Below are 72,089 nucleotides of genomic sequence, written 5' to 3'. Positions count from 1 at the left end.
AACCGCTTCAAAACGACAATAATCGAAAAAATAGTTTAATGCCAAATATTGCTGAATATCAGAGAAAGCAGCAAAATTCTAAGGATGACCTTAATCCATTAATTTTGGAGTAACTCTTATAATTTAACCGCTTTTGACGTATTGTTCAAGTTAACTTTAGCTTTTTTTGTTGGGCGCCTGCAACTTATTTCATTTTCCTACGAACGGCGACGCAGCGTGGCCCATGACACCGTGATACCAGAATCATTTAGTTCTTTTGGAATGACTCGATAGTGTATTTCGATTATCCACAGCTTTCTGTAAGATTTTACGGTCGGTTCTCGGTGTTGTGTTATGAGCTCTTTTGCGGTTCCTTCTATTACTTTGGCAAAGTAGTGGCAATATCAAAGAGGAGTGGAATGAAAGCTGGTAAAATTGCTTGCAGCATTTATTCTAGACATCGCGGGTTTTGCGCTTAGCCAACTCCTTTTTATAGCAAAAAAGGAAAATGAGAAGAAAACGACCAACATTTTTTTCATTCTTAAATCCAACTAACTTCTCATTAATTAAAAAATTTTTAAATTGGCAATTTATTACCGAACTTTTTACATCACCCAATATTTTCAAATTCCTCTTAAGCTAATATCTACATTTCGCGGTTTTCTATATTATTAAAAATGTTAGCTCAACTTATCGTATAACTTTTTCCTTCCTGTGTCAATAGTTGCTCAAGGGGGGCCTCTTATCAGTCGGCTTCAAAAACTCGATTTTTTTTACTGCAATGGATAGATATTTTATAGGAGAATATGCCCTCAAAATTTTATAGCGGAATTCAAAGTGTTTTCGGAGTTACAGGCCTGTGTACCGTCCCTCGTGTGAGTATAGGTACTGTCTACCTTTTGAAAACTTTGAAACACGTTTTCTCAAAACCATGTTTTTGAAAATGGCGTGTAAGATTAAAAAAAAAACGACGAAAGTTATCGTTTGAAATCGATAATATATAAAGATAATTAAAATACTCAACTAATTAACTAACAAAACACAAAAAAAATCATTTTTCAATGTTATTTAACACCTTTTTTGAAAAAAAATAGCGAAAAGAAGCACTTTTTTCAATAATTAATTGTGTTTTAATTTTTTCATATTTTTATACAAGAGTACAAGAGTAATCTATTATATGCGGGAAAGCCTTCTGAATAAGACAATATTTTTCTTTTTTGTTTCAGATGAAAACTACGACCGCAATCTTACACGACGTTTTTCTAGCGCGCAACAAGAAGCTGTGCGAGATCCCTCATATGTACGCCATTTTGTTTTTTATTTATGTTAAAAAATTGCTTATTACTCGTCAACCATGCCTTCAAATAAATGCAAAAGATTATTCGCTTTTTTGCCTTGAAAGAAAAAATTGAGAAAAAACACCTTTTTTTGAAAAAGAGGCCCATCTCAATGCAGCGCTTTTAGCGCTGGCAAATAACTATTGCTTGGTGTCGCTTCGTTCGAGTAAATTAAATTGTTAACTGAAGATGCAGCCAATTGCCCATTTGTGTGAGCAAAGATGTTATCTCCGAATTGTGGAGCATTATTAGTGTAGCCACCGAATAATTTCGATTCGATCGAATAGCCGCCTGTAGTGTAGCCATCATTGCTTCCAATCGTAGGAGCATTGTTGGTAGGCACTCCATAAATCTCATGCCGCTGAAGTTGTGAGTGCGGCTGTGCTTGTACGCTGACCTGCGATTGTGAGTCAAAATTCAACACTGGTGCAATACCACTAAAAGTGCTCTGCGTAGTGCCTTGAATGCTGTCAAACTGAGCCTGTATTGCTCGTTGAGCGTTCCATGCATCCTCAGGTGTCCGATATTTTACAAAGTGTACTTCTGGTTTGTGAGAACGGTGATATTGCACAGCATTCAGTTTATTTGCAAGCTCACTCAAATCGTGCTGTTTCTGTAGCACAAAGATAGCAGTTTGCTGGTCTTGCGCCTGCTTGGCAAGTGAAATTGCCGCATGCTCAATACCATGATTTTCTGGCGATTTGATAAAAATTACTCGTATATTCTTCCTAAGTGTTTCGGCGACCTTTTGAGCTTCTTGAAATTCCTGAAAATCTTCCTCAGGTGCGGAAAAAGAGAAGAATTCTTTGTTATAGACTGCTTCTTGTGCTGGTACGTAATGTTTTTCGGATGATTGTTGCTGTATTATATTCGCACTAGCAGGCACCTGTGAGGTAGCCTCGAAGACTTGTGGCAAATAGACTTGACTCGGTGTTTGCAGCGCCGCTAGTGGTTGGTAGTTATAACCGTTGGGAGCGGCCGCGCAACCTGCTAGAAAACATGCAACCTGCAAAGGCAGAACTGATGAGTTTATTTCAAAATATATGTATATATTCAATAGCTTACCACAAATAATTTCATTGCTTCGGAAATGTGGGGACGTTGGCCTTTTGATTCGTATTGATTGTTAGAAGAAAACTGCAATAGTTTTATACCAGCGAACAGGCGAGCTTAATGAAGCTCCCAGTTGGTTAAAAGGCTAGCTCTTTCCTTTTAAGTAATGATGTATTTGGAAGCCACATTACCCAAATATGGTGCTCATAGTTTTGTAGGTCAAGTTTGCCTTACATCTTTCTATTCACGAATTTTGTAACATAATATGGAGCTGGCATCTGGCTGGCTCGATTTGGCTTTGCGCAAACCTTAACACAATATGGGCAGCATCTAAAAACAAATCATTCAAAATTTTAAGTTCACTTGAGGCATGTCTGCAAATGAGTTGTTGGCCTTGACTAAATTAAATTTTTGCTTGGGTTAATTTAGTTATAAAATATATCTTCCTTTGAATGATTTTTGGAATGTTTGTGTAATTACAAACAATTCACCTTTAGTAGATTAATAATTGCTATAATAATTTCTTTACTATTAGAAGCAAATACACAATTTTTATGACTAAAAGGCATTCGTAAGTGCGAGTATTGGTCACAAATTAAAAAAATTAAAAAATGTGTGCACTTTTTAAGTAATCACGGTTTATAAGCAAAAGTTATACTTTTAAGAAGTAGAAGTGGCTAATTGAATTAAACAAAGTATAACCCATTTAGTTTTTGTCGCTCCAGATGTCGCACTACGAGCAAACGCGAGTTTCGCAAACCACTTGTCTGCGGTAAAACAATAGCTTGCGAAGTGGATCATACAAATGAATGAAAAAAAATGCAATCAAGTTACTTTTACGCCAAACAAACACAGTGGTCCACCATTCAATTAAACTACGTAAAAATCCCACAAAGTGAATGTGTCACTTACTTTAGAGTCCATCTAGACAGGCGACTGACTTGGCGAAAGCACATCGAAACTAAAAAACACAACTGAAGCTAACAGACAGTAGTCTCCAAAGATTCTCGACAATAATATTTACATAGTTCCCACTTATCTATATACATAATTCATTCAGTGACAATTTAAAAGTTTGCTTAGTGACGAAATGAGCCAATGAAATGAGAATGACGCAAAAGCCAAAGAATTTGTAGTTTCAATAAATTCTTTCAATGTTGTATGTATTGGACTATAAGAGCCCGAAACCATTTTTACTCGGTCCAGAAAGAATAAATCATTATTCCGCTTTAAAAGAATAGATCAATCGATTACACCACTGATGATATTAAAAATAAATCATCCTTCTATTTTGTAATGATTTCAAGTTTAGTTAGGCACATTTTACATCATACGAAGGAATGGGATAAGCCAAATTAAGTGATCTGAGAGCGAAACGAACTAAATTATTTTAAATTCGTTCAAGTCTATTAGGACGGTAAGTCTGACAGTATATTCCAACTTGATCCTACAAGCGAGTTAAATGGAAACTTTAGCGTATATTGATTAGTAAAATCCGAACCAAAGCGTTGGATCAAGGCAAATGTTGGATATGACTAAGAAATTATATAATTTAAAGGGCTCGGAAATAAAAATTTCAAATTTCAATATGTACACTCAGGTTCAAATATTCATGTGTAATGTTGAGACGTCATTCCTTAATCAAATTTGAGGTGAAATGGTTAAAATACCACTCTAGCACTAAAACGCCAAGTAGCACTAAAACGCGATTTTGATACCATTTTGAGACCTCCAACAGACAGGTGTCTACAGCCAACCTGAGCTGTTGATATAATGGAGAAGATTGATGGGATTTAGTTGGCGCACTGCCCCAGGCTGCCAAAGAAAGGACCGCCTTGTAACCATAGTCGTCTAACAGCCAAACCAGGACATTTACAGAGAAAGTGCTCAACAGTCGCCTTCTCTGAAGGGTCCCTACAGCTTCTGCAATGGGGGTTAAATGATAACCCTAGTTTTTTCGCATGTGTGCCGATCGTCCAGTGACCGGCAAACACAGCTACGAGTTTGGAAATAGAATGTCGAGGAGTATAAAGGACTTTCTGAGTCCTTCGTATATTATACTGGGACCAAAGGGTTTTCGAAATAGCACATGAAGAAATCGAGCTCCATCTTTTTTGCGCTTTCCTGAGAAATAATTTGTAAAATTCCCCTTTGGCAACTGTCAGGGGGATGTCGATGACCGGGTAAGAGGTCTCTGGCAAGCTCATCAGCAATTTTATTTCCCTCTATTTTCCTATGTCCTGGAAACCAGATCAGAGAAATGTTACCCCCACTTTCAAGAGATTTGATCTCCTCCTTACAGGAGTTTACTAATTTGGTTCTGCACCATAGCGCCGACAGAGCCTCAAGCCACCATGACTACCGGAAAAAATTTTAATATCGCCTTCGCTCACACTTTCTCTAAGGATTCTGCATGTTTGAAGGATCGCAAAGACTTCTGCCTGAAAAACTACCAAAAATAAAATGACCTCAACATTTGTATCCCTGAAATGGTGGCGATGGTAAATCGCCTATCCCGCGTGACATAAAAAATAAACTAATTTTAATTAAATATTTTTTTACTTCCTAAATAATCACATAACAGAAAAGTCAACAATAAAATATTTAGAAAAATTCTAAAACCGAAAAGCTCTCAGGATAGCGGCAGGTAAGTATGTAGCTCTTGGTGCAGCTGGGCCCTTGCCACCCGAAACTCTACCACCCGATCCAAGTCCACTCGGAACACCTCCAACTCGTCCGGCATCACCTGAAATTCCACCAGCAGGGCCAGAGATACCGTCGCTATCACCAGAAGGAGCATTGCGAGCTGCTGGAGATGCAAAGTTGTGAACTGGAGCAGCTCCACCATCGTGCGATTGTGAAGGTCCATCCAACTGATCATATTGCGATTGGATGGCCTTTTGAGCGTTAGCCGCATCTTCGGGAGTGCGATATTTCACAAAGTGAACATCGGGTTTGTGGCTCTGCAAATCATGTGAAGCTTGCAATTTGTTAGCTAAGTCACCCAAATCCGCTTGTTTCTGCAACACATAGATAGCGGTCTTCTGTTCGGAAGCATGTTTAGCCAAGTTGATAGCGGCCTTTTCCAAACCGTTGTTTTCGGGTCCCTTGATGAAAATAACACGTAAATTCTTCTTTAATGAATTGGCGACCTGGTCGTTGGATTCTGGCTCATTGAAATCACTTTCATCAGCGGTGTATGTATAGAATTCCTTTTCGTATTCCGATTCTGCTGGGGCGCCAACTGAGCTACTGCTACCAGGTGCGCTGCCACCGCTGTAATCACTGGGACCAGAAGGACCTGAGCTCGAACCACCGTCAATGCCATTAGATGGACCACCTCCAAAACCTCCCAATCCACCGCCTAATCCGCCAAGACCATTGCCCAAGTTGCCGAAACTTCCAGATGAACCGCCGCTTGGACCTACGACACCTCCAAGACCTCCAAATCCACTCGATGGTCCACTACCCAAGCCGCCAAGACCACCACCAATACCGCCTAGACCTCCTGAAGAACCAGGTAAACCTCCGTTGCTACTACTCCCAGGACTGAAGGAAAGACCACTATCCGAGTGCCCCACTGGTTGATAGTTGTAGCCTAATTTATCGGCGGTGGCCAAAGCCACAAAACACATAACCTACAATGAAGAAACACTTAGTTCTGCTCATATGACTGATATCCTTTATTTGTAAAGAACTCACCATAAATGCACGCATGTTTAGAAGGAAACTATGCTTTTTAATTGAAGACTTCTGATTGAGTATAACAATCGGATGGAAGCGAGCCAATTTATAGTTGAATTCGGTCAAATCTAATGAATAAGTGAACTATGTAGAAAATTTAAACGCTGTTCTGCAAACATTATTCTTCAATAAAATGCTTCCTATTTATGTGAGGGGAAATAACTGTATATACATATGTGCAAATATTCATATACCTAGAATTTAATTCTTCTCATTAAATACAAATTACCATTTGACGAAGTTGAACGAAATCAAACGAGTACTGTTGTTTTTTATAGTTCCGTTATATTAATTTTTCTATTAGCTTTTGACTTGAACTGTGGGAAAAGCATAAAGTTCGATGAAACTATGCTGATAAGCATTGAAAACTTCATACCATATGACTGTTTTTGGCTGCTTGACTAGGTTTCATTCGATTTTGCAAGCCATAGTCGTTGAACATCCTTCAACATCGAATCGAATTATTTGCATAATTACTTATAAATTTAAATGTCATTTAAGCCATATGATTCTTATGTGCATATGTACATATATATATGTATATATAAATATTTAAAAGTATAGCATATAAGATTATATGCGCGTGGCTGGTATTGTTTATAGAAAATACTTGGTTTAATAACGGAGCGGATACTCTCGAACTGCAAATGGTAAAGTCTGCTGCAATTTTGAGCAAATATACGAGGTGTGTTTAAAAATTAAGGCGTTTAAAATTTCTCGGGTAGCATACATTCAATTTTCGACGGTCGAAATATTAACGTTTGTTAAAAATTTGCCTAAGCACCTATAGGCAATTTCCTAATTTCTTAAAATGCAAAAATCACAAAAAACTCGCCCAACCTGGACACTCTTTTTTCAACTAAATGACCTATTTAGTTTGTTTTTGACCGATCCAAGAGTTAGACATATTTTGGTGCTCGACGATTTTCTGCTACCGAAAAAAACCTCAAAAAAATGTTATTTGTTGGGCAAAAACAACACCATTGGGCCTCAGCCACCATATAGTTTCTTAAAAACCACACTCTAAGTTTTACCTTTTCTAAACTGAAGAAGTAAGCAAAGCAATTGGGCCAGGCGGTCAGCGAGGCCAAGGCGATGTACCTCCTGGCATCAAACAAATATATGCGAGTGCGCTTATCGGCCTCCATGTCACTGTTGACATTTACAATTTTGAAGGAATAAATATTATGAATAAAGTGAAGGACTAAGTCTACATACAGCACATACAACGAATTTAGTAGTTATGAGACAGGGAGAAGTTTTTACTATTTTTGTGTTTCTTATTTCTTTTTATGAAAATAAAGCTCATTTTCTCGCAAGAACTTAGAACGAACATGTAAATTTTTGAAGTGAAACTTCTTTAGCGGCGGTCTGATATTTGAGCGAGAATGGAGAGTGAATTGGAAAAAATGTAACGTTTAGAGATTTCGTTACGCAAGATAGAAAGAAAGATACAACGTAGAGAGAAGGAGAAAGAGAGCTATACATTTTCTATACCTAAGACATAGGCTTCCTTGTAAGACAGAGTTTACAGATATATAACATAGAGAGAAAGAGAAGGAGAGCTATACATCATAATGTTACACGACAGAGAAATTGCTGGTCATGTTGCAGTGCAAAATATCAGTAAAACAGCGGTACCAATCGGACGACGCACATCAAGAATACCGCTTAACAACAACAAAACGATTAACGCTAAACGATCACATTTACCATTAGTTTGTGCTTGTGCGACGACCATTCACAAGTCTCAGGGAAGCACATATTCTGAAGTTGTTTACGAATATGATAAAAAACATTCGCAATCATTAGTTTACGTTGCTTTACCACGAGTCACTTGTACTGAAGGCTTGTGGATTATAACGAACGGAAAAGATTTTAGATTCTACCATGGTTGGCGAGCATCAGTCAGTATGTCTCATTTACAAGATGAATTCCGGAGACTATCGTTAAATAGAATGGAAACTGTGGATAAATAAATAATCGATTTCATGACTCAGAGAAGAGGGCTATCTGTATATACTCTTAATTGTCAGAGCCTACGAGCACATTCCGCAGATTTAACAGACTCTGTCATCCGCAAATCGAGTATAGTTCTTCTGTCCGAAACTTGGTTAAACGATAACGAGGATATTAGTATACCAAATTTCAATTGCGCCATCAAATATAAGCGACTAAATGTTAGAGCTGGCGGTGTGGCAATCAAGATGATAGCGTAAATATCGTCACACCAAACATTGAAATGACTGCAAGCAGTCTCAGTCATATTCATCAACATTCACACCAGTTGGCGATGTTTGCATTGCAGAATGTCAAACGCTGAATGGAAAAACTATTGTCATAGCCGCCATCTATATCTCACCGAACCAAAATCTTGATGACATAATATATTTTATTCACCGCTCACTACTGGTTTACAGCCACGCAGGTGCATATGCACTTTGAAGAGGTGAAGACAAAATTCCATTGATTCTCGAGGGAGATTTCAACGCAAATTTCGGATCCAATGATTCTTTGCCGTTGATTCAATTTCTTCGAGAAACATTCGGTTTGTAGATAAACAATAACCCTAAAGAATCAACAACAAAATCCGGAACTACACTAGATGCAATTTTCACACGTTATCTAGAAAATATTGAATCACATATGTACATTTCATGTTTCAGCTATCACAAACCAATTATATCAGTATTACCAATTGAACCATCAACAGATGATAGCATAATGCATATATAGTTAATAAAATCGAATTTTGGTTACACAAATTTTATAGTGTTTTATTTCTTTTGAAATTATCCCTGTCTCCTTCTCTTCCTCTCTCGCTCTCTCTCTCTCTCTCTCTCTCTCTCTCTTATTCACACTCATTCACACACAGAAGTTTCACTTCTACCACGTGTACGATGCTGCACATGATTTTTTTTTTTTCAAAATTGCAAACTTCCTAATCAGAGTTTTTAGAAAAATTCCGAGTGTGCAATTTTATAGCCTACTGTGTATTGGTATGTGCAAAATCGAAGTATAAGTTTGAAGTAGCTCTAAAATAGCATTGATTTCTGAGCATTGTTTTCTGGCGATGGTGGGCATTTTTTCCATATCTTAAAGTTAAAAGTTGCTAAGTCCAGTTTTTCAAATTTACAGAAAAGAATAAAAATAAAAAATTCATTTTTTGTTATTTTAAAACACCTCTAATTCATATTCCTCGCATATCGATGCTAAAACAACTACAAACGAATCGGCTTCCACCACGCTGTTGAAAAGCTTTTGTATTCTTCGGGTCTGATCACATTTTCGATGAATATTTTTAACTTATTAAAGTTGCTTATTATTGAAAAGAAACAGTCGAAAGTACTATATAACTCAAGAATGATAGAAAGAAGATTGCGCCCATCAGAGAGTACGTGACGTCACGTTTGCAGAGTTGTGCAGTATTGCCAACCATTTGCTCTTCGCAATAAATTTAGTGCTTTTTTATACCGAAAATGCGACAATTTTTAAGTTTGGTGTTTGTTTCTTTTTGTTTTTAATTTAAGGCTACCGAGACTTTAGGTTGAAAAAAAACTGTATTATTATACAAAAGAAGTTTTAAAAAGGCCACTCTGAGAAGATTTTAGTGCTAATGAAAATTTTTTTACTCTTATAAAATTTGATAATTTGAAAGTGCAAATTTAATTTTTGGCTCCATTTAAGGCTATGCAAAAATATTAAATGCCCCTCTCTCAACTCTTCTTAAGATGGAAAACCTTTTTACACATTTTAAAAAGCCTTTGAATTTATTGAATGCGAATTGAAACCATAGAGGTGTAATCGTTTTTTCCGGTCATCAATCCTTAGAGCATCAAGAGGTGTATTCATAGTAAAAATAAGCAACAAAATACCAGAAAATACTAAAGAAACCATACTGACATTTTTACAAAAAGGGTACCTTATCTAGTTACATAGCTTCAAATATAGCAAAAAAGTCGTTCCCTTAACAAAAGAATTTCGCTTAACAAAAAAAACTCATAAATTAAATTGTACATAATCATAACACATTTATTTAAAAAAAACGCACATTCTACAGACAATTTGTCACGCATACAAAGTTCTTACTTAACACAATAAAAATTTCGTGTTTTATTTTCTTTAAATGGGCATTTAGTGCGTTTTTATATCCAAAGCTAGGCAACTCTGCAGTAACGAGAGAGAGATTTGACTGCCGAAAGCAGAAGAACACCAACAACACCGGCAATCGCGGGCAATGCCACCAGATGTTAAAAAAAAGTAAAGCTAAATAAAACTGAGTGATTTATTTAAATAATTATTAAAAAATGTATATTTTACAAAATTATAAACATGACATTTTAATTAGAACAGCTAGAAAAATGTCATGAAGAAAGAACTAAAACTCCGAGACAAAAAATAATAAAAATAACAACAAAAAAAATGCTAAATCAAGTTACGAAAATGGTAATCTGGCCATACTAGAGCTAAAATCACGTAACTAGTTGTCAAATTCGCTGAGCGCAAAGTAACGGGACCACGATGGGCGCCATCTCATTATTCTTTGCATCATGGTACAAGGCCATATATTAAGTATATTTGCAAGCTCTTTTTGTTGCCTCGATGTTGTTTGGATGGTTGGACATTACCATTGTTTTTTTTTTCTTTCTTTCTTTAAATGACGGTCTTTCAACTATGGGCAGACTATGGACGTTACTGATTTGTTGTTGCCTTCATACTGGGGATTCCTTGGCGTAAATTATTTTTAAAGAGAATTTCTCGATTGATAGCCTTCAGGTTGTCTACATATGTACATACGTTATTGGTAAGTAGACGTTACCCCTTTTTTCTGTTGCTTTTATGTATGGTGTTGAATACACAGATTTTATAGCATTTTAGGGAGAGTGAAAGAGTAATTAAACCTTTGAGTTGATACAATTTCTGCGTTTGAGGTGCATTTAATTTTGTGGACAATTAAAAGCAGTAGATTTTATGTCTGAATTCACTTACTTTATAGTATTCATGATATTTAAGTAAACTCCTAGATTATATTTTAAATATAAATACATATATATATGAAACTAAAAACAATAAACCCAATTTCGCCTGACCGAATGCTGTCATCGTCCAAGCTTCTTCGCATTACAATAGGATGGGCATGGCAAGGGACTTATAGAGTGTTGGTTTGTTCGTCGCCAGCAGATTTTGCTACTCAATTGTCTACTTAGTACAGAGTAGCACTTGTCGGCAAGAGATATTCTCTGCTGCATTTCATTATTATCGGTGTTAATGAGGGTTCCTAATGACCGAAGTATTATCCCACTTCAAAATTATAACTGTCAATAGTGACGTGCTTGCCGATACGCGGGTGCGCCAACTGTTCGTTTGATGACAGGTGTGTTACTTTGTCTTGTCCTCGTACAGAATCAGATCAATTCGCTTTGCTTCTTTATCAGCATAGAAAGGGCGGAACTAACAACGCGGTTGTTAGGGCCGATGATGTTATTATCACCAGTGATTGTACGCTCTAATAAATCAATAGAGTTCAGCTACTGTCCATAAATATATTTAGTTACATATTTTGCATGCAATATCTTTTAGCTGCACCTCAATGGTACAGTTGTGTAGTAAATCTGGCGGAAATCCCAAAATAGTTATCCTTTCCCGTTGGCCATTAGCATTTCATGCAAAATATTTTACAAGCCTTGAGTCATAATTGTATTGTTTCGTTATTTATTTCAACTGCTGAGTGCAGGTACCTCACAGCAGTGACATAATAGCCAACAGGTCTCCAGTGGTATAAATGGAAATAACCTATCAACATACACACGCACACATACACATGCATGCGCTTGTTAAGCAGCACCAAAATATTCCACAATAACTCTTTGAATTATCAAGGTCACAAAAACTATTGTCCACTTTTGTTTAGTAATAGGATTTTCTGCTACTGTTTATCCCTACGCTCCAGAAAAGGCCACAGCCTAATAGACGCAAAATGCATTTAAGCGAGGATGCGCACATTCGCGAATTGGCGAGTGGCGTAAACAGCGTAGAAAAACCCGGAGGTGGACAATAATGACAATAGACAGGTAAAAGTTCACAATAGCAAAACAGGAGAAAAGGTGTCTGTTGAGAAAGTAGAAAAGGGCGACTCCATGAGCGGTAAACCGCAGTACAAGAAGGCTTGTTAACGGGATCACATCATTCGAGCAGGGGCATTTCGCACAAATATTTGCAATTACCGATTATAAGTGTTTTGAGTTTGATTGGGAATTGGTCACCTAATAATTTCGAACTTGAAGCATACACAACCTATCCAACAGCGAAACGAGAAAAATGGGTTCGACGAAGTGCAACAACAACAATGTGAATAAGACCGAAAGTAACAAGACGCCAACAGTGCACTATCAGATATTCAAGTGCAAGGAGCTGTTACGCCGCCGCAAGCCAGATATTATGTCCGTAGGCTATTCCAAACTCTCACTCTTGGAAACGTTAATTTTGATTCATCCCAAAGAAAACAAGTTGAGAGAGGCTGAATCAGCACAGGATTTGAATACAGTATTGTATGTTATCGACGAATAGCGTTTAAGATTGCGATTCGAAACATCCGAACGAAACGAATTTGATGAATGAAGAATCAGAACAGCAAATGGATACAGATTTTAATTCTGGCGATAAATAGTGTTTAAGATTATTGATTGGAAAATATTTATTATAAACTGTATTTGAATTGGTCGAAGTACTCCTTAGGTTAATATTATATGATACTTTAATGCGAATTTACTTTGAAGACTAAATAATATATACATACATACATAAATAAATACACCTGCGGCAAGTACAAATTTTGTGTTTGAATTTTCACCTATTCCTCGGCATATTTCACACCAGACGGCTCGCTTAAGGACCTCGCCTCATTTGAAATGGTGTTTCTTTAAAAGCGTGTAACACGGAAAGGAAAAAAGATTATTTACCTTTGTCTTAAGCATTTGATTTTCTGATCTTTTGTTAAAATATAACTTGTTTTGGGTTATATGGCAATGGCGAGAAGGCCTTAGAAATGTTGGGAAACAGTTTCGGTAATGACAGTCTAAAGAAACAGTCGTTTATAAGTGCCATGAACGCTTGGGAAAAGATCGTTTGTCTATTGAGGATGCCAGACCGTCGACATCGAAAACATCAATAAAGTAAAAGAAAGAAATTCGATCAATAACCGCAAAGTAACCAGCAGAGAGTTGGACAAGGGAATTGAAAATCGTTTATGGATCCGCTCAGGACATTGCAGTTATTGATTTGGGCTTGCGCCAAGTTGCTGCAAAGTTGGTCTCAAAGCACCATGCAAAACCGGAACCGAGTTTGATATTGCCAAAGACATGATTTTCAAGGCTGCATCCGAGTCAACATTCATCAAACCCATCGTTAATGGAGACGAGTCGTAGGTTTATGAGGCGAGTGGGGAGCTCTGAATGAACCGAGACCAAAAAACCACGTCATTTTCAGTTAAAAACCAAAGCGTTACTCAAGGTTTTTATGGATTGCAACCGTATTGTAGGCCACGAACTTTTTACAGAAGGATAAGGACTATTATTTTTATTAAAAAAAAAATTTAAAACTATAAAAAATTACAACACATAAAATAAAATAGCATCATTATTGTTATTGAGTTCAAAAACTTTTGTAAATTGAAAAAAAAAAAAAACAAAAACAAAAAAACGTTTACAAACTATAAAAAAATACAGGATATAAAATAAAATTGCATCATTATTATTATTGGAAACAAAATTCTTAAATTGAAATTGAATTGAAAAATGTTCATAAAGAAAATTACAACATATAAAACAAAATTGCATTATTATTGTTACAAAAAAAAATTTTTGAAATTAAAAAAAAAGACCAAAAACTTAAAACATTTATGACTATAAAAATATTACAACAAATAAGATAAAATAAAATTCCATCATTATTGTTATTGAAAACAAAAAATTTTTTAAATTGAAATTGAAACTTGAATTGAAAAAAAAAATAATTGTAGTCAACAATAGATAAATAAAATAAAATTTTATCAATTATTATACAATAATTGAACAAATGTCACTTGATTTCTTTCTTTTTCTGTTTAGTTTTTTTTTAGTATTTTACAATATTAAAAAAAAATAGAAAGAAATTATAATATTCGTCGAGTCAAATCTCATCTAATCTTACGTTGGAGAGAGGGGGGGTCTCGGCAAATATCACGCAATTTTTTTCTGATTGAAACAAAAAAATTGTACATGCTTTAGATTTAATCTCAAGCGTAATCGTAGTATGATTAAGATCATTCACTAATTCGTTCAAAAGAAAATAACTTCATTCATACTTCGACGTTATACATTACTACTGTCAAACCACCATATTTGTTTTATACCAAATAGCTCAATTTAATCTGAATTTGCGGTACAGTGTAGCCCGTCGGTTGCTTTCGCGCCACTATGAGCCGAACGCCCTATCACTCAGGTTGACGTTTGACAATTCCGGACTTTAAAGAACATGACGGAAAATCATTTGCTCCATTTCTAATACGCGTACCGATTGAACCGCTGAATGCCTTCATCAGCACGCCTATTGATCTCTATTGCCCAAGTATACGTGATGATTTAGAGAAAATATGCTACAGTACATGCGGTATTTACTTCGCATCTATCACAAGAGCTGCAGAGCACAGGCGAGCAGCTCACATTGCATCAGCTAAGCAAGCGCGTATGTTCCGCAAAGTGCGACCCTCACGGATTGTCACAAGACGAGCTAATGAGTTACTGTGCGCAAGCGTCAACGGCTTAGAGTGGCTAGATTAGAACGAAGTTGAAGGAGCACATGATTTTACTGAAAATCATATGGACATGTTGGTCCCAATAGTCTCTCTTGAAACCGCGCATGATTCTCCATGGACTGAATTAGAGTAGATATTCTTTTTTTAATCGCAGTAGTTACGATTTAAGTCTTCTATTGTTAAATTTTTATTACACTTATAACTCTCAGCAATATTGATTACTAGTGCTAACTAGTCGTAAATAAAAGCACGAAGCAACTTTTTTTTTCTTTTTACAATAACAATCCAACGCGTTTACATAAGAAACCCACATTTTGAAAAATCTCACGTGAGATTGGGGGATGGGGAAGGGGGTTGAATAAAATCTCACGACATCTCACCAGGGGGGGAGGGAGGTTCAGAAAATTGAAAAAAACACCTCGCGTAATTTATGGACGCCCCCTTATTGTCTAGTGTTGTCATTGGGTAATTTTATGTACATTTAAATTTAAAAAGAAACTCAACCTTGAAAGATTCTAAATATTTACGCTTATGAACAAAGTATTTGGCTCAAAATCACCAAGGTGCAGAATTGGCTTTGCTAGCAATTTAATGTCTTAAATCTTGACTTATTTGAGAAAAGAAATTAATAAATTACTTCAACTAACCCGTTTTGTGTGTACATCAAACAATATAACCAATTAATAAAGCAAATTTTAAATAAAATCAATATACATGCATGGATAATCATTTCGGGAACGCGTCCTAATGTACAATCTTCAGCAACAAGTCCAAAATTTAATATACAAATTTGAGCTAAGTTACCCATTTTATTACTTAATACACCGTATTTTTATACAAAATTTACTTTTAGAAAGGATACTAAAAGATTATTTATTTTTAACTATAAAAATATCCAATATAGTTTGTCCGCTACCGCACAAGTCATTTCAGTGAACGTATCGATAATAGGTCAAAAATAATTTTAAGTGAATGCAGCCATTCGATGTCTAACGTCAGTCGAGGAAGAAAACAATAACAAAGCGGAGTGTCAGAGTATTTATCGTCAAATAAAATAAATCTAAATGGTAAGTACCTTTCAATTCATTATTCGTAGAGCGTACATCAATAGTCCGTCAATTCGTGAACGAAATTATTACATTTAATTATTGATGAAATTCTTTTTTACGACACGAAATAACAAAGTAAACTCACATATTTTCCTATTGGCAAACCCAGATCGCATTTAAGATGGCCGCCGTCTAATCAAAGCGCGCGCTTATTTGAAATCGTCATTTCGTGAACGGTCATTTCGGGAACGTTCCCGGACATGATGACACGTTCCCGAAATGACTGTTGCGTTCTCGGAATGATGATTATTATTTCTAAGGGCGAATAATTTTCAATTTTTTAATAAATGATAAAGAAAAAAATAAAAAAAAAATCTCAATAGGGCTTAAAAAGGATAGTGCAGCGCAAGTAATTAAAGATAAAAAGTGAATGCTAGAAGAAGAAAGTTTTTGGATAAGATGACTGAAGAGCAGAAAGAAATTAAACGGGCTAAGGAGAGAGAATATTATAGAAAAACAAGGCGAGGCTGGTCATGGTAAAGGCCCAATGGATGGTGTAGGAGGATACCTAAAAAGAACAGCTGACAGACATGTCTTGATGGGTAATGATGTTAGAACAGCCTCAGAATTCGCCGATTTGTTCAAAAATGCTGCTATCGAAGTAAAAGTAATCCCAGAAGACAACGTGATTGAGGAGAAAAACCGCGTTCCAAAGTCTCTGGAAGCTATTCCAGGTATAATGGACATCACAAAAGTGTACTGGCAAAAAGGACTAGACGTTTTAATACAATTATATCGATACGAACATTTTCATAAAGAGCTAAAACTATCGAGGCTTTCTAGCCTTTGTAATATGATTGCAGTTGAACCTGAGAAAGTTTTTATGCCTGCAATTGAATCTCCTGTTTACGAAGAGCCCATGATCACAGATAACGAGTTGAGATTTAAAAATAGAGTAAATATTTACAAATCTGAATACTGGTCATCTTCCTCGGACAATGAAGATTTAGAGACAATATCTCGTCGTCAGCAGATTAAAATTAAACAGATTTATGTTGAAGCAAATACGTCTTATTGCAAAGAAAATATACATCCAAATCTCGTATCCCCTGGGAAATTCTTGGTTGTTAAAGTTCCTACTGAGAAGCCAAATATTTGCTTCAGATATGTTGCTACCTGCCAGACATGTGTCGATGACGATGATGAAGAAATTTTAGTACCCTTTTTGAGATCTGTGCATAACAATCTTAGAAAATTTTAGCTGGAATCTAAGGATATATCATATATTGATTTTGAGCAAATAATCAGTATTATTCCAACACCGACGCTAAAAAAAGAAAAAAGTCAGGAATATTATTATTTTGGTAATGAAATCGATGTTTTTGAAAAATAATTTTTGTAAAAAAATAAATAAATAAATAACTTAGTTCTTTAAACGGTTGTTTATAATTTAAATATTTCCTTATTTCTGCCTAATTATATCAATATCATCATTTCGAGAACATTTTTGTCATTCCGGGAACGGTTGATCATTTTCGGGAACATTACAATATTTCAATAAAATACGCATAAATGGAGGTATTAAATATTATATGTATATTTATTAGATTACAGAACTTTTGTTCTGTACATATTACGTTAATTCGATTATAAGAGTTTTAAATATTTGGAAATTTCTTAAATTTTATGCTGACTTTATGCTTTATGCTCTTCTTTAATTTTTTGACGTATTTTGCTTGTAGAAAATTTTGAATGTATTGATTTCATTATTGCTTATTCAATATAGATACAAAATATACCCATGTTTTTAAACAAAGCTCAAATTCTGAGCTTTGTTTGGTTTTTGCGGATTTTATGAAACTTAGGAAAACGTTCCCGAAATGATGGTTTTCTACAAGATATTTACTACTAAGCAATATTACTAAAAAAATAAAGAATTCTGTGCGCTGTCCTGTAAAGGTTTAAAAATATACAAATTAAGCAACAGTATAAACTAATAGTCATCATTATAGCTTGCAATTTTTTTTGTCATAAAACCGATTTTGAAATTCGAAACCTTGGTGATTTTGAGCCATTTGCGCAAACAAATCTTTGGACATCATAACAAATATTGTAATAAACGAGAAAAAAATAATAAATCTTAAAGTCTGATGAAAGAAATTTGACGAAAGATTTACGCTTTTCTAATAAAATATTATCATATAAATATGTACTTTCTTGTATAGTATTGTGTTTTAATAAAATATTTTTAAAATCAATCTTAAAATCTGAGTACGTAAATATGTAAGTGTATATGTAAATAAATAAGATAAATAAAACATTAAGACCTTAATTTAAGAATTTGCCTTTCGTCAAACAGCAGCAATTTGTGACTTTACAAAATTTTACGATTCAATAATAAAATAAATATAAATACCCCTTAAGAGTTTCCTTTAGTAATAAAATCTTATTTTTGTTGCAATTGCAATAATAATTTTTACAATCAATCTTAAAATGCGAGTAAAGTAAATAATTAAATAAAACAAATAAAATATCAAGGCAAAAAAAAAGAATTGCCTTTTGTCAAACAACAGCGATTTGTGACTATACAAAATTGTATGCTTCTATAATAAAATAAAATGAATATAAATAATACTTATAAGTATATCTTATTCACTCACTTTAGTAATAAAATCTTATTTTTGTGCAATTGCAATAATATTTTTTTCAATCAATCTTAAAATGCGAGTAAAGTAAATATAATATGTAAATTTATATTTCCTATTAATACAAAATAATTTAGGCATAATTATGTTTTTTTCTTGTTTTTAATACTTAAAATCAGCCTACCTAAACACCAGCGATCTTTCGATTTCTTCTGTTTCTTGACAACCGTCTTATTCTGGATATCCTTGCGCAAATCTTCTTTAAGCACCAACAACTGATTGAGCTCCGTCAATTCTGTCGTATTAAAGTTGGATAGGTTCCTCAAATTTGTTCTAAGAAGACACAATGTCAACTCCATTTTCGACTGACTCTGACGCAATGGCTGTTTCGCTGGACGTCGCAATTCCCCCAGATACATAAAGAGGTTGTAAGCGATTGAGCCTTTAGCGGTGTTCCGTTGTTTATTACTCATCTCTGCCTTTAGCTATGACTTTTTTTCTTTGCGATAAATAATATTCAAATTGCCTTTCGGTTCACTTGAAGTTCTATTTCAGAATGTCCTGAAGAAGTGAGCGCACAGGGTTTTTATAGTACTTTAGGTCAGGTTCAAGGATGCAATCAACAGTAAATAATCAGGTACAGGCTGAAGCAAGCAAGGGATGGGTGAGAGAATGTGATGAACAACGTACCTGAGGCTAAAGTAAGCCTCAAGTAAGTAATGACTACTCAGGCAAGTTTTTAAAAGAAAGCCTAAAACGAGTAAATAATGGGCGTAACAAAGAACAAGTATTTACACATAAAATCACAAAAGTTTTGCTCCATTTTAATGTTTTGTTACATTACCTTCAGTCATTATACCATCTGCGTCGACGAACTTAATTATTTCCGGTGAACAAAGGAAAAACCGATTTACACAAAAACGTCACAATGGTACTCACAATCCATTTCACTGGACTTGTATGGAAAATTTACTCGTATTATGCACATGTTTTCAAAACTTCCTATCTATTGTGCGCACGCAGAATATGAATTGTTACAAATTTGCAACAATTGCGTTAGAATTTAGTTTGGTTTAATTATTTACTGTGTGTGAGCGTTAACTAAACTAAAGGAATAAAGGAAATTTTTGGGTTTTATTTTTATTATTTACACTGTCGTCTTTAGGCAGAGGTTCTGTTTGCCACCGAGGGCATTGCTCATGTGACCAAACCACCAAACAAGAAATCAAACCAGACTGGATATTGTATATTGAGATTCGCAGAATAATTGAAGCTCGCAAATATGGAAAGGCGTGATACCAGCGTTTTTGTTTACTTTTGACTGTTCTTAATGATATAAACATTGGCATGCTACACAGCCCACTGCCAATTGATTGCAAACGAAACTGCCGGGAATATTTGATGCTGTTCTGTAAACATTCTTTTATGGAGAAAAAAGAAAGTACTTTCGACCACAAATATTATTTTGGCGAAATAGAAATCCATGATTTTTACGTTAAAGGTTTAACATTTTTTTATGCTCGATCTTTAGCTCCAGGTCAATGCTACGACTACTAACATGCCATTCAACTTCGATTATTTCTGTAATTTTATCGTACAGTATCGCCACCATAAACACCATTAATAATTTCTGTGGCCTGGTTTGCACTTTCGCCTTTATCTGAAAGAGCACCTGTAAAATGTAACGAATTCTCTTTGTTTACTTCCATTGTTAACACCCTGTAACTCTCAACTGAATGGAGTAAACAAAAAACAGCATACATTTTTTGAGTGTGAATTGTCATTTTTACAACGAGCATAAACTTTTAAATATTTGAACGATACTTTACGAGATGTCGTTCATTTCAGTCATTTACCGAGAAAATAATGGTTTTCTTTTTCCCCAAACTAATTTTCCCATATCACAACGAAAATTGTTAAACAATGAAAAATTATGCCTGAGCGGGAAAAACCACATAGGACATTAAGGCAAAAAAAAAAAACAAATTACCTCTCTCTTTATATTAAGCCATTTATTTTGTCCCTCTATTGCACAACCTTAGTACAAGGCCAAGAATGATAGAAAGAAGATTGCGCCCATCAGAGTTGTGCAGTATTGCCAACCATTTGCTCTTCGCAATAAATTTAGTGCTTTTTTATACCGAAAATGCGACAATTTTTAAGTTTGGTGTTTGTTTCTTTTTGTTTTTAATTTAAGGCTACCGAGACTTTAGGTTGAAAAAAAACTGTATTATTATACAAAAGAAGTTTTAAAAAGGCCACTCTGAGAAGATTTTAGTGCTAATGAAAATTTTTTTACTCTTATAAAATTTGATAATTTGAAAGTGCAAATTTAATTTTTGGCTCCATTTAAGGCTATGCAAAAATATTAAATGCCCCTCTCTCAACTCTTCTTAAGATGGAAAACCTTTTTACACATTTTAAAAAGCCTTTGAATTTATTGAATGCGAATTGAAACCATAGAGGTGTAATCGTTTTTTCCGGTCATCAATCCTTAGAGCATCAAGAGGTGTATTCATAGTAAAAATAAGCAACAAAATACCAGAAAATACTAAAGAAACCATACTGACATTTTTACAAAAAGAGTACCTTATCTAGTTACATAGCTTCAAATATAGCAAAAAGGTCGTTCCCTTAACAAAAGAATTTCGCTTAACAAAAAAAACTCATAAATTAAATTGTACATAATCATAACACATTTATTTAAAAAAAACGCACATTCTACAGACAATTTGTCACGCATACAAAGTTCTTACTTAACACAATAAAAATTTCGTGTTTTATTTTCTTTAAATGGGCATTTAGTGCGTTTTTATATCCAAAGCTAGGCAACTCTGCAGTAACGAGAGAGAGATTTGACTGCCGAAAGCAGAAGAACACCAACAACACCGGCAATCGCGGGCAATGCCACCAGATGTTAAAAAAAAGTAAAGCTAAATAAAACTGAGTGAATTATTTAAATAATTATTAAAAAATGTATATTTTACAAAATTATAAACATGACATTTTAATTAGAACAGCTAGAAAAATGTCATGAAGAAAGAACTAAAACTCCGAGGCAAAAAATAATAAAAATAACAACAAAAAAAATGCTAAATCAAGTTACGAAAATGGTAATCTGGCCATACTAGAGCTAAAATCACGTAACTAGTTGTCAAATTCGCTGAGCGCAAAGTAACGGGACCACGATGGGCGCCATCTCATTATTCTTTGCATCATGGTACAAGGCCATATATTAAGTATATTTGCAAGCTCTTTTTGTTGCCTCGATGTTGTTTGGATGGTTGGACATTACCATTGTTTTTTTTTTCTTTCTTTCTTTAAATGACGGTCTTTCAACTATGGGCAGACTATGGACGTTACTGATTTGTTGTTGCCTTCATACTGGGGATTCCTTGGCGTAAATTATTTTTAAAGAGAATTTCTCGATTGATAGCCTTCAGGTTGTCTACATATGTACATACGTTATTGGTAAGTAGACGTTACCCCTTTTTTCTGTTGCTTTTATGTATGGTGTTGAATACACAGATTTTATAGCATTTTAGGGAGAGTGAAAGAGTAATTAAACCTTTGAGTTGATACAATTTCTGCGTTTGAGGTGCATTTAATTTTGTGGACAATTAAAAGCAGTAGATTTTATGTCTGAATTCACTTACTTTATAGTATTCATGATATTTAAGTAAACTCCTAGATTATATTTTAAATATAAATACATATATATATGAAACTAAAAACAATAAACCCAATTTCGCCTGACCGAATGCTGTCATCGTCCAAGCTTCTTCGCATTACAATAGGATGGGCATGACAAGGGACTTATAGAGTGTTGGTTTGTTCGTCGCCAGCAGATTTTGCTACTCAATTGTCTACTTAGTACAGAGTAGCACTTGTCGGCAAGAGATATTCTCTGCTGCATTTCATTATTATCGGTGTTAATGAGGGTTCCTAATGACCGAAGTATTATCCCACTTCAAAATTATAACTGTCAATAGTGACGTGCTTGCCGATACGCGGGTGCGCCAACTGTTCGTTTGATGACAGGTGTGTTACTTTGTCTTGTCCTCGTACAGAATCAGATCAATTCGCTTTGCTTCTTTATCAGCATAGAAAGGGCGGAACTAACAACGCGGTTGTTAGGGCCGATGATGTTATTATCACCAGTGATTGTACGCTCTAATAAATCAATAGAGTTCAGCTACTGTCCATAAATATATTTAGTTACATATTTTGCATGCAATATCTTTTAGCTGCACCTCAATGGTACAGTTGTGTAGTAAATCTGGCGGAAATCCCAAAATAGTTCTCCTTTCCCGTTGGCCATTAGCATTTCATGCAAAATATTTTACAAGCCTTGAGTCATAATTGTATTGTTTCGTTATTTATTTCAACTGCTGAGTGCAGGTACCTCAAGGCAGTGACATAATAGCCAACAGGTCTCCAGTGGTATAAATGGAAATAACCTATCAACATACACACGCACACATACACATGCATGCGCTTGTTAAGCAGCACCAAAATATTCCACAATAACTCTTTGAATTATCAAGGTCACAAAAACTATTGTCCACTTTTGTTTAGTAATAGGATTTTCTGCTACTGTTTATCCCTACGCTCCTGAAAAGGTCACAGCCTAATAGACGCAAAATGCATTTAAGCGAGGATGCGCACATTCGCGAATTGGCGAGTGGCGTAAACAGCGTAGAAAAACCCGGAGGTGGACAATAATGACAATAGACAGGTAAAAGTTCACAATAGCAAAACAGGAGAAAAGGTGTCTGTTGAGAAAGTAGAAAAGGGCGACTCCATGAGCGGTAAACCGCAGTACAAGAAGGCTTGTTAACGGGATCACATCATTCGAGCAGGGGCATTTCGCACAAATATTTGCAATTACCGATTATAAGTGTTTTGAGTTTGATTGGGAATTGGTCACCTAATAATTTCGAACGTGAAGCATACACAACCTATCCAACAGCGAAACGAGAAAAATGGGTTCGACGAAGTGCAACAACAACAATGTGAATAAGACCGAAAGTAACAAGACGCCAACAGTGCACTATCAGATATTCAAGTGCAAGGAGCTGTTACGCCGCCGCAAGCCAGATATTATGTCCGTAGGCTATTCCAAACTCTCACTCTTGGAAACGTTAATTTTGATTCATCCCAAAGAAAACAAGTTAAGAGAGGCTGAATCAGCACAGGATTTGAATACAGTATTGTATGTTATCGACGAATAGCGTTTAAGATTGCGATTCGAAACATCCGAACGAAACGAATTTGATGAATGAAGAATCAGAACAGCAAATGGATACAGATTTTAATTCTGGCGATAAATAGTGTTTAAGATTATTGATTGGAAAATATTTATTATAAACTGTATTTGAATTGGTCGAAGTACTCCTTAGGTTAATATTATATGATACTTTAATGCGAATTTACTTTGAAGACTAAATAATATATACATACATACATAAATAAATACACCTGCGGCAAGTACAAATTTTGTGTTTGAATTTTCACCTATTCCTCGGCATATTTCACACCAGACGGCTCGCTTAAGGACCTCGCCTCATTTGAAATGGTGTTTCTTTAAAAGCGTGTAACACGGAAAGGAAAAAAGATTATTTACCTTTGTCTTAAGCATTTGATTTTCTGATCTTTTGTTAAAATATAACTTGTTTTGGGTTATATGGCAATGGCGAGAAGGCCTTAGAAATGTTGGGAAACAGTTTCGGTAATGACAGTCTAAAGAAACAGTCGTTTATAAGTGCCATGAACGCTTGGGAAAAGATCGTTTGTCTATTGAGGATGCCAGACCGTCGACATCGAAAACATCAATAAAGTAAAAGAAAGAAATTCGATCAATAACCGCAAAGTAACCAGCAGAGAGTTGGACAAGGGAATTGAAAATCGTTTATGGATCCGCTCAGGACATTGCAGTTATTGATTTGGGCTTGCGTCAAGTTGCTGCAAAGTTGGTCTCAAAGCACCATGCAAAACCGGAACCGAGTTTGATATTGCCAAAGACATGATTTTCAAGGCTGCATCCGAGTCAACATTCATCAAACCCATCGTTAATGGAGACGAGTCGTAGGTTTATGAGGCGAGTGGGGAGCTCTGAATGAACCGAGACCAAAAAACCACGTCATTTTCAGTTAAAAACCAAAGCGTTACTCAAGGTTTTTATGGATTGCAACCGTATTGTAGGCCACGAACTTTTTACAGAAGGATAAGGACTATTATTTTTATTAAAAAAAAAATTTAAAACTATAAAAAATTACAACACATAAAATAAAATTGCATCATTATTGTTATTGAGTTCAAAAACTTTTGTAAATTGAAAAAAAAAAAAACAAAAACAAAAAAACGTTTACAAACTATAAAAAAATACAGGATATAAAATTAAATTGCATCATTATTATTATTGGAAACAAAATTCTTAAATTGAAATTGAATTGAAAAATGTTCATAAAGAAAATTACAACATATAAAACAAAATTGCATTATTATTGTTACAAAAAAAAATTTTTGAAATTAAAAAAAAAGACCAAAAACTTAAAACATTTATGACTATAAAAATATTACAACAAATAAGATAAAATAAAATTCCATCATTATTGTTATTGAAAACAAAAAATTTTTTAAATTGAAATTGAAACTTGAATTGAAAAAAAAAATAATTGTAGTCAACAATAGATAAATAAAATAAAATTTTATCAATTATTATACAATAATTGAACAAATGTCACTTGATTTCTTTCTTTTTCTGTTTAGTTTTTTTTTAGTATTTTACAATATTAAAAAAAAAATAGAAAGAAATTATAATATTCGTCGAGTCAAATCTCATCTAATCTTACGTTGGAGAGAGGGGGGGTCTCGGCAAATATCACGCAATTTTTTTCTGATTGAAACAAAAAAATTGTACATGCTTTAGATTTAATCTCAAGCGTAATCGTAGTATGATTAAGATCATTCACTAATTCGTTCAAAAGAAAATAACTTCATTCATACTTCGACGTTATACATTACTACTGTCAAACCACCATATTTGTTTTATACCAAATAGCTCAATTTAATCTGAATTTGCGGTACAGTGTAGCCCGTCGGTTGTTTTCGCGCCACTATGAGCCGAACGCCCTATCACTCAGGTTGACGTTTGACAATTCCGGACTTTAAAGAACATGACGGAAAATCATTTGCTCCATTTCTAATACGCGTACCGATTGAACCGCTGAATGCCTTCATCAGCATGCCTATTGATCCCTATTGCCCAAGTATACGTGATGATTTAGAGAAAATATGCTACAGTACATGCGGTATTTACTTCGCATCTATCACAAGAGCTGCAGAGCACAGGCGAGCAGCTCACATTGCATCAGCTAAGCAAGCGCGTATGTTCCGCAAAGTGCGACCCTCACGGATTGTCACAAGACGAGCTAATGAGTTACTGTGCGCAAGCGTCAACGGCTTAGAGTGGCTAGATTAGAACGAAGTTGAAGGAGCACATGATTTTACTGAAAATCATATGGACATGTTGGTCCCAATAGTCTCTCTTGAAACCGCGCATGATTCTCCATGGACTGAATTAGAGTAGATATTCTTTTTTTAATCGCAGTAGTTACGATTTAAGTCTTCTATTGTTAAATTTTTATTACACTTATAACTCTCAGCAATATTGATTACTAGTGCTAACTAGTCGTAAATAAAAGCACGAAGCAACTTTTTTTTTCTTTTTACAATAACAATCCAACGCGTTTACATAAGAAACCCACATTTTGAAAAATCTCACGTGAGATTGGGGGATGGGGAAGGGGGTTGAATAAAATCTCACGACATCTCACCAGGGGGGGAGGGAGGTTCAGAAAATTGAAAAAAACACCTCGCGTAATTTATGGACGCCCCCTTATTGTCTAGTGTTGTCATTGGGTAATTTTATGTACATTTAAATTTAAAAAGAAACTCAACCTTGAAAGATTCTAAATATTTACGCTTATGAACAAAGTATTTGGCTCAAAATCACCAAGGTGCAGAATTGGCTTTGCTAGCAATTTAATGTCTTAAATCTTGACTTATTTGAGAAAAGAAATTAATAAATTACTTCAACTAACCCGTTTTGTGTGTACATCAAACAATATAACCAATTAATAAAGCAAATTTTAAATAAAATCAATATACATGCATGGATAATCATTTCGGGAACGCGTCCTAATGTACAATCTTCAGCAACAAGTCCAAAATTTAATATACAAATTTGAGCTAAGTTACCCATTTTATTACTTAATACACCGTATTTTTATACAAAATTTACTTTTAGAAAGGATACTAAAAGATTATTTATTTTTAACTATAAAAATATCCAATATAGTTTGTCCGCTACCGCACAAGTCATTTCAGTGAACGTATCGATAATAGGTCAAAAATAATTTTAAGTGAATGCAGCCATTCGATGTCTAACGTCAGTCGAGGAAGAAAACAATAACAAAGCGGAGTGTCAGAGTATTTATCGTCAAATAAAATAAATCTAAATGGTAAGTACCTTTCAATTCATTATTCGTAGAGCGTACATCAATAGTCCGTCAATTCGTGAACGAAATTATTACATTTAATTATTGATGAAATTCTTTTTTACGACACGAAATAACAAAGTAAACTCACATATTTTCCTATTGGCAAACCCAGATCGCATTTAAGATGGCCGCCGTCTAATCAAAGCGCGCGCTTATTTGAAATCGTCATTTCGTGAACGGTCATTTCGGGAACGTTGCCGGACATGATGACACGTTCCCGAAATGACTGTTGCGTTCTCGGAATGATGATTATTATTTCTAAGGGCGAATAATTTTCAATTTTTTAATAAATGATAAAGAAAAAAATAAAAAAAAAATCTCAATAGGGCTTAAAAAGGATAGTGCAGCGCAAGTAATTAAAGATAAAAAGTGAATGCTAGAAGAAGAAAGTTTTTGGATAAGATGACTGAAGAGCAGAAAGAAATTAAACGGGCTAAGGAGAGAGAATATTATAGAAAAACAAGGCGAGGCTGGTCATGGTAAAGGCCCAATGGATGGTGTAGGAGGATACCTAAAAAGAACAGCTGACAGACATGTCTTGATGGGTAATGATGTTAGAACAGCCTCAGAATTCGCCGATTTGTTCAAAAATGCTGCTATCGAAGTAAAAGTAATCCCAGAAGACAACGTGATTGAGGAGAAAAACCGCGTTCCAAAGTCTCTGGAAGCTATTCCAGGTATAATGGACATCACAAAAGTGTACTGGCAAAAAGGACTAGACGTTTTAATACAATTATATCGATACGAACATTTTCATAAAGAGCTAAAACTATCGAGGCTTTCTAGCCTTTGTAATATGATTGCAGTTGAACCTGAGAAAGTTTTTATGCCTGCAATTGAATCTCCTGTTTACGAAGAGCCCATGATCACAGATAACGAGTTGAGATTTAAAAATAGAGTAAATATTTACAAATCTGAATACTGGTCATCTTCCTCGGACAATGAAGATTTAGAGACAATATCTCGTCGTCAGCAGATTAAAATTAAACAGATTTATGTTGAAGCAAATACGTCTTATTGCAAAGAAAATATACATCCAAATCTCGTATCCCCTGGGAAATTCTTGGTTGTTAAAGTTCCTACTGAGAAGCCAAATATTTGCTTCAGATATGTTGCTACCTGCCAGACATGTGTCGATGACGATGATGAAGAAATTTTAGTACCCTTTTTGAGATCTGTGCATAACAATCTTAGAAAATTTTAGCTGGAATCTAAGGATATATCATATATTGATTTTGAGCAAATAATCAGTATTATTCCAACACCGACGCTAAAAACAGAAAAAAGTCAGGAATATTATTATTTTGGTAATGAAATCGATGTTTTTGAAAAATAATAATAGGTCTATTTATAAGTTCGTGCGGTTTTACAACAGATGGCGTAACTTGATTATTATTCCATCGATCCACATTTCCAAACATTCATTGGAGAGCTACTGTCGTAAGGCACAAACGTCAGTATAAGTTTTTTATTTGAAGCGTAAACAACAATATTTTTACCACACTTGAAAATGTCGAATTTCGTGCCAAATAATGTGTTTTTGCGGGGAATTCTTCTTCTTCTTCATTATTTTAATATGAAGAAAAAAGCAGCCGAAAGTCATCGTATCTTGGTGGAAGTTTATGGTGAGCATGCTCTATCTGAGCGAACGTGCCAGAAGTGGTTTGCACGCTTTAAAAGTGGTGATTTTGGCTTGGAAGACGAAGAACGCGAGGGTGCGCCGCCAAAGTTCATGGATACCGAATTGGAGGAATTGCTCGATCAAGATCCGGCTCAAACGCAAGAAGAGGTTGCAAAAACTTTGGGAGTTGATCAATCAACCATTTCCAAACGTTTAAAAGCTATGGGAATGATCCGAAAGGTAGGCCATTGGGTGCCGTATGAATTGAAGCCAAGAGACGTTGAACGCCGTTTTATGGCATGCGAACAACTGCTTCAACGGCACAAAAGAAAGGGTTTTTTGCATCGAATTGTGACTGGCGATGAAAAGTGGGTCCATTACGACAATCCAAAACGTCGGGCAACGTATGGATACCCTGGCCATGCTTCAACATCGACGTCGGCGCAGAATATTCATGGCCTGAAGGTTATGCTGTGTATCTGGTGGGACCAGCTGGGTGTTGTGTATTATGAGCTACTGAAACCGAATGAAACGATTACGGGGGATGTCTACCGACGACAATTGATGCGTTTGAGCCGAGCACTGCGAGAAAAACGGCCGCAATACGCCGATAGACACGACAAAGTTATTTTGCAACATGACAATGCTCGGCCACATGTTGCACAAGTGGTCAAAACATACTTAGAAACGCTCAAATGGGATGTCCTACCCCTCCCGCCGTATAGTCCAGACCTTGCGCCATCCGATTACTATCTCTTCCGATCGATGCAACATGGCCTGGCTGACCAGCACTTCCGTAATTACGATGAAGTCAAAAAATGGATCGATTCGTGGATTGCGGCAAAACCGACCGAATTTTTCACAAAGGGAATCCGTGAATTGCCAGAAAGATGGGAAAAAGTAGTAGTAAGCGATGGACAATATTTTGAATATTAAATTTGTAACCATTTTACGTCAATAAAGTTTCAAATTTCGAAAAAAACCGCACGAACTTATTCATAGTCCTATTAAATATGTACTTTCTTGTATAGTATTGTGTTTTAATAAAATATTTTTAAAATCAATCTTAAAATCTGAGTACGTAAATATGTAAGTGTATATGTAAATAAATAAGATAAATAAAACATTAAGACCTTAATTTAAGAATTTGCCTTTCGTCAAACAGCAGCAATTTGTGACTTTACAAAATTTTACGATTCAATAATAAAATAAATATAAATACCCCTTAAGAGTTTCCTTTAGTAATAAAATCTTATTTTTGTTGCAATTGCAATAATAATTTTTACAATCAATCTTAAAATGCGAGTAAAGTAAATAATTAAATAAAACAAATAAAATATCAAGGCAAAAAAAAAGAATTGCCTTTTGTCAAACAACAGCGATTTGTGACTATACAAAATTGTATGCTTCTATAATAAAATAAAATGAATATAAATAATACTTATAAGTATATCTTATTCACTCACTTTAGTAATAAAATCTTATTTTTGTGCAATTGCAATAATATTTTTTTCAATCAATCTTAAAATGCGAGTAAAGTAAATATAATATGTAAATTTATATTTCCTATTAATACAAAATAATTTAGGCATAATTATGTTTTTTTCTTGTTTTTAATACTTAAAATCAGCCTACCTAAACACCAGCGATCTTTCGATTTCTTCTGTTTCTTGACAACCGTCTTATTCTGGATATCCTTGCGCAAATCTTCTTTAAGCACCAACAACTGATTGAGCTCCGTCAATTCTGTCGTATTAAAGTTGGATAGGTTCCTCAAATTTGTTCTAAGAAGACACAATGTCAACTCCATTTTCGACTGACTCTGACGCAATGGCTGTTTCGCTGGACGTCGCAATTCCCCCAGATACATAAAGAGGTTGTAAGCGATTGAGCCTTTAGCGGTGTTCCGTTGTTTATTACTCATCTCTGCCTTTAGCTATGACTTTTTTTCTTTGCGATAAATAATATTCAAATTGCCTTTCGGTTCACTTGAAGTTCTATTTCAGAATGTCCTGAAGAAGTGAGCGCACAGGGTTTTTATAGTACTTTAGGTCAGGTTCAAGGATGCAATCAACAGTAAATAATCAGGTACAGGCTGAAGCAAGCAAGGGATGGGTGAGAGAATGTGATGAACAACGTACCTGAGGCTAAAGTAAGCCTCAAGTAAGTAATGACTACTCAGGCAAGTTTTTAAAAGAAAGCCTAAAACGAGTAAATAATGGGCGTAACAAAGAACAAGTATTTACACATAAAATCACAAAAGTTTTGCTCCATTTTAATGTTTTGTTACATTACCTTCAGTCATTATACCATCTGCGTCGACGAACTTAATTATTTCCGGTGAACAAAGGAAAAACCGATTTACACAAAAACGTCACAATGGTACTCACAATCCATTTCACTGGACTTGTATGGAAAATTTACTCGTATTATGCACATGTTTTCAAAACTTCCTATCTATTGTGCGCACGCAGAATATGAATTGTTACAAATTTGCAACAATTGCGTTAGAATTTAGTTTGGTTTAATTATTTACTGTGTGTGAGCGTTAACTAAACTAAAGGAATAAAGGAAATTTTTGGGTTTTATTTTTATTATTTACACTGTCGTCTTTAGGCAGAGGTTCTGTTTGCCACCGAGGGCATTGCTCATGTGACCAAACCACCAAACAAGAAATCAAACCAGACTGGATATTGTATATTGAGATTCGCAGAATAATTGAAGCTCGCAAATATGGAAAGGCGTGATACCAGCGTTTTTGTTTACTTTTGACTGTTCTTAATGATATAAACATTGGCATGCTACACAGCCCACTGCCAATTGATTGCAAACGAAACTGCCGGGAATATTTGATGCTGTTCTGTAAACATTCTTTTATGGAGAAAAAAGAAAGTACTTTCGACCACAAATATTATTTTGGCGAAATAGAAATCCATGATTTTTACGTTAAAGGTTTAACATTTTTTTATGCTCGATCTTTAGCTCCAGGTCAATGCTACGACTACTAACATGCCATTCAACTTCGATTATTTCTGTAATTTTATCGTACAGTATCGCCACCATAAACACCATTAATAATTTCTGTGGCCTGGTTTGCACTTTCGCCTTTATCTGAAAGAGCACCTGTAAAATGTAACGAATTCTCTTTGTTTACTTCCATTGTTAACACCCTGTAACTCTCAACTGAATGGAGTAAACAAAAAACAGCATACATTTTTTGAGTGTGAATTGTCATTTTTACAACGAGCATAAACTTTTAAATATTTGAACGATACTTTACGAGATGTCGTTCATTTCAGTCATTTACCGAGAAAATAATGGTTTTCTTTTTCCCCAAACTAATTTTCCCATATCACAACGAAAATTGTTAAACAATGAAAAATTATGCCTGAGCGGGAAAAACCACATAGGACATTAAGGCAAAAAACAAAAACAAATTACCTCTCTCTTTATATTAAGCCATTTATTTTGTCCCTCTATTGCACAACCTTAGTACAAGGCCAAGAATGATAGAAAGAAGATTGCGCCCATCAGAGAGTACGTGACGTCACGTTTGCAGAGTTGTGCAGTATTGCCAACCATTTGCTCTTCGCAATAAATTTAGTGCTTTTTTATACCGAAAATGCGACAATTTGTAAGTTTGGTGTTTGTTTCTTTTTGTTTTTAATTTAAGGCTACCGAGACTTTAGGTTGAAAAAAAAACTGTATTATTATACAAAAGAAGTTTTAAAAAGGCCACTCTGAGAAGATTTTAGTGCTAATGAAAATTTTTTTACTCTTATAAAATTTGATAATTTGAAAGTGCAAATTTAATTTTTGGCTCCATTTAAGGCTATGCAAAAATATTAAATGCCCCTCTCTCAACTCTTCTTAAGATGGAAAACCTTTTTACACATTTTAAAAAGCCTTTGAATTTATTGAATGCGAATTGAAACCATAGAGGTGTAATCGTTTTTTCCGGTCATCAATCCTTAGAGCATCAAGAGGTGTATTCATAGTAAAAATAAGCAACAAAATACCAGAAAATTCTAAAGAAACCATACTGACATTTTTACAAAAAGAGTACCTTATCTAGTTACATAGCTTCAAATATAGCAAAAAGGTCGTTCCCTTAACAAAAGAATTTCGCTTAACAAAAAAAACTCATAAATTAAATTGTACATAATCATAACACATTTATTTAAAAAAAACGCACATTCTACAGACAATTTGTCACGCATACAAAGTTCTTACTTAACACAATAAAAATTTCGTGTTTTATTTTCTTTAAATGGGCATTTAGTGCGTTTTTATATCCAAAGCTAGGCAACTCTGCAGTAACGAGAGAGAGATTTGACTGCCGAAAGCAGAAGAACACCAACAACACCGGCAATCGCGGGCAATGCCACCAGATGTTAAAAAAAAGTAAAGCTAAATAAAACTGAGTGAATTATTTAAATAATTATTAAAAAATGCATATTTTACAAAATTATAAACATGACATTTTAATTAGAACAGCTAGAAAAATGTCATGAAGAAAGAACTAAAACTCCGAGACAAAAAATAATAAAAATAACAACAAAAAAAATGCTAAATCAAGTTACGAAAATGGTAATCTGGCCATACTAGAGCTAAAATCACGTAACTAGTTGTCAAATTCGCTGAGCGCAAAGTAACGGGACCACGATGGGCGCCATCTCATTATTCTTTGCATCATGTATATAACTGGTACTTTAGTATTTTAGGCAACAAAGTCTTTTTATATTTTTCTTGCTTCTTTCATTAAAATAGATGTTTTTGGAAAAAGTCGACTCTAAGCTAGCAATAGAACGAATGCGCAACATTTTTATGCCGAAGAAAACGTCCACTGGGGTAACAGTTGTTTGTAAAAACATAATGGATTCATTCAGTCGCCTCAACATCTAATTTGTCTTAGCCGGAGGCAAGTAATTTTTATCAGGAGGGATGTGATGCTCTTCAAAAGATTTTGTGACGGCGGTGTGATGCTCTCATTGAAAATAGGGAATTTCTCACAAAATATTAAGTTGTTTCGCCAGTATTTGCTCCTATTTTTATTTGATCATAAGATACCCTAAATTCGTGTAAAGTTCTTACTGGTATGACTTGCATATAAAAGAGTTTTATGAGGAAGGGAGGAATATATAGGTGGGCAACTAAGTTCCCGCTGTTTGTCAATAGATGCCGACAGCAGTGTGTGCTAGTCGATTCCAACATAACCCAAACGTCATAAACCAAGCTTCGACATATGGTAAACAATGGCTTCGACACATTAGTTATTTTGTTTTAGTATCATATACTTTTGGTTTTACGATTCAGCGATTCGGGTTTTATCTCCTCAAGCGCATTTAATTTCATGTTTTACACAAAATTGGATGCATTTTTTGCGATAGCAGAAAATCGCCGAACACGCACCACACTTGTCTTATTTATGCCTCTCACAAAAACACTAAACATGCTATACGAGTATTCATAAAACCGTGGACATATGTATCTTCGAGACGAATGTACCAACATAAAAAAAATAATAATCGAAAGACGGAAGTACGTAGCCTGCGAAATTTGAAAAATCACCTTATTCGCTTAACACACCTCGTATGTATATTCTTTAAATAAAAATAAAAAACTGTAAGTTTCGTTAATAAAATTTAGGATATATCTTTATTTCTTTTACACCTTTTTAAGTTATATTTGAAATTCAGTAAAATGGTGTGCGAAAATAGCAGTTATAAAAACGAGAACTTTTTTTGCTTAAAGCTAACATATCTATTTAACAAACTTAGTAAAAACAAAGTTGTTACATTGCCAGTCCTGAAAAACTACAAGGCATCATTTTGATTTTCTTTTTTGAAATTTTAGTTACTCATACTAGTCTTTTGGCAGCGTATTGACTGTTTCACAAACATGGTTGCAGAAACTAAATTCAAGAGTAAAATAAAACTTAAATCCAAAAAGAGTATCAGTTTTTCTATTTCATTCATTTACAGTTTCACTGCAATATCCGCAAATATTTCGTGCTACATTGCAGGCATATTCAGAATGTGTCTAATGCTGAAGTATATATAAGTAGACTTAGAACTAAATTTTTGTTCGGTATTCAGTATTCAGTAGAGTGAGGCGAAAAAACATTTTTTTTAGGATCGAATTCTAATAGTGCGTAAAAGTTGCACTGTTAGACTAATAAAGTGTGTGCCTAATTTCAGCCCAATCGAACGATATCTTCTGTCGCCAGCAGAGGCCTCAAATTTTGAAATTTCAGTTTAAATTCTAAACATTTTAACTTTTTTTTTGAAAATACTATTTGTTATCATACCGGTATATGTTATATTAGAAGGCCCACCGAAACAATTTAATTCCCTACACTCCACTCTGTTTGTTTAATCAAGCAAACGCTTATGGAGCTCCCAGTAGCTCGTCCTTGTACTGCAAGTTGAATGGAAGTTACAGCAATTACTTTGTCTACTTTTTCTTCCGCTTTATTCGAAAGATATTGTTTCGTATAAAGCTTTTAATTACAATCTTTTATTAAAAGTTTATATAACGACAATGCCATTAACCAAACTTTCCCTAAGACAAGCGTTTAATTGCCCATTGTTGGGAAGTCCTAAAGATTTGCCAGATCATCAACTACCAAGTTATGAAGATGTAGTGAGATGTTGTTTTTTTCAAAGACGGGAACTGGGAGTAGAGTCAGAAGGAAACACAGAACCGGACATCATAGCCGGACAAGTTGCCAAGAAAATCATTTGTATTTATAACAAGGCTTCTATCCCACAGTTTCACATTCACGCGTAATATACATGATAAATGAGTATCATAAAAAGTACAGAGAAATTAAAAAGGGTTTGTGTTCTGCACATCGAAGTCCTGCTTTGAAAAACCGTGCTGATGACTTTAAGGTGAATACTTCCCGACTTTTTGATATTTCAGCTTGTAAGTGTCAAGATTTTACAACGTGTTCATGTCCAAGAGAAAAAAAGTTCCTCAAAAAGAGCAAGCTTTTCTGTCAGACCAAAGAAGTGCTCGTATGATATAAACGATTATAGTTTCAAACCGCAATATGCCACTGAAGTTTAGCATGGCTTATTCTGCGCGAAATAAAAAATAAACTTCTTTCAATTAAATATGTTTTTTTTCACTTCTTAAATAATCTCTAACAGAAAAGTCAACAATAAAATATTTAGAAACATTCTAAAACCGAAAAGCTCTCAGGATAGCGGCAGGTAAGTATGTCGCTCTTGGTTCAGCTGGGCCCTTACCACCCGAAACTCTACCACCCGATCCAAGTCCACTCGGAACACCTCCAACTCGTCCGGCATCACCTGAAATTCCGCCAGCAGGGCCAGAGATACCGTCGCTATCACCAGAAGGAGCATTGCGAGCAGCTGGAGATGCAAAGTTGTGAACTGGAGCAGCTCCACCATCGTGCGATTGTGAGGGTCCATCCAACTGATCATATTGCGATTGAATGGCCTTTTGAGCGTTAGCCGCATCTTCGGGAGTGCGATATTTCACAAAGTGAACATCGGGTTTGTGGTTCTGCAAATCATGTGAAGCTTGCAATTTGTTAGCTAAGTCACCCAAATCCGCTTGTTTCTGCAACACATAGATAGCGGTCTTCTGTTCGGAAGCATGTTTAGCCAAGTTGATAGCGGCCTTTTCCAAACCGTTGTTTTCGGGTCCCTTGATGAAAATAACACGTAAATTCTTCTTTAATGAATTGGCGACCTGGTCGTTGGATTCTGGTTCATTGAAATCACTTTCATCAGCGGTGTATGTATAGAATTCCTTTTCGTATTCCGCTTCTGCTGGGGCGCCAACTGAGCTACTGCTACCAGGTGCGCTGCCACCGCTGTAATCACTGGGACCAGAAGGACCTGAGCTCGAACCACCGTCAATGCCATAAGATGGACCACCTCCAAAACCTCCCAATCCACCGCCTAATCCGCCAAGACCATTGCCTAAGTTGCCGAAACTTCCAGATGAACCGCCGCTTGGTCTTCGGAGATCTCCAAATCCACTCGATGGTCCACTACCCAAGCCGCCAAGACCTCCACCAATACCGCCTAGACCTCCTGAGGAACCAGGTAAACCTCCGCTGCTACCACTCCCAGGAATGAAGGAAAGACCACTATCCGAGTGCCCCACTGGTTGATAGTTGTAGCCTAATTTATCGGCGGTGGCCAAAGCCACAAAGCACATAACCTACAATGAAGAAACACTTAGTTCTGCTCATATGACTGATATCCTTTATTTGTATAGAACTCACCATAAATGCACGCATGTTTAGAAGGAAACTATGTTTTTTAATTGAAGACTTCTGATTGAGTATAACAATCGGGTGGCAGCGAGCCAATTTATAGTTGAATTCGGCCAAATCTAATGAATAAGTGAGCTATGTAGAAAATTTAAACGGTGTTCTGCAAACATTATTCTTCAATAAAATGCTTCCTATTTATGTGAGGGGAAATAACTGTACATATGTGCAAATATTCATATCAGAATATTCAGAATTTAATTCTTCTCATTAAATACAAATTACCATTTGACGAAATTGATCGAAATCAAACGAGTACTGTTGTTTCTTAAAGTTCCGTTATATTAATTTTTTATTAGCTTTTGACTTGAACTGTGGGAAAAGCACAAAGTTCGATGAAACTATGCTAATTTTTGATAAGCATTGAAAACTTCATATGACTGTTTTTGGCTGCTTGTCTAAGTTTTACTATATTTTGCAAGCCATAGTTGTTAACATCCTTCAACATCGAATCGAATTATTTGCATAATTACTTATAAATTTAAATGACATTTAAGCCATATGATTCTTATGTATTTGTGCACATACATATATACACAAATATTTATAAGTATAGCATATAAGATTATATGCGCTTGTCTGGTATTGTTTATAGAAAATACTTGGTTTAATAACGGAGCGAATACTGTCAGATTGCAAAGTTGCATACTCTACTGAAATTTTGAACAAATTTATTAGTGCTAGCGATTATTATAAACATATTAAAATGTATTTCTAAAAGGCATGTACCGAACTTGGTTCACACATACGTATGTGCGAATAAATACTTCTTGTAGATACAGTGTATGAATTCATTTACCCTTTGGATCGCGGGTTTGTATACTAAGCGCATGCAGCGTGATGCACTGCAGAACAGGTGCCTCGTAATTTCTTGTCTGACACGTTTGGCTCATCTCTCAAAAACATAAATATTATATTTGCTTTGTGTTCTTAGTTGTTAGTGCGTCTCTTGAGCAAAGCATTTTAAGTTTTATATTAATGTGACTATATAAACAACGATGATGTTGGAATGTGGCAAGCTTCATCATAACAAAAATACAAAAATTCAATTCATATGATACCTGTATGTTTGGTTTTCTCGTATTCAAAATGACTCGAGATTTTCAGCAGTTGCAATACACAAACTTTTGTTAATGTAAAACTAACTTCGATCTAGAAATACGAAATACGGTTTTTTTTTAACATATAATATATGTACATAGGTAATTTTTATACTTTCTTTTAAGACGTACTTTCTTTTAGACGTCCTAAAATATACATATGCCTGTAGTTATAAGCGTGGAAAAGGGTTTGACTGATTATAAACTACTTTGCGTATGGCAACAGCCACGGATGTTTCGCATATCGGGGCCATATTTTATGGAATGTAAAAGGAAGCATTTTCAGTTACGAAACTCAAATCCGAAAGGTTTTTAAAATTAGTTGAAAAGGCAATCTTCGTATCATATCTAATTTGAAATCAATATGCGAAGTAGGGATAAAGTATATACATATATATATAAATTGGAGATATTCTACCCAGTTAACCGTAGCAATATTCTAAGCAAATTCTACAATACAATCAAAGTCTATATACAAGAAATAGTTGGTAATCATACTATGGCTATTTTGCGGTCACTTTAAGCTTACCAATAAAAGTGAATGCGGTTATACAAGCCTTGCAACTTTTTGCAAAAAATTTATATGGGGATTTCTTTTAATAAATCTAGTGCTTACTATTTATAATATTATAAAGACGATTTGTATTTAAAATTATGAACAACTAGCATATGCATTTTCCTATAATAGGATGAAAACCATGAACGAACACTATTTGTAAATTGAGAACAGCGTGAATAAGGCATTTCTCTTTCGAGTTTAATTATAATTATTATATATTACCTTAATAATTTAATTAACTTCGCAATATTGAACTGGGGAATAAGCTCATAGCGTTTTTATATTTTCCTCTATTTTACAATGATTTATTTGCTGTTTGGCAAAGGGTAAGTATTTATTCGATAGAACTCTTTCTGCTCAACAAAACTATGTTAATTATATTGAGTTATTTAATTATTATTAGTTATTAATTAGTTCTTACCCAATAGTCAAAAATCGACATTTTCCACACCTGATCTTCTTTGCTTTTCATCGAGGTCAAAAAGCTGCCGAAGCAGTCTGGGACATTTGCGTGTATGGAGTCTACAGCAAGGAAATGGTTCGCAAAGTTTAAAAAAGGATGAATAACGTCTCAAATCACATTTGAAGGCGAACGGTCACCAAACCAGTCGTGAAAGAGCAGAAAAAATGAACTGCGATCATTAAACGATTCTCAATCACCTTCATTCAATGTGATTTACCGAAAAATGGGAGTCTGTGTCCCTCACGAGGTCAACGAGAAATACAAAGAAAGTCTCCTTCAAATTGCTTCTCAGCATCTCGTCCGCCATCGAGCAACACGCGGCTGAAACAGCGCTTTTCGTACCGAACCGTCAAGTGAGGTGAGAAATGGTGCCTTTACATCAATATGAAGCAAAGAAAGGAGTGGGTGGCTCCAGGAGATACACCAAAGCCGGATCTTCATCCAAAGAAGATCAAGATATCTGTTTGATGCGAGTGGAAGGGCATGCTGCGCTGGGAAATGCTCGAAGAAATGCCACGGTCAACAAGGAGCTTCCCATTGCCCAGCTATACTGAGGTAATGAGGATATTTGACTGAAAAGACCTGATCGACATGGTAAAACCATACTTCTTCACGACAACGCCAGGCCCCGTGTTGCACAAGTCTTGAAAGTTGCACTCAAAAAGCTCGAGTGGAAGGTACTTCAGCATCCGTCGTATTCTTCGACCTTCCACCGACCGATTACAATCTGTTGCGTTCACTGTCAAAATGAAGGGCGTAACCTTCGATAACAAAGAGGCCCTTAGAAACGGGCTTAATAAATTCTTTGACACCCGACCAAGCGATTTTTGGCGGAACGGCATCAACACATTAACCGAGAAGTAGAAAGAAGTTGTAAACAGCGTCCGCGAATATATTATATCGTCCCCTTAGTATAACAATAGCCTATGTGCTCATAGGCTATTATTTTTTTATTGAATATTTGGATTCTCCATCGTCGATTTTATATGTGGTCAAAATTTTGTCAAATTCTAGTTCCACAAAGTGGGGCAAAACGTCAGTCAAAAAATAATAAATATTTACAGACATAACGAGATTTGAGTGAGAGCTACTTTCGACAAAAAGTTTGAAATTCATTTTCTCAAAACATCAAAAAATGTATAGGCTATTTTAATACTAAGGGGACGATATAATTGATTACCTTATTGATATAAATATTGTTTTTTGTTTAAGTAAGAGTCTTCAGTAAAAACGCTACGAACTTATTCCCCAACCTAATGCAGTACATTCCCAACCACTAGTTTTTCACATACCCTATGATCAGAAAGTACGGGAAATGCTTAAATAAAACAAAACAGAGTTAAATGACTCGTCTGAAGCAACACACATGTGCCAACGTTTAATCCTCATTCTCTTTCATCTCCTCTATCGCCTGAAATCTCCTTCCACGAAGTCGTAACTTCAACTTGGGTATCAAAAAGAAGTCGTACGGGGCCATATCAGGTGAATACGGTTTTTGCACGATGGTATTTAAATGGTGTTTGGTCAAATAATCCAGCACAATTTGGGTTCGGTGCGATGACGCGTTATCATTTTGCAAAATCCAAGAATTGTTGGCCAACATTTCCGGCCGTTTGCGACGTACAGCATCTCTCAAGCGCTTCAAAACGGGTAAATAATATTCTTTATTGACTGTCTGGCCCGATGGAAGGTACTCATGGTGTACTACGCCTTGGCAATCGAAGAAAACAGTCAACATCACCTTCCCGGTACTTTTTGATCATAGGGTATTTAATATTAATGCATTGTTGGTTAACAGGAGCGGATTCCTCTTTCGATCCAGTCTCTTAACAAAGAGATGTGTAATTTTTTAAAATCGCTACACAATGGCTTATTATGATATTACTCGTTCCCAAACAAATATCGCTCCCCCATATAATATGATCTACCTTTAGTCGCCTATCGTTTTCCTTCCCACTTTCCAAATTTTTTCCATCAAAAAATTCCGTCCGAAATTATTTAAATTTTCAGTTAAATTGCGCGGCCGTTTTAGGTGAAAGCTCATCTTTGACTTATTGGTAGTGTCTGTAGATTAAATTGCAAGCCGCAAAAAGCTTTCCCCTTATAGGAGGTGCTCCTTCGTCAGCGCTGTGCAGTCGATAACTTATCTATTGATAGCTAACTTTATCTATTTATTAACATCCATCCAGTAAATGTGTTAATAATTTGAAGTTAGCCCTCATGAAACTGCAGGTATTAATATTAACTATAATCAACAGATCTTTTCACATATCGTAACTTTGAAAACCCAGATTTCCTCTAATTCAAAATTTCGCTGCATTTGGTCATACTAAAATTTGTAATGTAAAATGCAGTCAACCTTTTTTTGGTGTTGGTGTGTTTTATTGAAGAATTTCGAAATAGATGGCTATGTCAATATTTACAATTATTAGGTACAACTAAACGTCTAGAGACGGCGGAGACGTTTCAATAACGAAGGAGGCAGATAATTGGCATTCGTGTTACTTGCAGCTGGATTATAGTTTTGTTGCTGTCCATATGATTGTAATGGAACGGATGGCGAAGCAAAGTTGAGCACAGGAGTGACACCGCCGTTGTAGTTTTGAGATGCACCAGGCTGCTGATCGTATTGCGATTGAATGGTGCTCTGTGCGTTAGCCAGATCATTAGGGTTGCGGTACTTAACGAAGTGAACCTCAGGATGGCTGTTACGATGGTCGTTGAGAGCACGGAACTTGTTGGCCAAGTCAGCGAGATCGTGTTGCTTCTGCAGCACATAAATTGCGGTCCTCTGTTCAGCAGCATTTTTGGCTAGAGCAAGAGCAGCCTTCTCTAAGCCATTGTTTTCGGGACCCTTAATGAAGATCACACGCACATTCTTCTTCAAAGAACTGGCTAACTGTTGAGCACCTTCAGCATCGTCGAACTCCTCTTCAGGAGCGGTAAAAGTGAAGAACTCCTTGTTGGCTTCCTGTGTCACAGGCGATAAAGCAGATTGTGCGCCGGAGTCAAATCCACTGCCAACGCCAGTTAGACCGCCAAAGTTTCCAGAGCTACCTGAACCGCCTAGATCGCCTGGTCCGCTGAAGCCGGAAAGATCTCCACCTACATCACCGCTGCCGGGTGCGAAGGAAAGTCCTGATGAAGAGTGGGGTACGGGTCTGTAATTGTAGCCCAACTTGTCTGCGTATACGGCCGCCACCAAGCACAAAACAATAAAACCACGCATGCTGCTCGTAAGATTAGATGATTTGTTCTGAATAACCGAACTGTGAATAATTCTAGCTAAAACGGGAGCTACTTTATATAGGTTGACCAAAGTCGAGGTTATGAAAAGTTTGGCGGAAAAATAGCAACAACATTCCTTGATCGATTCGCTATTATCCAACGGGTTTCGACTCGCTTTCGACTCACACGCAAACCCGGTTACTTTCCAACAAATACGCAGCGTATGGGGCATGTTTTGCAAAAAAGTAGAAACTATTCTGGCGAACTTCCATTAAACACATACACATTTACAATGTGCGACCATAAAACCTTTCAGATGCAAATATCTGGCTAAAACGAATACATAAGTAGATGGCACGATGGAAATTGTTTTTGTTCATCCCTTGTTTCGGTAGCGGCGCATAGTTTGTTCTATACTCGTATATATGTATGTAAACCAATATGAGTATTATACGTGGATGCCGGCATTTCTTGAAAGACACCAAAACTTTATTTGGCTTCATTTCCAATACTAACAAAGACTCTTAATGATGTTTTTGTGGTTTAACTTTTATTTATTTAATAATTATGTACAAATGAATTGGGTGAGAAAATGGAAATTGAAATTCAAAGCAATGCGGAATTAGTTTCCGCTTATAATATTAGAAGCGGATTCGCTGGCTTTATTCTTTGAATATGTTAATTACTGTGTTATGTGCATGCATACATTCATACATACGTACAATGCTAATTAATACAAATATGATTAGGCAAGACGTCACAAACGTAGAACCGGTCAAGCGGTATTTTCGCAGCTGGATAAAGCCGGTCAATCTGCATAAAGCCGTAAATATGTCCGAATATGCCAATAGTATAATTGATTCATTTTATACTCACAAGACTGGTCAAATCCCAAAATAGTTTTTTATGATATTTGTAGTGCTGTAGAATGTAAACTTCGAAAATGACTATGCAACAAACTAACAACGTGTGAAAACCTTTAAGGAGCCCAAAGGGAGGCAATTATACAATAAAGATGTATTTATTTTATTCTGACTATTAAAAATTTATAGTTAAAAATCCATTTCCAGCTCAGTAAATCCTTTATGAATTATTGTAAGAAAAAAATATGCATCCTCATCAATATTTTTTGAAAAATAGTTTATACGATATACATTAGGGTGGGTTCATTTGTAGGTAACGATTTTTTTCGACGTCGCGCCTAGCAGATATGGACTCTACATGAATTTCTTGGAAAAAAGTCCATTAGGGCCCCCAAATTTTAAAAGAAGCTATTCTTAATTAATGACAAAAAGGAGTTATGGTTATGGAAATGCAAAGTTCAGAAAAGGCACCTCGTGTTAGAAGTGAAAAGGATCTAAAATTATAATAATTGTAAATACGTTGTTAATTAAATAAAAAAATTTATAGGAAGAAAATGTGTGTGACTGACACATATGTAGATGGCGGCACTAGTACTAAATCAATATTTTTTTCGAAAGTTGGCAACCTTTTCAGGCTTACTTTCGAAATCATATGCTCATTCGACCATTTGTTTACAAGTTACAGTGCTTTAAGTGACGCTACTTTTGAGTTTTAAAAAAAAATGAATTCAAAGCAATTCCGTGTGCTGATTTATCATTGTTTTTTAATGAAAAAAAATACTGTTCAATGCCAGGAATGGCTTGAAAAACATTATTCGGACTCTGCTGCATCAAAAAGAAGCATTTGTTATTGGTATGCCGAATTCAAACGTGGTCGTACAGACACCGATGACATTCCATCTACTGGAAGGCCAAATGACGCTGTTATTCCGGAAAACGTTGAAAAAACACTAAAAATCATTATGTCCGACCGTAAAGTGAAAGTGAGGGAGATTGCTGATATTCTAAAGATATCAGCAGGCAGTGTACACACCATAATACACGAACATTTGGGTATGAAAAAGGTGTTTTCCAAATGGGTGCCGCGTTTGCTCACACCGGAGCAAAAACAACAACGAATCGATGATTCAAAGAGCTGCTTGGACATGTTTACGCGCAATAAGTCGGAGTTTTTGCGTCGGTACATCACAATGGATGAAACATGGATCCACCATTTCACTCCAGAGTCAAATCGGCAGTCTGCTGAGTGGCATGCAGCCGGTGAAATCCGCCCAAAGCGACCGAAGACGCAGCAGTCGGCTGGCAAGATTATGGCGTCTGTAATATTCATCGACTATCTCCAGAAGGGGCAGACCATCAACAGCGACTATTATAGGGGTTTTCAGTAAGAGCGCTTCAACTTTTGAACTTTTTTGAATAAAACACAAACGGTTTGACTTTTTTAACAAATTTTTTTTTATTATCGAGTTTGAACATATACATTTAAGTATGAAATTCGATTTCTTTTGCATGAAATGTATACTAATGAAGTTTACAAATGGCAAGCGAAAAATAAAAAATATTGCGTCGTTCGCCCTCCCTATCGGAAAAAAGTTGAAGCGCACCTATTGAATAACCCTATATATAGCGTTATTGGAGCGTTTGAAAGACGAAATCGCAAAGAAACGGCCTCATATGGCGAAGAGAAAAGTGTTGTTCCACCAAGACAATGCACCGTGTCACAAATCAATGAAAACGATGGCAAAATTGAACGAATTGGGCTTCGAATTGCTTCCCCATCCACCGTATTCTCCAGATTTGGCCCCCAGCGACTACTGGCTCTTCGCAGACCGCAAAAAGATGCTCCGTGGTAAGAGATTTGGCTCAAATGATGAAGTAATCGCCGAAACTGAGGCCTATTTTGAAGGCAAAGAAAAATCGTTTTACAAAGGCGGCATCGAAAGATTGGAAAAGCGTTGGAATGATTGTATCTCCCTAAAAGGGGACTATGTTGATGAACAAAAACGAATTTTCAGAAAAAAAAGTGTTTTAATTAATTAGTCACACACATTATTGAACGAAGGTACCTATGCACTGGAAGGTGCATTGCTGGATCTTTCTGGACCTCTAATATGTACAATAATAGGACTATGAATAAGTTCGTGCGGTTTTTTTTCGAAATTTGAAACTTTATTGACGTAAAATGGTTACAAATTTAATATTCAAAATATTGTCCATCGCTTACTACTACTTTTTCCCATCTTTCTGGCAATTCACGGATTCCCTTTGTGAAAAATTCGGTCGGTTTTGCCGCAATCCACGAATCGATCCATTTTTTGACTTCATCGTAATTACGGAAGTGCTGGTCAGCCAGGCCATGTTGCATCGATCGGAAGAGATAGTAATCGGATGGCGCAAGGTCTGGACTATACGGCGGGTGGGGTAGGACATCCCATTTGAGCGTTTCTAAGTATGTTTTGACCACTTGTGCAACATGTGGCCGAGCATTGTCATGTTGCAAAATAACTTTGTCGTGTCTATCGGCGTATTGCGGCCGTTTTTCTCGCAGTGCTCGGCTCAAACGCATCAATTGTCGTCGGTAGACATCCCCCGTAATCGTTTCATTCGGTTTCAGTAGCTCATAATACACAACACCCAGCTGGTCCCACCAGATACACAGCATAACCTTCAGGCCATGAATATTCTGCGCCGACGTCGATGTTGAAGCATGGCCAGGGTATCCATACGTTGCCCGACGTTTTGGATTGTCGTAATGGACCCACTTTTCATCGCCAGTCACAATTCGATGCAAAAAACCCTTTCTTTTGTGCCGTTGAAGCAGTTGTTCGCATGCCATAAAACGGCGTTCAACGTCTCTTGGCTTCAATTCATACGGCACCCAATGGCCTACCTTTCGGATCATTCCCATGGCTTTTAAACGTTTGGAAATGGTTGATTGATCAACTCCCAAAGTTTTTGCAACCTCTTCTTGCGTTTGAGCCGGATCTTGATCGAGCAATTCCTCCAATTCGGTATCCATGAACTTTGGCGGCGCACCCTCGCGTTCTTCGTCTTCCAAGCCAAAATCACCACTTTTAAAGCGTGCAAACCACTTCTGGCACGTTCGCTCAGATAGAGCATACTCACCATAAACTTCCACCAAGATACGATGACTTTCGGCTGCTTTTTTCTTCATATTAAAATAATGAAGAAGAATTCCCCGCAAAAACACATTATTTGGCACGAAATTCGACATTTTCAAGTGTGGTAAAAATATTGTTGTTTACGCTTCAAATAAAAAACTTATACTGACGTTTGTGCCTTACGACAGTAGCTCTCCAATGAATGTTTGGAAATGTGGATCGATGAAATAATAATCAAGTTACGCCATCTGTTGTAAAACCGCACGAACTTATTCATAGTCCTATTACAATATTCAAAAATTACATATAATTTTTTTTTAGCGGCATCTCGTGGTTCTTTAAATAAAAAATACTTATAGAAAATAAATTCTTAGTACCAAAACAGCCCGAAGTAGAAATTTGTATTAAAAAAATTAGCATACACAACAGAAAAAAATAAATAAATAATTGGCACGTACACTTCTGTTAGATGTTTGGCCGAGCTCCTTCTCCTAAATGTGGCGCACGTCTTAATATTGCCGAACGGAAAGTGGTTTTTTATGAGGAGTTTTTCATGGCAGAAATGCACTCGCAGGCTTGGCATTGCCCGCCAAGGGGCGACCGCTATTAGAAAAAAACTTTTTCATTTTGCTGTTTCTTGCACGAAGATTCGAAGCTACGCTCTTACGAATGATTGTCACGCACTAACTCATGCGGCTACGACGGCCACAATACTTTAGTAAATATTCATCTTCATATCACTTGTGTATCAAAGAGAGATAAAATAGATTCTTTTTAATTTTGGGGCAGCCGAATTTGAGTTATTATGCTCGAATGGACTTTTCATTAGGTTGTTTTGGTTTTTGAATCCCCATATTTGGTATACAATGAACAATGTTTTTATACAAAGTTGATGGAAAAAACTTAACATGAAAAATTTTGCTAATAATGTAAAAAGACGGCGGCAGTCGACTTTACCGAATGGGTTGGTGCGTGACCACCATTCGGAAGTACATGGGTGAGAAGCCCCGGGCATGAAAAACAAAAAAGGAGGGGGAGCGCGGGTAACGCCCAGTAAAGGGCGTAAGCGCCAATTATATATAATATAAAAAGATGAATTTACTATGTAGATATTTGAATCATTCACCTAAACATTTTTTGTAGCGTCTTCACTTTTATGTCAGCCTGCTTAGTTTAAATTTTGTTAGCAAAAACTTGAACTTATTGGCTGTCTGCACATCTCTATGCCTGCTTACTGATGCGTTGGCAAACTAATATTTGGCTTTGAGTAATCTTTGCAAAACTTCGAGCAAGTGAAAGAGTAAGAAAAAAGTAGTTTCAGTGGCCTTTTCCACGCTTCTTCATGCATGCCTGTGCAAATGTTGATGCGGTATTTGAATCAACATACCTACATAAAATTAGGAAAGCATAAAGCAACGAGTTAGTGATTATGAAACTCGTATGCCTAATAAATTATAAGATTATTATTTTTCACTATATATGCATGTGCGTGCTTACATACATACACACATATTTATATCTATAAAAACTAGTTTTCCGTCGGCATAAGTCTTCTTCCAAATACAGATGCCCAAAGAGCCAAAGAAAGATCAAACCAGTTGTTATTGTAGTTAGAAAACATTTTTGGCAAGAAAATAATGTCAGCTTAGACAAAATATTATTTTAAAGCATCAAATTTATATATTATTGTACACAATTTTTATATATTATTGTATATAATATTAGAGTTTTTTAATATCTAAATATTCGTTTGTGAACAAAGAAATACATAATTTTTGCGTAAATGGTTTAAACAGTTTTGTAGTCGATCTTTAGCTTCTGGGCGATGCTACGGCTCCTAACATACTGGTCCACTTCGATTTTTGTTGTGATTTTATCGGCATTATCGACATTTTCTTTAACATCGAAAATGCCTGAATGGATTCGGTGGAACCAAAATTGCGCGCAATTAGCTGTTACAGTATCGGCACCATAAGCACCATTCACAATTTCAGTGGCCTGGCTTGCACTTTCGACTTTTTCAGTAGGATCAGGGCTCAATCCTTGACCGAGTGACGGCTACTGCTTACATGTATGTATGTTTTGAAAGCCGTTATTTTCTGTTTGCAAAGCAGCAGCACGGCTGTATCGATTATTGAAATTTCGGCTATACATTATGTATGGGTTGCATGGGATTATCTTACGCAAACAAAATTTTTTAAATGTTTCATAAAAATTGAGCTCCAGGAATTCGAAAATTCTATAGAATCTAACATACACCCGTACATACTAGTACGGACAGATCATTGGGAAAAATGTAGATAATCATGTTGAGTCGTTTTTACCATACAACTACTAACATTCCTGCTACCATTTACATTTATAAAGGGTGCTTTTTTAGCTACTATCTTTTTAAACAGTTGGTTTAAACAGTTGACGCACGTTTCGTGTTTTGTTTCACTATCAAATATCTTCAGTTTGGTCTATAATTGAACCATAAATCGTCTTACAAACGAACAACGCTTGCAAATCATTGAATTTTATTATAAAAATGCGTGTTCTGTTAAAAAACTTTATCGCGCGCTTCTTCCATTTTATGGCCAGTTTGATGGACCCACTGAAGCGGCTATTCGAGCTATTGTGACTAAATTTAGAACCAAATTTGCATTACTGGACATCAAACCACCAACACGCTTACGTAGAGTGCGAACTGAAGAAAATATCGCAGTCGTATCGGCTAGTGTTAATGATGACCATCAATTATCGATTCATCGCCGTTCGCAGCAATTGAACGACCTACCGCAACGCAGAATTTTTGGTGAACGGGCTCTTGGAAAGTTGGCCGAAGATCCACTTTTTTATCGAAAAATTGTATTCAGCGACGAAGCTCATTTTTGGATCAATGGGTACGTAAATAACCAGAATTGTCAATTTTGGAGTGAAGATCAGCCAGAAGAATTGCAAGAGCTACCAATGTATCCCGAAAAGGTCACAGTTTGGTGCGGTTTACGGGCTGGAGGTATCATTGGACCGTACTTCTTCAAAGATGCTGCGAATCGTAACGTAACTGTGAATGGAGAGCGCTACCGTGAAATGATATCCAACTTTTTTTTTGTTTTTTTGCCCAAAATGCAAGAGCTTGACTTGCGTGACATGTGGTTTCAGCAAGACGGTGCCACATGCCGCACAGCACGCGTAACAATGGACTTGTTGAGAAGCGAGTTTGGTGAACAATTTATTTCACGTTCGGGACCTTTCAATTGGCCACCCAGATCGTGCGATATAACGCCTTAAGATTATTTTTTCTAGGGCTATGTTAAAGCTCATATCTATTCAGACAAGCCTGCTTCAATTAACGCATTGGAAGACAACAGTAAAGCATTTATATGTGAGATACCGGCCGAAAAATTGGAAAGAGTATGCCAAAATTGGACTAAGCGGATGGACCATTTGAAGCGCAGTCGCGGTCAACATTTGCATGAAATAATCTGTGTGTTTGTTTGAAAAACTTTCCTATAGCTCTTAAAAAATCACCCTTTATATATATGCGAGGTGTGTTCAAAAAGTATTGCGAATTTTGAATTTTCGCAGGTTACGTATATTCGAATTTCGATTTTTTTGTAGCGATATGTTGGTACTCATGCCGATCACTCATGCCGACGAGTACGGCCATTTTGAATGTTCAGTTAATTGTTGGCAGCTGCTTTGCTTGCACGTGTTTTGGCTCGTCTTCGATTTTTTACCTATTGAAAAAGATGGATCAAAAAACAGTCCGAATGTTGACTATGTCATACGGAGAAGCTATTTTGGACCAAAACAACGTTTATCGGTGGTAAAAAATATTCTCACAAGGCCGAGAAGATGTGAACGATTGATTGATTGATGAATTAATATTTTTCTATTTCTCTTCATTCTCATAATTTTTTTTTTTTTTATAAAAATATAACTCAAAAGTCGTATATATCCAAGTTTCTAATTATATGCAAAAATTAAAAAAATTCAACAGATTTTGTGTAACAATTGCACGGTTTTTAAATATGTCGACTATATCATGTCTATGTTATATTACCTTAATCCATTTTCAGGTGTAGGAAAATTTCGAAACATGAAAATTTCAAAATGCGATATCTCTGCGAAAAAAAATGATATTTGAGCAAACAGAACGCCATTTGAAAAAAGAAGGCTTGTATTTAAAGATGTCGTCCTTTAATTTTGGTGAAAGAAAACATCTGCAAGGCTACATAACCTCAAATATGGGCAAAAATGGTGTTTTTTGCACTTTTAGGTTAGGATATCTCGAAAAACCAATTCGGAGGCCAGATTTGGATTCAGCGCATCATAAACCTTCGGAAATATATAGTCTGGTTTCTGGGTCCGAATGTTGGTTAAATTTTGTCGGCCTGTGTAATCATGTACGCGCTTCGCTAATGTATTGGTTGCTCCGCTTAGCAGCTCAAAATCATACGACTAAATAAAGATAGCGGAAAAAACTTATAGATAAAAATGTTCACAAAAGAATGCTCTATAAAAAAGCTCTGATGTATATTTTCCATAAAATCAATAAAAAAAAGTTATTACGCTTTAAAACCATTCATCCCTTAATTTTTCGCGTAATTTTGTTTATAACTTTTTTATTATTAATTTTACAATAAAAAGTTTTGAATGAAAGTTGTAGATAACATTATTATCTACAAAAAAGTATTTTACAAAATTTTCGTAACTTTCGAAATTCACGAGATAATCGCAAAAACCAGTTGCACCCTTATTTCCAAGATGGCGGCCGCGGGACACAACCCCCGACCCCGAAAACTCAAATTTAAGTTCACAGTGATGGGTTTTACATAATAAAACCATAAACTCGCATACTCCTAAAATTACTTAGTTGGCTATTTTTTTTGTCTCTTTTGACTGGACTATTTCGACTAAATGCAAATGGTATTATTTCGAACAGAGTTCTCTACATATATGTATGTATATGACACATAATGCAACATTTTTTTCCCGAACTTCGAAGCAGTCATTCGCCCTTATATGTGTATATGTATATGTATATGTATGGTAAAAATATGGTGGGATACATTAGTCACAATTCAAAGAGGGTCTTGCGATAAGGTAAATGGAACATTTTGCTGAGTGTAATATTGCGAGTAGGTCAATTGAGAAGTATTAGCTCCCGTATAAGTTAGCATTTGTTAAGATTCGTGGCTATGTTCCTTATAAACATTACCGAAGAAATTTTTCCTCGGATATCTTATGTTGGTATGCTAACAAAAGGCATCTAACTTCATATGTAGGCAGGCCCAACAAAGGGAATGAATGGCAAATCTCGTTTCTGGACCATCTCAACTCTCAATATAAAATGTACGCCGTCGTGGTATATGCATAAATACATACGAGTATAATAGTCATTTACATCCTTTGTTCGTTTTTTGGACGAGATCCTCCTCCAATTCGTGGTGTGCGTCTTAATGTTCTTCCACAAATGGAAGGGCCTACAATTTTAATCCGACTCCAAACGGCAGTTTTTTATGGCAGAATCACAGTCGGCGGTTTGCCTTTGCCTGTCAAGGAACGACCGCTGTTAAAAAAAACTCTTCCTATAATTTAGAGTTTCATAACCGGGGTTTCGAATCCGTAGACTATCGAATGGTTGTTACGTATCAACTCATTCGGCGCCTGCAAGAAAGGCGATGGACTAATATTATGTTAAATTTAGCAATGTTGAGAGCCTTGATATTAAAAAACACAGTTTGGCAGAATGCAAGAGATAGGGTAATTCATCGACAAAAAATAGATTCAAAATTTCCTGTTCTAAAGTTGAATATGTGTACATATAGTATGTAATTGTCGCATACTTTCGTAGGTATTTGGCCGAGTTTCTTCTGCTATTGATGTTGTGAAATAAAACAACGAAAATTTAAATTGATGGGGCAATCTTTATTATTTTTGTGTAGAACCATTCATGACATTTCTCTTTTAAAGATAATCCCTCTGAAATGTAGGCCGTAAATGCGCCGTAATTCGGCCCTCCGTTAACATCAATTTTGAATGACTCGCTGGAGGACTTCAGTCGGTATCTCGCGAATAACTTTAATAATGTTGGCTTCCAATGCCCTAACCGGAGCTGGTTTATCCACAAAGCATTTGACATTTGTCCCACAATGTAAAACTCCCCCCACAAATAAAAGTCCAAAGGTGTGATATAACCCGATCTTGGTGGCCAATCCACTGGTCTGAGACGAGAGATACATTGCTCACCGAAACGACGATGCAGTAAATCGATTGTTTCATGGGCTTTGGGGCAAGTAGAGCCGTTTTGTTGGAATCAAATGTTGCGGAGCTCACATGCTTAAATTTCCGGCATCAAAAGTCGTTTATCGTGAGTTTTTGAATAGCTTTGGGTTGCTCTTCAGGCAACATACGGCATTTTGCTAATTAGCCTAGCCATTAAGCCAAAAATGGGCCTCATCGCTGAACACCAAGTTGATCTGAGCGCGCTATGAACTCTTTTCACTTTCGATTTTCGTAATACAATTGTGCGATTAATGAATATCTACTTAAAAAAATTATGTATTTAGTGTGACAGTAGTCACGCGTGATCTATCAAAAACTCCCTTTGGGAAATAGTACTTCCAATCTGATCACTCTTAATAACACATTCTGTGAAAAAAAATGTCGGGAATGTACAAAGCGCGCGTTATACATACATCTAAGCTTTTTTTGCTGGAATGTTGGTACATCTGTCCTCTATAGTGTCGCAGAGTGTGAGCGTGATCTGTCAATTAGCTTGTTTTTGGCATTTAATTATATCTACGATTGTCCCTATGGATAAAAATATCGAACAAAAAGTTTGTCTTAAATTCAGTGTTTTCAACGAAATTTCGGGTGCTGAATCCTTGAAAATAATGCAGAAAGTCTATGCCGAGTGTGCTTTATCAAAAACACGAGTCTGTGAGTGGTATAAGGCTTTTGCAGAGGGCCGAGAAGTCGTGGAAGATCCCCGATCTGGTCGACCATCAACGTCTTCAACGGATGAAAACGTGGAAAAAGTCAAGGAAATGGTGCTGGAAAAACCATCATTTAAATTTCAGAGAGGTAGCTTGTGACCTTAGCGTGGCTCACGAATCAATTCACAACATTTTATAATACATCACCATGGCATGTGCATGAGACGCATGGCTGTTCGACTCGTCCCAAGAGAGTTGAATTTCTTTCAAAAAATTCATTGGAAGAAGGTGGCTGAAGACATGCTTGAGCAAGTGAATTCGGACCCAACGTTTATCCAGCGCATCATAACAGGTGATGAGACGTGGGTATACAGGAATGAGTTTGACATGCAAACCAGTCAACAGACGGCTGAATGGCGCTGTCCACATGCGCCGAAACCCAAAAAGCTACGTCAAAAGTCAAAAGGTCAAAAATAAAAGTCATGCTACTCGTTTTTTTCGATTATCATGGTGTTGTGCACTCGGAATCTCGGAATTCGTTCTAAATGGTTCTACGGCAAATAAAGAGTATTAATTGGAAGTTATGCGACGTTTGAGAGAGAATGTGCTTAGGAAACGGCCCAATTTGTGGAAAGAAAACTCATGGATCTTGCACCATGATAACGCACCTTCTCACAAGGCTCATAGTGTGAACATTTTTTTTACCAAAAACTTGACAACCACCGAATTCACCGGATTTAGCCCCCTGTACTTTTTCCTTTTCACAAAACTCAAATTGCCACTCCGCGGATGCCGCTTTAAGTCGGCAAAGGCCTTCAAGGAGAATTCGCTGAAGAAGCTGAAGAATATCTCTTCAAACGCGTTTAAAAGGTGCTTTGATGACTGGACTAATCATTGGCATATGTGTATTGCTTCGAATGGAGCCTATTGTGAAGGCGACAAAATAAAATTTGATGATTAAGCAATTATTTTGCGTTTTATTGAACAATTCCTGGTACTTTTTTGACAGAATGTACTTCACCCGTACGGCAATTGGTTTCATCAGAGTAAGCTTCAGCTTCGGTCACGTTTGGCTACAAAACTTGTGTTCTATTTGCGTTCAGCTTTGGCAAAAAAAGGCGAACTTTGACCGCTTTTTATTTTTTTTGTTTTTGGTTCAAAAGTTGTCTAAATATCTTTTATGTTCTCGTTCTTCTCAAAGTTATTGTGTACTGTAGATCAAAAATTAAACTGCGAGTAAATACGACGGCCAACACCAAAATAAAATTCGGAAAGTTGAAACAACAAAAGTATTCCTGTATGAATGCAGTCTAATAAAACTCTCTTGAAGTGGAGTTGGCTGCATTGAAAATAATGAGTTATACCAGTATTACCAGGTACAACCATGGTCGCTAGCGGCGAGTCTTGCTCTATAATTTTATTATTGCTTTCACATGCAAATTTTTCGTCAAGTGAGCATAGCCAGAGATAGCGAGCGGGGAAGTGGCGAATCGGAGGTGTTTAATAAAAAATTATTCAACAATGAATATTTAATAATTACTACATATAAGTACACAAGAAAAAAAGTTGTTTTTGTTATTTTACCAAACATAAGTATACATACATATGTAATGAAATGAAATGAATGTAATGGAAAGTTTTAATAACAAAAAATCTGTATTTTTAAAAAAGGATTGCATGCTTATTATTTAGACCTTTGAAAATGTTCGTTTTGGTTTGGTTCGGTTCGGTTTATATTGAAAATTCGATGCTCGATCGTTCTCTGGTTTTCATAGAAAAGCTTTTTCACGTTAGAAATTCACTCGTTTTGCCGTTATCTGTAGAGAGCCCACAGTTCCACAAGTTGGCACTCAGGTGCACACCCGCTCGCCTGCGCTCGCTTGATAGTTGACCTAAGACTTATCCCCTTATCAAAAATTATTCATGTATTTTTTTTTAATTTTGCATGGCTAAGTAAATAACTTTTTTTATTAAAAGTAAATAACAAGTTCAACAAGAATTTTCAGTCTATATATATACACTTTTTAAGTCACACTCATGTCTTTATATCAAAGTTATCGGCATAATTTATACACGGAAAATTGAAGAAGGCAGGTAAGCAGCTCCGGGAGCACTGATAGGACGTGGAGCTGGCTGAGCAACAGGTGAAGCGAAGTTGTGAACTGGTGCGGCACCACCATCGTGCGATTGAGAATTTCCACCCAATTGGTCGTATTGTGATTGAATGGCGCGTTGAGCGTTGGTCGCATCCTCTGGTGTACGATATTTAACGAAGTGAACCTCGGGTTTGCTGTGCTGAATATGGTTTTGTGCTTGTAACTGGTTAGCCAAATTGCCCAAATCGGCTTGTTTCTGCAGCACGTAAATGGCCGTCTGGTCCTCAGAAACTGATTTCGCCAAGTTAACAGCGGCTTTTTCCAAGCCATTACCCTCAGGTCCTTTAATGAAGATAACTCGAAGATTCTTTTTCAATGATTCGACTACTTTATCGTTGCCAGCAGGTTCACTGAAGTCATTCTCATCGGCTGTGTATGTGAAGAATTCCTTTTCGTATTCAGCAACTGGAGCTTGATATGAAGGGCCAGATGCTGCAGGACCAACGCCACTACTGCCGCCTCCCAATCCCCCGACGCCACCTAATCCACTGCTGCCTCCCAATCCTCCAATGTCACCTAATCCACTGCTGCCTCCGAGTCCTCCAATGCCACCTAATCCACTGCTGCCTCCCAATCCTCCAATACCACCTAATCCACTGCTGCCTCCCAATCCTCCAATGCCACCTAATCCACTGCTGCCGCCACCAGGTGTAAACGAAAGTCCTGAATCCGAATGACCAACGGGACTGTAATTGTAGCCCAGTTTATCCGCACAGGCAACGACGATCAAACACAGAACAACAAAAGCGCGCATTTTTTAATCTTTTTTGGTTATTATTTCCACTACTTCGCTTTGCAATTTTCGAATAAAACTCTGAAATGGTCGGATTTGGAATGATTTGCTGCATTCGGTGGGTCATCTTTTATATGGAAATAAAGTCAAAAATCTTAGCAAAACTCCAATCGTTTCTATTATTTATGGCAAAAATATTATTATGTGTATCGAATTTGATTTTTTATTTTAGTTGGGTTTGGCCAAGTATTTCAATAATCTTATTGAATTCAATTTGGTTTGATGTGCCGAAAGCATGCAAATGTCAGCGGTTGCTCCACTTATCAAAGCTTGGCTAATAAATATGCAGACGTCTAGTCTGCCCAATGCTCCACTCGTCTTCTATGCAAAAGAATTAAGAGCGCGTGTGATTTAAACAGTAGCTATTAAAAAATTAATTTAAATTGACATGAACCATCTCATCAACGCTAATAAAAGTTTTATTGTATGTATGTATGTTGTGAGCACCTACTCTTATACCCAACGAAATGCTGAACCTACACTTGAAATACTAATACATACATCAGTAGATTAATTTAACCTTTACATTTATATTTAGTTGAGAAAAATAGATGAAATGCATGTGGATACGAGTACCCAAAAGCATCAAAGTAGTGACGATGTCATCAACATAATTCGTAAACGTAATTCGAGGATTACTGTGCGGATAGACAAATTCGAGCTGTCTCTCATTTATCCTGCCGGCAAAGAAACAAGGTGCATCTGTCAAGAGGTGATTGACTTTGCCTGATATACGGCATTTAAAGTTTCGATTAAAGCTCGGGTGTTTTCATTCATAGTAAGTTAGTTCGGTGTAACAATTGGAATTTTGATATACTACATACACAGGGTGCGTATGGTATTTGAGGAAAACTTGAGAGTAAAACTAATTGGTTTTTACTTTAAACAAAATTTAATGAAACTTCACGAGTTTTCTACACAACCTGAACTTATTATACTATATCTATAAGTCATTCAATACATTCTCTATCAGCTGCAATAACTTTCTTGACCCGGGTCGGAAACCAATGGGTGCTCGAATCAAATTACCCTTATTTATATTGGCCATAACGGTATTAATTGCAGCCTTCAGAAAATAAATGGTGTTATGAGGATTCCTATTGGTAGAAATCCAGAGGTTCGAGGTCGGGGAGTTAGACGGCCATAAGTTCGGTGTTATATGGTCATGGAAATTTTCAGCCATCCAATTTTGTGTCGCCATCATTTTGCGGAAGGAGTAAAGTCTTGCTAAAAGATGTATGGGGTTTCATCGCGTACACTACCAATCTAGGGTTTCACTACTGCCTCTAGAACCTCGGCTTGTGCAGCAGAATTCACTCGAAATCCTTGAGCAAAGAAGTGGGATAGTATGGCCTTGACCTTTAAACATGTTCTTTGTTGCGCATAACCCCTAAAACCAGAACAGTGACTGGAAACTTCGTTTGCATGGCAATAGGAGCATCTATAGACCATAGCCTTCTGTAATTTCCGATTTCTACGGTTAGTTTTTTGGTCTCGGTCACAATTTTTCTCGTAAAAAAAAAATAAAACCATAACAACTCGGCACTTCGAGTGTTTAGTTATGTTTAGAAGGCATTTTCATACTCGCTGTTCTCCTTCTGCCTTCTGCGTACAACGCAGGATTTATATCGGAGATCTTCACGAACAACTCGACGGATTAGACCCTCAGAAACATTAAGCTTTCTCGCAAGAGCTCTCATTGCATTTCAAAGTTCCTCATCATTGCTCGCTTCTTCTTCTCTTCTTCTTAATTGGCGATATAGCCGCTTACGCGATTTTGGCTCAGTTTAACAAAGCGCGCCAGTCGTTTCTTTCTCGTGCTAACCGGCGCCAGTTGGACACACCAAGTGAAACCAAGTCCTTCTCTACATGATCTTTCCAACGCAGAGGAGGCCTTTCTCTTCCTCTACTATCACCAGCTGGTACCGCATCTGATACTTTCAGAGCCGGAGCGTTTGTATCCATTCGGACAACATGACGCAGCCAGCGTAGCCGCTGGATCTTTATTCTCTGCGCTATGTCTAGTTCGTCGTAAAGCTCATAGAGCTCATCGTTCCATCGCCTGCGATATTCGCCGCTGCTAACGAACGTAAATTCCGCAGATCGGACATTAAAACATTTCGCGTGTGTTTTCCGTGTTGGACGTAAAACTTTTCAAATATATGGACAGTAAAACCTTGGTCGATCGTTAAGCGGCTGTTTGGTAATAATTCACATTGATAATCGTCTAAGATATCGTCAGCATAAATATTCAGTCCCTCAAATAGAACATTGGTAAATACTTTATAACCAGTATTAAGTAAAGATATGCATCTGTAATATTGACGATCAGTTTTATATCCTTACAGGTACAGGTACTTTTATGCTTGATACCCCTCCACTGGTCTGGCAAAACCCCTCCACTGAACCATTCCCGAGAGTGCCGACTGGTAATAGGTACCACAGTACTCACTGCACGCAGACGAGAGGTAGCTAGCTATGGTAAGATTTCCCGGTTCGTAACTCTTTAATAGTACAGCATTTGAAAATGGAGTTTTGAGGTAAAGGGCCAGATCAAGGTGTCACGCGACCCGCCTGGCTGGGGCCCTTTTTGAAATATAGCCCAGTCGTTGACGTGAGCTTACGGATACCTGGCGCCCTCCGTAATAACTAGCTTTGCCTGTGTAGTTGGGAGCTATGCACAGGTGGACATCTCTTCTCCGACACTCGTAGATTCAAAATATGAATTCAATAACAAATAACAAAAAGAGACAAAATAATAAAAGAAACAAAGGAAACAAATAACCCAGAAGGGGCTGTAAGCTCCGAAAAACGAGCAGCGCTCAAAACGAGCTCTCAATCTACTAAGGCCAAGCCCAGCTCCAATACATTGGTGCCTCCTGTGCCAATCGGAACCAATCCTATTGGTTGACATCTCGTGATTATCTTTTATAGCATCAGTGCTATCGTTTGTGGGTGCGTAGATACTTATAATGTTCATAGTTTAAAATCTACCTTGTAATCTTAAATAAGATATAGGATCATTCACGGGAGAAAAATTCAATATGCTTTTTCTGGTTTTACTATCTACAAAGAATCCTGTTCCTCGTAAGCCTTAAGTTTCAGAACCACAAAAAATAAATGGAGTAAGCTTTCTTTCTCAATTCGACATCACCTTTCCACCTTATTTCTTGTATTGCACAAATGTTTGTTTGATATTTCATTAGTTCATCTGCAATTTCAACCATTTTTCCAGGTTGCAGCATAGTCGCATAGTCATTACATTCCTTGTTCAAACTTCCAAGTCTCAAATCATAGTCCTTAAAACGTTGCACGGGTCGGTATTGTTGTCCATCCGAGGCTTTTGTTGACGTGTCGAGACAAGTTCTTTTATACTCGTACTGACATTAGATTTTTAGCCTAAAAGCCAGTCCTTTTCAGGGGTGCTCACCTTAAATCTTCCGTTCCTAGGGCTGGATCTAGAGTGGATCTCCGCACTAGGTTAACAGTGTCACCACTTGAAGGCGATTGGAAAAAATAAGTGAAAAACTTCGTTTATTTTTATCTGCCATCTCGTTACACATACTTTCCCTTTGTGACACCATGTGTCTAGTTAGCGAGTTCTTTTTATACTATATTCCATGATTATTTTTCTTGTAAAACTTGAATTTAGTAATGGTTCCCAAATTTGCTATCAGGCTTTAAAAAAATTAATGTCTAAAATCCAAAAGCTCGTAATTTGGCCAGCAATCGTGATAACCAATATCATACAGAATTAAAATACAACTTAACTTAGTATTTTCAACTTAATTGTTGGATTTTATCAATTTCCGCAATTTTTTGTACGTTTCACAAAATTTTTGACAACCTATATTTTAAAAACTATAAGTTTCCCACAAAAATTCTTTTCTTCCCTTTAATTATTGCTTAACGAACCTACAAATAATTATCGGGCCAACAAATGAACCAATTTTTAGAAAAAATTACTACAGGGTGGGCCACATAGCGTTTGCTTTTTGAACCACCTATTTTTTTGAGAATGGTAACACAAATGACATTTACGAAATTTGACATTTACGCTATACGCTTGAACACAATTGGGAAATATTGAAAACCTATTTCCAAAGTGGTGAGTCTTCTTCCGCGGTTACAGTAAATGGCGAGCGTTACCGTGACATGCTCAACGAGTTTTTGTTTCCAAAAATTGAAGAGGATGACATGTACGACATTTGGTTTCAACAGGACGGTGCAACTTGTCACACTGCCAAAGTTACACTCGAACTTTTGGCTACCGTTTTTGAAAACCGAATAATCAGCCGAAATTCCGATATCAATTGGCCGTCTCGGAGCTGTGATTTAAGCCCGTTGGACTATTTTTTGTGGGGAGCCGTTAAGGACAAATGCTATGCGAACCATGCAGAAATGATTGGTGCTTTAAAACACGAAATCGAAGTTGATTCGTTTTTTTCATAGCCGATTCAAAAAGCAAATTTTACATGGCCCACCCTATACAATGTCGAAAATACTTGTACCACTTTCTGTTGGGATACTTCCATATAAAGCGTTTTTCAGTAAGAGCGCTTCAACTTTTTTTTTAAATAAAACACAAACGGTTTGACTTTTTTAACTAATTTTTTTTTATTATCGAGTTTGAACATATACATTTAAGTATGAAATTCGGTTTCTTTTGCATGACCACCGCGTGCACGTTTTACAAAGTCCAATCGTTGAACCCAATTTTCGACCACTCTTGCATAAATCGGCCGAAATTCCAGCAATTTCGCGTTCAATATTGGCTCTGAGCTCACAAATCGTCGCCGGCTTGTTACTGTAGACCAATGACTTCACATAACCCCAAAGAAAATAGTCTAGAGGCGTCAAATCACACGAGCGCGGCGGCCATTCGACCGGTCCATTTCTGGAAATAATGCGCTCATCGAACTTACTCTTCAACAAATCAATCTGGATCATTTTCGAGTTGATCTTCAGCCCAATTTACGAATCGACGTCGCTTCAAATGGTCAAACGGCTTCAGTTCTTGTGTCAGCTTGATCTTGTACGGATGTAGGACACGATCTTTTCGCAAAATTCGCCACAATGACGACACAGAAAGGCCCAATTGTTGAGAACGTCGTGTGAGCGACACATTTGCGTCTTCTTGAACTGAAGCCCTGGCGGCAGCAATATTTTCAACACTTCGTGCACTTCTTGCTCTCACTGGCACCGGAACATTATGTATCGAAAACGTAGATACAAATTTTTATCACTAGACGGTCAATTGTCGAACGGGATGGCTTGTTAAATGGACCGTAAAATGGCCGTAATGCTCTTAAAGTAGCAGCAACAGAACGATTATTTTCATAAAAAATTTGCACGATTTGCAATCGTTGCTCAAGTGTGTAGCGTTCCATGATGAATGTATACTAATGAAGTTTACAAATAACAAGCGAAAAATAAAAAATATTGCGTCGTTCGCCCTCCCTATCGGAAAAAAGTTGAAGCGCACCTATTGAAAAACGCCTTACATACTTAAAGGGTAAATTTGCTATATTATAATAGGACTATGAATAAGTTCGTGCGGTTTTTTTTCGAAATTTGAAACTTTATTGACGTAAAATGGTTACAAATTTAATATTCAAAATATTGTCCATCGCTTACTACTACTTTTTCCCATCTTTCTGGCAATTTACGGATTCCCTTTGTGAAAAATTCGGTCGGTTTTGCCGCAATCCACGAATCGATCCATTTTTTGACTTCATCGTAATTACGGAAGTGCTGGTCAGCCAGGCCATGTTGCATCGATCGGAAGAGATAGTAATCGGATGGCGCAAGGTCTGGACTATACGGCGGGTGGGGTAGGACATCCCATTTGAGCGTTTCTAAGTATGTTTTGACCACTTGTGCAACATGTGGCCGAGCATTGTCATGTTGCAAAATAACTTTGTCGTGTCTATCGGCGTATTGCGGCCGTTTTTCTCGCAGTGCTCGGCTCAAACGCATCAATTGTCGTCGGTAGACATCCCCCGTAATCGTTTCATTCGGTTTCAGTAGCTCATAATACACAACACCCAGCTGGTCCCACCAGATACACAGCATAACCTTCAGGCCATGAATATTCTGCGCCGACGTCGATGTTGAAGCATGGCCAGGGTATCCATACGTTGCCCGACGTTTTGGATTGTCGTAATGGACCCACTTTTCATCGCCAGTCACAATTCGATGCAAAAAACCCTTTCTTTTGTGCCGTTGAAGCAGTTGTTCGCATGCCATAAAACGGCGTTCAACGTCTCTTGGCTTCAATTCATACGGCACCCAATGGCCTACCTTTCGGATCATTCCCATGGCTTTTAAACGTTTGGAAATGGTTGATTGATCAACTCCCAAAGTTTTTGCAACCTCTTCTTGCGTTTGAGCCGGATCTTGATCGAGCAATTCCTCCAATTCGGTATCCATGAACTTTGGTGGCGCACCCTCGCGTTCTTCGTCTTCCAAGCCAAAATCACCACTTTTAAAGCGTGCAAACCACTTCTGGCACGTTCGCTCAGATAGAGCATGCTCACCATAAACTTCCACCAAGATACGATGACTTTCGGCTGCTTTTTTCTTCATATTAAAATAATGAAGAAGAATTCCCCGCAAAAACACATTATTTGGCACGAAATTCGACATTTTCAAGTGTGGTAAAAATATTGTTGTTTACGCTTCAAATAAAAAACTTATACTGACGTTTGTGCCTTACGACAGTAGCTCTCCAATGAATGTTTGGAAATGTGGATCGATGGAATAATAATCAAGTTACGCCATCTGTTGTAAAACCGAAACGAACTTATTCATAGTCCTATTAATTTCATAATATGGTATGTTTTCCAACATTGTTTTTTTTTTTCCTTTCAATAGAAGTCATAATTTCCATAAAAAAAAGGTGTTCTAAATTGTGAAAAATTTTAAAACTATAATTTGTATTTCCTAAAAAATGCCGAAATCACAAGGCAAAGAAAATAATATTCACTCTGCCACAAGACTCTGACTGTCAAAGGATTCCGCCTTTTTCTTGTTACTGCGAATCAGATGGAAGAAAGGCAGTGGTGTGTCCCATACCCATGATTCAATCGTTTGCGAGCAAGGTGTTAACCTCATGAAATCAAATTGTGCATATAAGCGGTTTTTTTAATGCTTGTTGAAGTACCTAATTTCACGTTTCTGTTGTTTTTTGATATTAGTAAATACAGCAAGTCGGTGATGCCTTGCAAATCTGGCACTAATTTTGTAATTTCATCTGGCCGTAACTTTATAATATCGAATTATGCAGCCATGTTTTGAACAGCGTTTTGATATGTAGATGGAGTTTGCTGACTTTCACATATATTAGTACAAAACATACCATAAATCAAAACCTAGAAATACCCTACCATCGTTTTCTCTTATGCGACAACGCGTTACGCCGAAGAAAAGGATTTGGTCTGACTCAACTACCAAAAGCAATTCCGATCCCATCATTATTGCTGCAATTGAATCCACGTTCCACAGAATCTCAGTTGTGCAGCGCCATCGATTCAAATGACAATGACGTCATTGTCGTTCACCGTTCAAGGTGACGACAAACAGTAATGCTAAAATTTGAAGCGTTACCAATGATTTATAATCTGATATGGGCTCACGTGGTGACGGTGTTAAGAATAAAAATGGCGACAGGTTGCTTGACTGCTGCCCTAGAAATCGCTTATTTATTGAGGGAACTAAAATCAAATACAAAATAATTCGCAAATACTAACAACTTTATGAGATTCTACTAACAATATTTTTATATGTATACACATACATATGCAAAGTGGTTTAACTTAATAAATAAACTGAATATAATTTCATCGGGAAGAATATTGCCTGCATTCTTTATGTAAATCTGTTAAAATAATGTACAATAGCCGCAGCTTTTATTTATTTTGTGTGGGAGATTTAGCCAAAATAATTTTATTGACTTTTGAAAACCTATCTCGGCAACAGTTTTTCCAAAAAAACATTTGAATATGTTTAGAATAGCTTAACATTTTACCATTTTGGCAGCTGAATGAAAACAAAGAAGGCAGAACGCGTTCATTCGTTGCAACGTGGCACATTTAATAAAAGATACGAGAAGTATTGTATCTCTTCAGTTATATAATTTTATTTTGCGGTAAATAATTAAACATTTTTGTTCGTTATTTTTTGTTTATTATTATCGTTTGTGAGCTGTTGGTGAGCTATGGAAAATTGTTTTGTTACTTTAGTCACAGTTAGTATGCTAATATCACTATGAAAGATGATGTACTTTTGACTAGCGCATCCCCAGAATTGTATATCGTAAGTCCAAACCGGTCTTAATGTTTGTATATAATAGAAACTATTATGTTTGCCGACTTGCTTTTGTGTAGCCTTATTCTCCATTTGTTAGCCCATGCCGCAATAACAGTCTCTTGTAGCTTATTCCTTAGCGTTTTCGAAAGTGTTATCGACTGTAAGTATGGCAGTGCCATCCGCAAATATTGCAGGTACTTGCTGATTTGCCGATGGTAGGCCGTGGATGAACAAGAAATATAGTAGAGGACCCAAAATGCTTAACTGTGGAACGCAAGCGTTTATATTTTTTAGAGACGAATATGCGTTTTCGTGTCTTACACAAGAGTATCTATAATTGAGGCATGACGAGAGCACCCCGAAATTGCGTTGGCAGCATGGACTTCAGCTTTTGATGGAGCCTTTCGTGCCACACTTTGTCGAGAGCTTGCGATACATCAAGAAATACGCTTTTCTTTTCCCAAAACTAAATTGGCGAATGGAAATCAAACGGTAATTTTCAATGAGTGATTGCAGGTGATTTACCAGGTTTAGGTGTCACGGTGACTTCGGCGAATTTTCAGTATATGAGTACGTACCTTAAGCTGAGACACTTGCTAAATAAACTAATAAAATAAGCAATATAACTTTGTGGCAGATTAGGAAGGACTTCAGCCGTGATTAAATCAAATCCAGGAGACTCTTTAAACTGCATTTGGTTTATTATCTTGCCAACTTCTTCTGGCGTTACTGGAATAATATATTCATCGTACTCAGGGCAGCTTCCAATAGGTACTGCTTCATCAGTGCCTTCATTAGAGCTAAAAGTTTTTTTCCAAATGCTCAATAAATAGATTCACTTCTTGCTCGCATGTATTATCCTAGTTATTCTCGCTAATTTCAACAGGAGCGCTATGTTGAACTGGTCTATTGAAAAATTTAGTCGCTTTCCACAAAGATTATTCTGTGCTTTTATCAGCTGTGAGCCCAAACAGAAATCAAATGAATGCATCATTTTTAAATGTCTTTAACGCTGATTTGTTGCCAGCACACCACAAATAGGAGGAGGAGATTCGCCAAATACCCAACAAAGGACATAAGCGCCAAATATTATTATTTATATTGGGGTGGAGAATAAGTTCATAGGGTCTTTGCATTTTCTTTGTTTTTGTTACAACGATTTGCTTGCTTTTTGGCAAAGGGCAAGTATTTATTCGGTGGAACTCTTTCTACTCTACAAAACTATGTTAATTGTAGTTTTGAGTTATTTAATTTTTTATTAGTATTGAGGCTTAGAAATAGAATATTCAGGCTCCCGACAATGAAACTACCCCTGCATTTGATACATCATTACGTAAAGTTTTTCACTAAATCCAAATATGATATTATTTATAATATAAGATATTATAAAAGTAGTACGGTTTTCCAGATATTTCAAGAAGGAAATGAAAAGTGAATGCCAAAAAGTAACAAACATTTTTATGAGAATTTAATTCTGATCCCTCATAACTTAGCCAGCTCCTAACCTATATGGGTATTGCTCATTTTTCTGACTATCTAATTCCCTATAAAAATGAAATTTGGATCTCTAGGCGTAGAGATATTGAAAATTTAGCAGCTTTGCCTTTTTTTAAACTTAAAAGCCCGAAATAAAAAAATCGAAAAATTTTACATGAATTGACGGATCAAATACTGTTATTATGAAAATCTGTGAAAATTGGTTGTTTTATGTTATCTTTTAATTTTGAAAAATTACCATTTTTTCTTTTCTTACTTATTCGCTTTGTAAAGTTTTGTGACAAAGCGAAGTTTTGTGACAGAATTTACAACACATATAAGTTTGGCAGTTTTTAACAGCGTTGCCAACGAAATTGATTGCCTATTGCCTAATATGTCACCTATTTGATGCAAGAGTGTCGTAATCCCGAAAACCAAAATGTTGAGATACCTCCTATACCTCCCTCAGTAAAAGCAAGAACATATTTTTATCTAATGGGGTGCTGATGACTGATGTCGTCACATATTTTGTACACAGCATAAAAGAAAAGCTTGTGGGAATTTCTGCATTATTATCAAACAATTTTTTTTTGACTATGACGCTCCTGCAGCAAATGAAGAATACGTGTCTGCACCCTTAAGACAGATATAAAAATAAAACTTTAGATATCTTTATTTAAACGAAGTCAATCTCAAGTTAAAACTTTACTTAATTCTGGCAGTCCTCGAGAAACCTCAATCTGTGCTCTACCTAATTTGCACATAAAGGATGGTTGCATTCAAAGTTATTTTGTATGGGATATTGGGACGGAACCGCCGTTGAGTCTTGCGGGATTTAAAAAAACAAGAAGTGGTTTCATGATATTTCGTATATCTATTCATTAACAATAGTATTAACAAGTAAAGCGCATATTAATGATTTGGTTCAAACGTTCCATTTAACAAACTTAACAAATCAGTTCTTAAATTATACAATAAGTAACAAACAATAAAGCCTTGGCATTTCTCCCTGTTCTACTTAGCCCTTCTTAGACGCGGATGATAGAAGAGGGCAAGTAGGCGTTGCGTGGAGCATGTACTTCGGGAGCGTGAACTGGAGCTTGAGAAGCGAAGTTGTGCACTGGAGCCACGCCTCCATTGTGCGATTGGGAGTTTCCACCCAATTGATTGTATTGTGATTGGATAGCTTGTTGAGCATTGGCGGCATCTTCAGGAGTACGGTATTTGACGAAGTGCACTTCGGGTTTATGGCTGCTCTGACCTTGGATGGCATTAAGTTTGTTAGCCAAATCTGAGATGTCGCTTTGTTTTTGCAAAACGTAGATAGCGGTTTTGTCTTCGCCAGCATGTTTAGCCAGTTGGAGGGCAGCGTTTTCGAGACCGGTGTTTTCGGGTCCTTTAATGAAAACAACACGTAAGTTCTTTTTCAGAGAGATGGCTGCCTGTTGAGCGGCATCAGCATCGTCAAAGTCCTGTTCGGCAGCGGAATAAGAGAAAAACTCTTTGCTGTATTCGGCGGGTACTGAGTAAGATGGACCAACGCTTCCGGAGCCAACAGCTGGAGCACCGATGCCGCCCAAACCACCTTCCAATCCACCAAACCCGCTGGGACCACCATAGCTGCCACTACCGCCTAAACCACCAAGACCTCCTAGGCCTCCCGAGCCTCCTAAACCTCCCAAGCCTCCCAGGCCTGCATTGCCACCAATACCTCCGAGTCCTCCACTGCCGCCTAAGCCACCAAGGCTACCTGCAGAGCCACCGGGTACAAAAGATAGTCCAGAGTCGGAATGTCCCACTGGGCTGTAGTTGTAACCCAATTTGTCAGCGGAGGCCGCAGCCACTAAACACAGAACCTTAAAAGAAATAAAGGCAATTTTAACTCGGCTTGTTATTTATTTGTGTGCAATGGCACTACTTACGATGAAGGCGCGCATCTTTAGATTTTGTTTGGTACTTCTTGTTGGAAATATAATTTATTTGTGATGATTTCTTGTCTGCGACTTTTCATATTTATACAAATGGCAATCTAGTAATAAGCCAACCATTTCGTAGTATTTCGCCAAATGTTTCATGTTCGTCTTTCTTCGGCTAAATTGTTGTTGCTAACTATTTCTTTGTTTGTACAATGTTGAAACAATGCCGCCCCCAAGCTGAGCAAAAAACCCATTGCTTTGCCGACTTTTATGATCCTCACCGCTATTGTCACAATTAGTCATTTGGGTGCGTTGTATGCGATAGTTTACGCTTTGTTATATGCTAATTCGAACATCTCACCAAATTCGAGCGTAACGTTTATTCATATTTGCGGATTCATGATTATTAATATTTTCGACTATGTAGTTGGCTAATAAGATTACATAACTATGGGCCACATCGATCGAGCCTCACGGCCTATGTTACATTGAAGTTTTATAAACTGATTGAATGTCCTGTAGCATGAAACTTTTTTGAAAAATCGCCTTGAATGTTGTAGAGTAGAAGGAAAATTTTGTACCTGTAATGCTTTGATTGGCTAAAAATTATTGGATTGCAAATATTTTGACCTACTTTTGCTATTAACAATGATAATAATAATAAATAGGCTTGGGGGAGATTCTGTGGAAGGAAGACTAGATTTTGATAATATTTTTGGTGATAAAATCAATTATCGCTTAAACAGCTAAACAAATGAAATTTCTATATTTGAACAACAAATGAGATTTCTATATTTCCTCCCTATTTTTTATTTCAATAAACGGCATTTGCCGGTTAAAATAAGCGGCCGCCGTAGCCGAATGGGTTGGTGCGTGACTACCATTCGCAATTCACAGAGAGAACGTCGGTTCGAATACCGGTGAAACACAAAAATTAAGAAAAAGATTTTTCTAATAGCGGTCGCCCCCCTGCAGGAAATGGCAAACCTTCGAGGGTATTTCTGCCATGAAAAAGCTCCTCATAAAAATATCTGCCGTTCGGAGTCGGCTTCAAACTGTAGGTCCCTCCATTTGTGGAACAACATCAAGACGCACACCACAAATAGGAGGAGGAGCTCGGCCAAACACCCAAAAAGGGTGTACGCGCCAATTATATATATAATGCAACTAAATTCAAGTAATCCCTCAAAATCAATACACACACACCCCTAGCCAAAATGGTAGCACATCAATTTTTAAAAAGTTGTTTTTTTTACTTTTTTCATAAAAGTATCGCACACACAACCTAGGCTCGCCTTGCAAATGGACCAATACCTCAAAAAATCGGTTTGTGAATTAAAATACAAGGTGGCGCAAAATTAATTACCCCATCAGAGCAATTATAATTTTTGAAAATAACGTCGTACTTCAATCATATTTGACATTTGTGAACTTGACAGCTGCAGTAGACAAACAGACAAGGAATGGAGCGCGTAAAGATCAAAACAATATTTTTTTATTTAGCAAGTATTAATTAATTGCTAAAGATGATTAATTTTGAGACACGTTGTACATCACATAGGATTATCAGAGGAATAATTAAATTTACTTAGCCTCAACAAAATATACGTTGTTGTAATGTGGTCGGGGTACCTTTCTTGGAGGTGTAATCATTTGGTTATAAAAAACTTTCTTCATGAAAGATAAGAAGTGCATTTGCATAACTACTACTTGAGAAAAAATTCTACCAACTTTGGATATTAAACTGCCAAATAGAATTCATACCTTTAAGGTTTCACTTTTTATGAATTCGTTATATCATCAATACCAGCATTTTCACTAATTTGGATTAACCCTTTCAACCAAAAACTCTACGGCATAAGTATGTAGATGTAAATTTATGCATCCAAAGGTTATATTCACAGCAAATAAATTTTTTGCGGTGTTAAAATAGGCGTTGATGTGTACCAACCGCCTTCTAAAGAATTCTACTAAACACTTATTGCTTTTTAAAAACTGCGATCAGCTGCCAATTTTTAATCAGTTGATCGCACTGCTCGATACTCGCTCGACACTTGTTCATCGCTCAAAGGCGAACAAATTGAGCAGCTAAACAAATATTTTCAAATTTATTTGTCAGCTTTCCTTTAGTTTTCCACAGGCATCAGCAATATTTATAAACAATTTTTAAATTTTAAAAATAAGTGCAAAAAAATCAAAATAATCAAAAGTAATGCTCGAAATACTCGAAGAAGCTCGATATGCTCATTACCCATTTGCACGGGCTTTACACGTTCTTACAGCATCGAAACTACATTTTATGCGATTTTTTACCGGCCTTTGCGCCTTACGCCTGCCGTGCTCTTTTGCACACTTCTAAAATTGCTTACTTTCGACTCATCAACACTTTCCTAACTACTGTCTTGCCTAAACTTTGAACATTTCTTTTTAGGGGCTCGATCAAATCATTTATAGTCCACTAATTTTTTAAAGCTTACAAAAGCGCAATCGCTCCCTGAATTTATTTGTTAGCAAGACATTTATGGATCAACCAATAATCTTTTAGAGAAGGAAGTATATTTATAATTCACCACTACTAAGTTTTAGTTCCTTCTACTTAAAAAAAATATGTATAAGTCCATTTAAAATTTTTGGTGTGGTTTCCACTAAACACTGCATATTCCAACTAAGAGCGCACAAATGCAGTATATGTACATATATTAATTTCAGGTTATAAGGTTCCGTAAACCTTGAGCTATTACGTAAACCTAAGTCTAATATAATTTTTTTGATAAGATAAAATTAATGTAACAATTAAAAGAAAAACGATTGTCAAAAATTACACAAAAATCATTTGATCTTTTAACAAGCTGAAGTACAATATTATATCTGCTATAATAGGTATAAAAACACTAGGGCACCCAGCATAAGCAGTCGTAAATAAGTCTTGAAATATATAGTACATATTTGTAATAGTTTTTTCTTTAAAAATGTTGTAAATTTTAATATTTACCACTTAGGCGAAATTCCGTCACAGTACTTCTTAGCCAAGTCTTTACTCGTCTGCTGAAGTAAGGCTTCACTGTGAATGTAAGCACTTGCCTGATTTTTTATTTATTTTTGTAACTCCATTTATTAAATACAATCTGTCATATATAGCATTCAATATTACATTTAATTACAATTTTGCAAAAGTGATATGCGCGAGAATGGAGTCCATTACTGCAAGTCTCCATTTTAAATCTTTGTGCCAGATCAATAGGCATAAAAGTTTTAAATCTGCGTTGGATTGGTGGGAAAGGTTTGACTCCATAGGTTTTGGGTGGTTAGTAAACAGGTTGTTATATCTTAAGCTTGTGTCGCCAATTTCGTCGTGTACCGGTGGCTTAGAGTGCCCCACGATGAATTATATCGTTGCAGACACACCATGGCTTGTTGGAACACATTTGCAGCATTTTTGACTGAAACCTTTGTGTAATGCCAAGACTTAATTTTTAAGCTGAACCCCAGAGTTGCATTCCGTATGCCCATATTTGTTTCAGTGAGTGTTTTTAGTGAAATTGCGTTTGCTCATAGGCACAAATCAGATCTGTATTTTTTTTGTTTAAACACATTACCATAATCTATTTTTTTCCTTATACCTTCAACCGAAAAAATGTCATAAAATCATCGATGAAAAGGTATGCCAAAAGAAAAAGAAAGGGAGCTGCATGGCCGCTCTTTATACGGTATTTCGATATAAGGGTCTTCCCCTTCTTGGCGTAACCAGTTTTTCGGTCTAAAATCTTTCCTTACACGGCCAATAACTTGATGAGACAGAGAACTTCATTCATTGGGGGAGATGGTGCAGTTAGTAAGCGAACGCATACTTGGTGAGGAGCCACAATCCTCTTTATCTAGGCAGTTAGCAATACAAACGTTAAGATGCGCTTTCTTATTTCGAAAAAGGTAATACACATCCTTCTTCAAAGTTTCCTAAGAGGTAAACTCAGCGTTTACCAGTGTTAACCAAAACAAAAGAGGGCAAAGTTGGACAAATATTTTAAGTCCAATCCACCAACAAACAACAACATTTCTTACGGCAACATTCCTTACGACTAA

General features: G+C 36.4%; 8 protein-coding genes across 8 annotated transcripts; all 8 read right to left on the bottom strand.

The window, feature by feature from the left end:
* Positions 1–1,322: 1,322 nt before the first annotated feature.
* LOC128868206 (uncharacterized) lies at positions 1,323–2,396 on the bottom strand. Its single transcript, XM_054110074.1, has 2 exons — positions 2,382–2,396; positions 1,323–2,322 (listed from the first exon to the last, which is right to left on the bottom strand). The coding sequence occupies exons 1-2, from the start codon at positions 2,394–2,396 to the stop codon at positions 1,426–1,428; spliced, it is 912 nt and encodes a 303-aa protein (XP_053966049.1). The 3' UTR covers positions 1,323–1,425.
* Positions 2,397–4,963: 2,567 nt separating this feature from the next.
* LOC128858263 (pupal cuticle protein 36a-like) lies at positions 4,964–6,344 on the bottom strand. The gene is made up of 2 exons (XM_054094406.1): positions 6,072–6,344; positions 4,964–6,007 (listed from the first exon to the last, which is right to left on the bottom strand). The coding sequence occupies exons 1-2, from the start codon at positions 6,084–6,086 to the stop codon at positions 4,985–4,987; spliced, it is 1,038 nt and encodes a 345-aa protein (XP_053950381.1). The 5' UTR covers positions 6,087–6,344; the 3' UTR covers positions 4,964–4,984.
* A 10,834-nt stretch (positions 6,345–17,178) lies between these two features.
* Positions 17,179–19,181, bottom strand: LOC128871952 (uncharacterized). The gene is made up of 2 exons (XM_054114154.1): positions 18,783–19,181; positions 17,179–17,280 (listed from the first exon to the last, which is right to left on the bottom strand). Exons 1-2 carry the CDS (start codon positions 19,069–19,071, stop codon positions 17,264–17,266), a joined length of 306 nt encoding a protein of 101 aa, XP_053970129.1. The 5' UTR covers positions 19,072–19,181; the 3' UTR covers positions 17,179–17,263.
* Positions 19,182–28,319: 9,138 nt separating this feature from the next.
* LOC128858260 (uncharacterized) lies at positions 28,320–30,817 on the bottom strand. Its single transcript, XM_054094391.1, has 2 exons — positions 30,419–30,817; positions 28,320–28,432 (listed from the first exon to the last, which is right to left on the bottom strand). Exons 1-2 carry the CDS (start codon positions 30,705–30,707, stop codon positions 28,416–28,418), a joined length of 306 nt encoding a protein of 101 aa, XP_053950366.1. The 5' UTR covers positions 30,708–30,817; the 3' UTR covers positions 28,320–28,415.
* A 5,154-nt stretch (positions 30,818–35,971) lies between these two features.
* On the bottom strand, positions 35,972–37,209 carry LOC128868146 (pupal cuticle protein 36a-like). The gene is made up of 2 exons (XM_054109960.1): positions 37,050–37,209; positions 35,972–36,985 (listed from the first exon to the last, which is right to left on the bottom strand). The coding sequence occupies exons 1-2, from the start codon at positions 37,062–37,064 to the stop codon at positions 35,972–35,974; spliced, it is 1,029 nt and encodes a 342-aa protein (XP_053965935.1). The 5' UTR covers positions 37,065–37,209.
* A 4,394-nt stretch (positions 37,210–41,603) lies between these two features.
* LOC128858255 (uncharacterized) lies at positions 41,604–42,448 on the bottom strand. The gene has a single exon (XM_054094376.1). The coding sequence runs from the start codon at positions 42,446–42,448 to the stop codon at positions 41,666–41,668; it is 783 nt and encodes a 260-aa protein (XP_053950351.1). The 3' UTR covers positions 41,604–41,665.
* Positions 42,449–55,425: 12,977 nt separating this feature from the next.
* On the bottom strand, positions 55,426–56,268 carry LOC128858246 (probable serine/threonine-protein kinase vps15). Its single transcript, XM_054094364.1, has one exon. The coding sequence runs from the start codon at positions 56,266–56,268 to the stop codon at positions 55,426–55,428; it is 843 nt and encodes a 280-aa protein (XP_053950339.1).
* A 10,740-nt stretch (positions 56,269–67,008) lies between these two features.
* On the bottom strand, positions 67,009–68,030 carry LOC128858244 (translation initiation factor IF-2-like). The gene is made up of 2 exons (XM_054094350.1): positions 68,016–68,030; positions 67,009–67,949 (listed from the first exon to the last, which is right to left on the bottom strand). Exons 1-2 carry the CDS (start codon positions 68,028–68,030, stop codon positions 67,122–67,124), a joined length of 843 nt encoding a protein of 280 aa, XP_053950325.1. The 3' UTR covers positions 67,009–67,121.
* Positions 68,031–72,089: the final 4,059 nt, after the last annotated feature.

Source organism: Anastrepha ludens, chromosome 2 (genome assembly GCF_028408465.1).
Source record: "Anastrepha ludens isolate Willacy chromosome 2, idAnaLude1.1, whole genome shotgun sequence".
NCBI classification, from domain to species: domain Eukaryota; kingdom Metazoa; phylum Arthropoda; class Insecta; order Diptera; family Tephritidae; genus Anastrepha; species Anastrepha ludens.
Note: the sequence above shows the minus strand (reverse complement) of the source record. Positions and strands in the feature narration are given on the sequence as shown.

Excerpts from the sequence above, each read along its gene's own strand:
- LOC128858246 (XM_054094364.1), bottom strand. The coding sequence starts at position 56,268 with ATGCGCGCTTTTGTTGTTCTGTGTTTGATCGTCGTTGCCTGTGCGGAT.
- LOC128871952 (XM_054114154.1), bottom strand. The coding sequence starts at position 19,071 with ATGAGTAATAAACAACGGAACACCGCTAAAGGCTCAATCGCTTACAAC.
- LOC128858255 (XM_054094376.1), bottom strand. The coding sequence starts at position 42,448 with ATGCGTGGTTTTATTGTTTTGTGCTTGGTGGCGGCCGTATACGCAGAC.
- LOC128858260 (XM_054094391.1), bottom strand. The coding sequence starts at position 30,707 with ATGAGTAATAAACAACGGAACACCGCTAAAGGCTCAATCGCTTACAAC.